Source organism: Triturus cristatus, chromosome 1_1, assembly GCF_964204655.1.
Source record: "Triturus cristatus chromosome 1_1, aTriCri1.1, whole genome shotgun sequence".
NCBI classification, from domain to species: Eukaryota; Metazoa; Chordata; class Amphibia; order Caudata; family Salamandridae; genus Triturus; species Triturus cristatus.
The window spans coordinates 48,579,401-48,651,489 of record NC_140579.1 but is presented as its reverse complement, the minus strand read 5'-3'; positions in this window follow the sequence as shown (position 1 = coordinate 48,651,489).

Here is a 72,089-nt window from a genome sequence, read left to right as displayed (position 1 = left end):
GACATGTGATGATATACCTAACATCTCTGCATGAGTCCTGTACTCCACTTCTGACCATAGAGAACTCTCTAGGTCATTGCCCAACAAACATTCTACTGGGAGGTCTGCACTAACCACAACCCTTTTGAGGCCAGTTACCCCTCCCCATGAGAAGTTAACAACTGCCACACTATGTGAAATAGTGGCATTGCTGGCATTGGTCACCAGGTAATTCTCACCTGGTATGTACTGTCCAGGATCCACAAAGCCTGGTGTCACCATAGTGACACTGGCACATGTGTCCCTGTAGGCTTGAGCCACTTTGTCATTAATTAAAGGAGTCTGTCTGTACTTGCCCAGGTTACTGGGGCTCACAGTCAGGGACAAATCAATGTTCCCATCACAGATCAGGACTGCCTGTGTCAGGGTTCTGTCTAAGTCAGAATCTCCTTCAGTTCCCATAGTGATTCCCACTACACCCTTTGTCTGGGGACCAACACTGCTAACAGTAGTACTGGGAGCAGGTGCCTTAGGGGCAACAGTGTTGGGGGCTCCACCCTTTTTGCAATCACTAGTCCAGTGAGTTGTATTCTTGCAATGATTGCACCAGGGTTTCTTTTGACCTTCTTTCTTCTTTTTGGACTGTTGGGACCCACCCTCCTTAGCAGTAGTTTGGGGCCCTGTTGAAGACTTCTGGTCTTTAGGTTTCTGATCTCCACCCTTCTGGTCTGTTTTCTTCTGATCACCCCCTTGGCCCTGGTTCTGGTTCTTTTGCTTAACCCTGGTTCTGACACATTTGTCTGCCTTCTTTCCCAATTCTTGGGGAGAGGTCAGATCAGAGTCAACCAAGTGTTGATGCCTATTTATCGGAAATCGCTCTTGTGTTCCTGGATAGGGGCATGCAGGAGTTCATGGCGGAACCTATAACGGTGGCGGAGGTGCGGGGGGCGATCAAAGTGCTCCGGGGCTCTTCTGCCCCGGGCCTTGATGGCTTCTCCGCTGACTTCTACAAGGCCTTTTCGGATCTGCTGGCGCCCAAGCTAATAGAGGTGTATGCGGAGGCCTTGGAGCGTGGCTCCCTCCCGTCAACTCTTAGTGAGGCGGTCATTGTGCTGCTCCCGAAGCCGAATAAGGACCCGACATTGTGTGGGTCGTACAGGCCCATCTCCCTTTTAAACACTGACTATAAGATCTTGGCCAAAATAGTGGCCAACAGGCTTTCCCAGCTGATGGAATTCATTATATCGCCCGCACAGTCCGGCTTTGTCCCCCGCCGCTCGACGTCGCTGAATTTGCGTACGCTCTTCACGGTTCTGCACAGAATTAACCCGACCACTCCGGCTGCAGCGATCCTCCTAGACACCGAAAAAGCGTTCAATTCTTTGGAATGGCCTTTCTTTCTTTCCGTCATGGAGCGCATGGGCATGCCCACGAACTTCCTGGCGACCGTCAGACTCCTTTATAGTCGCCCTACGGCCCGTTTGCGTCTCAACGGCACGCTATCTCGCCCATTCTCGCTCATGCGCGGTACGCGGCAGGGTTGCCCGCTTTCACCGCTCTTGTTCATTTTGGCTATGGACCCCCTGATTCGACATTTCCAAGAGCGGCACCTCCACAGGGGTCTCCAGTTTCGGACGGGCCCATTGCTGGCCTCTCTCTATGCCGATGACACAATCCTGTATGTCAGGGAGCCGCAGGCCAACCTGGCCCCCTTGATACATGAGATCCTTCGTTTCGGTAGCCATTCGGGCCTGGGCATAAACTGGCATAAGTCCATCATCTTCCCACTGACTATCGGCACCTCCCCATGGCAATGTGAGTTCCCTCTTGAGTGGTGCTCAGACTCGGTGCGGTACTTGGGCATACAAATACATTTGAACACGGACGAAATCATCCGCCTCAACTATGGCCGCGCGATTGCGCGGCTGGAGACTCAGGTGGATGGGTGGCTGCGGCTCCCGCTCTCTATGTCCGCCAGGATAGCTATTCTTAAAATGATAGTGCTCCCCAAATTCTTGTATCTTTTCAATAACATCCCTATCCCTCTGACCCGGGCCTTCTTCTCCACACTGCGGTCCCTCATGATTAGACTGGTCTGGGGCGGGAAACACCCCCGGATCCGCTGGGCGACCCTCATACTCCCACAGGATCGTGGCGGCCTTGGAGTGCCGGATTTATATTTATACTATCTAGTCGCTCAGTGTGCACATGCCTATGCCTGGTATCACCCTGATGCTCGGATCCCATTCCTTCGCCCAGAGGCGGACTTTGTCCTCCCGGGTCGCCTGTCGACGGTGTTGCCCAGAGGTGTCCCCAGGGACCCAAAGGACATTCAAACTGTATCTACCACCAGCTGGGCATGGAGCAGGCTCTTGCGCTATCTGGCTCAGCCTCTGCTGTATTCGTCTTCCCTCCCGATACCCAACCCTGGGCTGTTACCGGGCACGGATGAAGCACTAGTGCGACGAACGTTGACGAAATTTGACCTCACCAGGATCGGGGACTTGTACCCGGGTGGGCACATTTTCTCAGCGTCAGAGGACGCGCGATTAAGTGACGCTACATTCATGGACCGGTTCGTTCTTCGCCGGCTCTATTGCGCTGCCCGGGCGGAGATTCAGGGATTCCCCCTCGAGCCGGCCTCCCTTGAACCTCTCACCATCCTGATTGACGCCGATACGGGGGCACATATTGTTTCCAAGCTGTACAAGGCGTGCGCGGCGCGGGTCCCCTGTGCGGATGATCGTGCGCGGGAGGAATGGGGGACAGACCTGGGTAGGCCGATCACGGACGAACAATGGACGGCATGTTGCAAGGTCACCGACACAGTGTCACTGAATGGCCGTCACAAACTCCTACATTATAAATTCCTACGCCGTTGGTATATGACCCCGGTTAGACTCCACGCCATTGATCCCGCGCGGCCGCACGCCTGCTGGAAATGCGCTGCACCACATGCCGATTTTGCACACATAGCCTGGACGTGTCCGAGACTGCAGACATTCTGGGCTCAGGTTCACAAGATCCTAGAAGAGATGCTAGGGCTTACACTCATTCCCACTCCTGAGGTCGCACTGTTGGGTTATACGGTCAATTTCCCAAAGAATGTCCGTAAACTGGCCTCTCTAGGGCTTCTTCTGGCCAAGCGGGAGATAGCAAAGCACTGGGGGAGGAAGACAGCTCCCACGTCCAAGACATGGCTTACAGCCATGGCTTTCTGCAGCACGAATAGCGAGATCTACTCTAGTCTCCTCCCAACGATAGCGCGTCCTAGGGACATCTGGGGCCCTTATAAAACATACATTGCAGGCTTGCCTGGCTCGACCCCGCCATCCCCGAGTCCCGGAATAGCTCCCACTGGAGTGGGGTAGGTCGTACCAACCCAATGTTACGCAGATGCAGGGGTCCTGCTGGGGTGTCGACGCAGGGATATTCAGCTCCTGGGGTCAGGTACTGTACACCGCATGGCGTTTTCCCATGTTAGAGATGAGGGCAGGGGAGGGGGACGTCTTTAGTACCCTGGAGACAGCTCACGGGTCAGGGATCCCCCTGGTTCAGGTTCGGGCAAATGTTGATGATGGATTGGTAGATGGGGTCTTGTTGTCGGTTGCATTCATGATGTGGTATTGTTTATCTAAGGACCGGAAATGTCACAATGCTGCTACTGATTTGTTATTCGTTGATCGCACAGCCGCAAACTCTGTATTATTTGATTTGTCTAATTTCAATAAAAACTTTAAAAAAAAAAAAAAAAAAAAAAAAAACAAGTGTTGATGCAGTTGCTGGTTTTGACAGTTATTTAAAATCTGTTCTCTCATCATCAAATTATACAATCCTGTAAAATCAGATACCTTACTTCCCAGCAACCAACCCTCCAAAGCCTTAGTGGCACATTCAATGTATTCAGACCAGTCCTGAGTCTGTGTCTTTTGGGTGTCTCTGAACATTAACCTGTACTGTTCAGTGGTTAAGCCTAACCCATCAACTAGGACACTCTTCAGGACTCTGTAGTTTCTGACATCCTCTTCTCTAACAGTGAGGAGTCTGTCTCTGCCTCTTCCCTCAAAGGAGAGCCAGAGGATTGCTGCCCACTGGTCTTCAGGAACCTGCTGTACTTTGCAGGCTCTCTCAAGAGCAGTTATCCACTTGTGGATGTCATCCCCACTTTTGTAGGGGGGCACAACCTTAGACAGGTTTCTATTATCGAAAACCCTATCTTTGTCCCTAGGGACAATGCTGCCACCAGTGGGTATAGACCCACTCTCTTTATGCTCTCTAGCCTTGCTCAGTTTCTCTTCCATCAGGGCTACTTCTAGCTCCTGCTTCCTGATCCTCAGCTGGGCTTCTTGCATCTTGGCCTCATGTTCCCTCCTCTGAGGGGTGGTCATCCTTCTCCTGGAGTGACCTTGAGAGCCTCTAGAGCCATGGGAAGCATTGGATTCACCTGAGTGATTCCTTCGCCTCCCAAGCCCTGGGTTAAGTCCACTGGGGAGATCCAATGGGGTGAACCCACTGTCAGTCCCCAATAGCCTTGGTTTAGCTGAGCCAAGTATAACACTTGGCACTGGGCTAGTTCTCCCTTCCTCCTCACTCACATCTGTATCCCCCTCACTTTCCTCCTCTGTAGTATGGTGTTCATCTAAGGGATGGCTATTGGAAAGGGGTACCTCAGTGGCATCTTCAGAAGGGGGGCCTCCTGTTCCTGTCCCTAAGGGGGCTAACTGGGAAGCTTTCTTGAGCTCTCTTTGATTTTCATCATTCTGTAAGAGTTCTCTGAGCTCAGCAGAGGTAGGGTTCTTGGGCTGTTTAAGGCCTCTAAGAGTTGCCAAATGCCTGAGCTCATTCTGATTAAGGGTAGCAAAGATGGATGGTGCCCTCTGGGGTTCACTCTCAACAGAGATGGGTACAGTGGACCCCTCTGCCCCAGCCATTGCTCTTAAGTGTGGGTGGATGTGTTGCAATCTACCTACACTTGGGTTTACCTACTAAACCTATCTAGTAGTTGTAGTCAGGGTGTGCTACTCCCTTTGCTCTACAACAACTAAGTTCAGTAGAACTTAAGTATATCTAATCTTGTTTTATATGTACCTACAGGTACCTATGTGATCTTTCAATTGGTAACCAAGAGATTACAATGGTAAAACACAGCAAGCTCAAATCCAACCGCTGCTCACCAATGTGAGAAGTTGGCCTGGTATATGATGTTCACTAGTTAAAGTGACCACCTTGTACCATGCCAAGCAACCCTTATGGTGTGGTTGTAAGTCAACCTTTTCGGACTAGCTGCCCTAGTGGTAGCGTAGGCTAAGCAGTCTTTGAGGCTAAACTCGTGATGCGTGTTAAGCCAGCTGTTTTACCAAATGCAACCCCCTTTTATACCAATGAAAGGACACCACACAGATATATATTCAAAATATATATGTATTTATTTCTCAAAGTAACCCCTAGTCTCTTTATGAGCACAGGAGCACAAATCGTCAAACAAGATTATCACAGAATACACAGAAGTTGCACTTTATATGGATAGGCCCTGGTGGCCACTCGAACCATATACTAAAATAGTGGTATAAGTACCACGAACAGAAAAGGGAAAAGGCCTAGGGCCTCTAGAATCGCTGGGCCTACAAGGAGCTAACTTCAGTTAGTGACCAGGAGGTCCACGGGTTGCGTGTGCAGAGCAAATAGTCACACGCGTGCTCCCATAGGTTTCAATGGGTGCGTAAAAAGTACAAAGTTACTGCAAAGAGGATCTTCCGGATGGGCTAGGAACTCAAGATTTGGAACGCAGGCACTAGAGATGTAATACTACACTTGGGCACAGGAGTGCCAGCTTTACCTCACCCACAGGAAGCGGGTGCATAACTGCATAGGCCTCGAAGTGCGTCGGGTTTCTTCTATCTGTTCCGTGGAGCCTGAAAACAAAGATGCTGCAGGCGACCGGCCCGGAGGAGATGCAGTGGATCCAAGGGTGGATCGGAGATGATGAAGACCTGTAAGCAGAGGGGACAGTGTTCACAGTCACTAGCCAGTGACCAGCGTGGCACCAGGTGGGTACCAGGCGATGTCGGGTGCAAACAGGAAGAAAGGTGTAGCTTGTCTCTGCAGCCACGTGGTCCCTGAAGGTCGACGACGTCCAGGAGTCGAGTCACAAGCTGTCCCACGCAGGCTCTCGCTGTCGGCGGTATCGGCGACTTGATCGAAGCAAACAAGCCTTGGCAAAAGCAATTGTTGTAGGAGATGAAATAAGCTGTTGGTTCTGACCAGCAAGGTCAGAGGAACTGCTCCTTTGGAGGGGAGCAAGGGCCAGTCTGGAGCAACCAGACCAGCGGTGTATTTTGTAAAGTTCGTCGCCAAGATGGCTACTAGCCAGCGGGCCAGCAACCGGTTAGGCGCGTCGAGTGGCAAAATGCAGAAGGGCCCCACGCAGATCGTGGAGATGCTGGAGGGCTCACCTTTGGTGCAGATGCTGCTCGAGGGTTGGGCTTCTCAGATCCCAAAGCACAACTTGGAGGGAGCCTTGGTTGTTGCACTTGTCAGCTTGTCGTGGTCGTTTCAAGATGGCTGGCTCCACGTGTCTCGGTGCCTCCACGGGTCTCCTCTTTTCAGGGACTGTGGATCGGGCGGTGAGAGGTCTGGAGGTCCAGGTCTTGTCAGTCTCTGGGCTCGGGCTCCGGCGGGAGGCGGCGGCAAAGCAGACGTTGATTCGCTGGATGGTGCTTGCGTTAGCAAGGTGGTCACTCCCTGACCACAGGGGAGATTGGCTTCAGTCCTCTGTGCGGCAGAGCGTCGAAGTTCCCGTCTTCTTCTTAGTTTCAAGTTGATTCCAGGATGTCTGAAGTCCTAGGACACAGCTCCTACCTTTAAGCGGATTCTAGGGGCCGGACTACCTGCTAGGTCCCTCCCTAAGGGTGGGACCAGGAAGGGGGGTGGTTACACCCCCAATCCTTTGTCCAGCTCGCTCCAGGCCCGGGACTGGTGTGCCCCAGGACCGGTTTGAACTGGCATATGCCCCGAGGCTCCTTGTGAGCCACAGGCATGTCTGGTTTCTTTCAAGCCCTACCTGACCAATACACAAAATCCTGTCTGGGGTGGTGCACGCACCTCCCCTGGCAGGAAACCCTTTGTCCACACCTCCCAAGCTGGAAGGACTCCCAGCAGCAGGAGGGCAGACTTGTGTCTGTGGTGGCAGCATCCATTTTGTGGAGCTGAGGCTATGTCTGATTTTACCCGGGTTTCAGGTACTGTACATGTCGTGTCCCTCTAGAAGGGTGGAATGCTAACCCCGTCGCCAGAATTGGCGAGGGGTTAGTATTCCAATTCGTATGACACCTTACTCGACATGTTTTGATAAAGCCAAACCAAAGTTAGCATTTAACCGCGAGGTTCATAATGCACTTAAGAGTATATGGTATGACGATATCTGGAAACAGTAGAAGGAAGTTGTTCCGACCACTGCAGACAGGCTCAGCTCATGCCAGAGCACCATCTCACATGGAACCAAGCACTCTGCCTTCAGGATTGTTAAGGCCTGCCATAGGAGTGACTTATAGGTTACCAGGTGTCCCATTTAAGGTTAGGTATAGGTATACTACACCTAAGTAAGAGGTGGTTACACCAACTTACCCCAGCTGAGTGATCAGCCAGTTGTGTCAGATTTGTTAGGCCAAGCCTGGGGTGGCATAATACATGCTTCAGCCCCGGGCAGGCCTTGGGTACACCAATGCCCTGGGTACCTAGTGTACACTGGTACAGGGGCTGACAGGGTGATCCACTTCCAATTGGTTATGCACCTAGGGTGCATAGTTTTAATTTAGTAGAGAGAACAGCAGGCTGGGGGTCTGATTGGCAGGCCCACTGCCTCAATATGTCAAAAACCAGTGAAGCAAAAAAGCAAAAATTTGGGGTGACCATAGGATAGCAGACCCTACTCTCCTACAGACGCCTTGACCAACCACCAGTGGAGACGATAGACTGTTCGCAATCTTAATCATTTGAGATCTGTCCAAGAGGAATGAGGCAAACCATTTAAGCACTGTGCCTTCCACGCCCATTCTCTGTTGAAGAGTGTTAAGGAGGCTGTTGTGATTAACAGTGTCAAAGGCTGCAGAGAGGTCAAGAAGAATCAGAAGGCACGATTCCCCCGAATCAAGTATATGCAGCGCATCATCGATCACTTGCAGCAGGGCTGTTTCAGTGCTGCAATTTTGAATAAAGCCAGACTGGAACACGTCAAGGAGATTATTGTCCATAATGTGTTGGGAAAGTTGTTTTGCAACACATTTTTCTGTGATTTTTGAAAGAAAAGGGAGATTGGTGATGGGGCGGAAGTTGTTGAGGTCGTTCGCAACTGCTGAGGTTTTTTTTTAGAAGAGGGGTAACCTGTCCTGTTTTGAGGACAACTGGGAGGGAGAATTGGCTGAGGAAGAGGTTAACTAGCATGGTCCAATAAGAGAGGGTTTTGGTATAGAAATCGATGGCGATGACACTAGGTATGGGGTCAGAAGAATGGTTGGAGGCTTTGGTTTCAAGGATGCATTTGAGGAGGTCATCTTCCGAGATGGCGGCAAGTGACTAAGGATTTTCGCTCCTCAATGGGGGTGGGGTTGGTGACCTGATCCACCAGTGATTTGACCTTTTCATCAAAGAATATAGCTAATTCAGTTGCTTTCTTTGAAGCATCCTCAGGTTTGATGGTTTGGGGAGAGCAGTTTTGGTTTTTGATGAGGTCGAAAAGTTTTTTGGGTCTGTTTTTAGCAGTGTCGAGGAGGGATCTGAAATGTGATGCTTTTTCATGGAAGATGTGCTTGTGGTATTTGGATCTTGCCAAACCTAAAAGAGAGAGATTGGAGGTGGATGGAGATTGTCTCCAATGTTTCTCCAAGATTCTAAGGTTTTTCCTTTCGTCATAGAGAGCTTTATTGAACCAAGGTGCTGAGGGGGTGGGTCTTTTCCTTTTGCTTTGGAGTGGAGCGACATTGTCGATTTCGACTGCTAGGATTGAGAGGCAATGGGGGGTGAGATCGTTGACATCCGTGTTAGGGTCTAGAATAGGGAGTGAACCCATAGCAGAATCACACAGAGTCTCAAAATCAATGTTTTTAGTGTTGCGGAACCAGGTAGAAGCCCTTTTAGGTTGGCCGAGAGTTATAACGTACGAAAGGTGAAAACGGAAGGGAATGAGGAAATGGTCTGATCAGTCTACAAGGATAGGGGGAGCAATGGTAAGCCGGTCTGATTTAGAAATAACAAGGTCCAGAATTGAGCCCTTGGCGTGTGTAGTTTCCGAGCAGTGTTGGACAAGATCGTTAGCTGAGAGAAAGGTGGCAAGCTTGTTGGCAGCTGAGTCTTCCACGAAGCCCCAGTGGAGATTGAAGTTACCTGGGAAGATCTGGCTGTTGCTTTGAGAAAATTGGTCACTAATGAAGTCGGTGAGTTGTTCCATGAAGGAAGAGCAGTTACCGGGCGGGTGGTAGATGGCATGGAACCTGAAGGGTGAGCTGTGATGAACTTGAAGTTCTAGGGATAGGCATTCAAATGTGCGGAAGAAGATGGTAGGAAAGGCTTTAATTTGAAGGGAGTTTCTGAAGATAATAGCAACACCTCCCCCAATCTTGTCTGTTCTGTCGTTTCTGAGGATAGAGTAGTCGGTAGGTATCAGAAGATCAAACAAAGTGTGAGAGGAGTCATTAAACCAGGTCTTAGTGAGGAAGAGCATGTCAAGATTGTGGTGGGTGATAGTGTCCGAGATTTCCAGTTTGTGTTTGGTTGCAGATCTGCAGTTGTGGAGCATACAATGTAGCTCTGATGCAACTGTTTTGGTGATGGGAGTGTTTGGGCTGTTAAGGGAGATAGGGATTAGTTTCTTGAATGAGGGTGCCCCTTGAGAGGGAGGCTGGTAAGTTCTGACAGAAGAGATGGTCTGAATGGTAAATTGAGTAGAATTGTTAGGAGAGGAGAGTGGAGGGGAATTGATGATGGTAGTCTTATAGCTAGCCAGTAAGTTGGCGATGTCTGTGGAGGACAGACTATGGTTGGCTTTATTGGGGCGCGGGAGCAAGGAACTCCTCGGGAGGTCATTAGGGAAGGGGGAAATCTTAGCACTTAAAAGTGAAATGGACGCTTCAAGCTGGGAAATGGAAGAGATGAGAGAATCAAGTTTATTTTCCAGGGAGAGGTGGGCTGAGCACGGAGTGTTGGGTAGCTCAATGGTTAAGGGAGGGAGTGAAGTAGGCGAAGGAGGACAGGGGGAGGAGGGGGACCTGGGAGAGTGTTGAGGTGCAAGGGTCGAAGGTGGGGAAAGTTGGTGGTAGAAAGGAGTGAATAGAGTTACAGTGATATTTTTTACTGGTGTTGAGCAGAGGTGAAGAATAGAAATCGTAAGTAGGAGGAGAAAACTGAGAAGTAGAGAGGGAGGGGGAGAGGTGGAGTGGGGAGGAGGGGGGTCAAGGGAAGGCCAGGGATATGGTAAGATGAGAGGAGAAGGGGCTGTACAGGGAGGGGAAAGAGGAGGGTCAGTGGATGGCCAGAGGTATAGGGAGATCAGAGGAGAAGGGGCTGTACAGGGAGAGGAGGGAGGGGGGTCAATGGAAGACCAGAGGAATGGGGAGAAGAGAGAAGGTGCAGGCCAGATACCGTAGGCTATGAAAGGTGAATGTAGGGGGAGAGGCACCAGGCAGAGTGGCGGGAATTGGGCTAAATGGTGGTTGTGGGAGGAGTGAGGGACTGTAAGGTCAAAGGGAGGGTAGAGGACGAAATTACCAAGAGGGGAGACAGGGTTGTGAAGCATAAGAGGAGGAAGGACTGTAAGGTCAAAGGGAGGGAAGAGGATGGAATTACAAAGAGGGGAGGCAGGGATGTGAGGCATAGGAGGGTGGAGGGGAGGTTATAGAGAGATGGGAGGTGTAAGAACAGAATTGAAGGTACGAGGGAAGGGGAAGAGCGGGAAAAGATGAGGAGAAGGGGGAGGAAAGGGGGAGGGTAAGGCGAATTGATCGGTAGATCAGGTTGTAAGAAAGGTAGATTAAGTAGGGGGGAGATGGGTAGAAATAGGGGGGTTAGGGGCGGGAGATGGCATTGGAATATTGGGGAGATGCAGGGTGGGGAGGGGAAGCGGGAGGTAAAGCAGACGAGGTAAGGGGGAGATCAAATTGGGAAGGGTGAAGAATGGGAGGGGAGGGAGCAAGAGAAGGGGGGGATAAAGGATAGACTGTGACTCCCGGGAGAGCAGTCTGATGGAATATAGGGGTGTCATGGGGGAGAAAGGGAGAAAGTAGACAAGCTAGAAGAAGAAGAATCAAGAGAGATCATAAACGCTGGGGTGGGACGAAGGGAGTGTAAGAGGTGGGCAAAGAGAGAGAGACAGGAGTCTGTAGCTTGGATCATGACAGAGCCATTGTTATAAAGTGTAATGGTGAGAGAGCCATTAAAGCAAGCGGAGGGAGACATTTTTAACCGCTTCCCATGCGGGAAAGAAGAGGAGGAGGCGACGTTGAAGGAATTGAAGAAGCTGGTGGACCAGGAAGGGATGTCGTGAGTGAAGAAAATGAAGTCATTTTTAGGTCTCGCCTAGCTATTGCATTTACGCAATCGCTATGCGAGACTCCACTAAAGGGGCATTTCAAAGTGCTCCCAAAAGTGGATTGCATGGCGAGCACGCGCACAATCACATGCATCGTGCCGCCATTGTCTACAATGGAACTCCCAACATTCTAATGTTCTAATAATAATGACAAGTCACAGGGCTGCCTGTTTATAGAGAGACACCATCTCTGTCACCATGTGAACAATCCTGATGGGGGCGCTGTTCAGACTGCAGGAGCAGAGGAGCCCTTTAAAGCTGAATTAAATGTCCTAATAAATGCCCCCTCCCAAGAGACCTATCCCCAGAGAGTTTTAATATTAAAAAGCGTCTCTGCTTTTGCTCCTGGTCACATTGTTATAATTGCAGAATGGGGTGAGAGGAAGAGATGAGGGGCTGACGCTCCCAGCAGCTCTCACATCAGCCTCAGCTCCGCTCCTCCACAGAGCCAGAAGTAGGGGAAGAGCCTCTGTGTGAAGGGGGCCTGTGGGAATGAGTAGAGAAGCTCCATGGAGTCAGCATTGTACAGAGAGATCCGCCCCCCCTCGAAGTCGAGATACACCCCCAGCTTCAGGGGCTTCTCACGAGGGGACAGAGGGGTTAGAGGGGAAGTGAGAGCAGAGTACTGACCATTAAACACCTGCACAGCCCAGACTCCCTCCTCAGGTGACCATGTGAAGTATTTCTTCCTGTTCACAGACTCCGCTGCTACCCCCACATGCCACCCTCTCCCCTCCTGCACAAGCTGCACCTCCCAGTAATGTCTGCCGGAGGTGAACCCCTTGCTCCCAATCACAAAGGGATAGTAGGTGAATCTCTTGGGTGTGTCCGGCAGGGGCTGTGCTGTGCCTGTCTCTCTCACAAGTCTCCTCCCTTCAGACACGAGGAGCTGTGGATAAGCTGTGTCAGGATCCAGAGTCACCATCACTGCAGAGAAGAGATTCAGAATTAGAGATTTAATGGCACAAATAAAGGCTGTAATTACTGCTTCTGTTTTACATATGATTAATTTACATCTGATCTGGAAGGAGCACGCTGTGCTACAGAGCGCGCGGCACTAGACTGCTCACAACACTAAAGCATGCATTTATGTAGAGCACACACTAAACCAAATAGACAGGACCTTCTATTATACTCTACACTGCACTATACAGCATACTACACTACAACACACATGAACCAAACTATGCTACACCACACTTGACGCATACTACACTACCACAAAAGACCAATACTCCATTACACCACACTACCATACATGAAGCATACTACACTACATCACACTACCACACATGAAACATACTACACTACATCACCTTACTGCACATAAAGTATACTACACTACATCACACTACAACATGTGAAGTATGTACACTACACCACACTACCAAACATGAGGCATACTACACTACACCACACATGACCCAAACTACACCACAATACCACACATGGCTCATGCTACACTACACAACACATGATGCATACTACTCTACAACACACTATCGCACATGAAGCATACAACACTACACCACACTGCCACATGAGGCATACTACACTACACAACATGAAACATACCATACTACACTAAACTACAAGACATGAAGCATACTACACTGTACAATGCATGAACCAAACTACACTAAACCACACTACCACACATGAACCATACTATGTCACATGACACACTGCATTATACAACACCCTCTACTAGAAAGTGCACTATAATTTCTAGAACACGGCACTAAATAGTACATACTAGTAGACAATACACTACCCAGGTGAGTGCACTCCATTAAACACTTTACTGTCCTAGAATGTAAACTGTACTAGAAATAATACTCCACTAATCCGCACAGCCCACTAGACAGCACACTGCACTACAGTGCACACAACTGCAGGTAGCACACTGCTTTAACAGTACTGTACACTGCAGAGGATACTAAACTATGAAACACACTGCACTAAAGAGTACACTGTACTGCAACACACTAAACTGGACAGCATATTACTTCAGACACAACACAGTTACAGACTACACACTGTATTATGTGGTACACTGCACAACAGACACTGTATGTATTAGCCAAACACAGAGCTAGATGAATTGGATAGAAAGAACACTGTACTAAATACCACGCAGTGTTAGATAGCACACTATCACACTATACTAGTGGCACACCACTAGACACACACACTGCATTCAAGTTAAGCAGAGCTTTAAATATGCTGCTACTGTCATGCACAGAGTACCTGTACGTCTCTAATGTGAAAGGAACAGCACCAGCACTTCTTTAATGTGAAGAGTGATATAGTGTAGTTTGGTCCATGTATATGTACCATCATACTATTCCATAACATCCCAACCACACCATACCATTGTCATGAACAGTAACATATAGAGCTAATCGTCACAATGACCTTTACCTTTATAATTCTTCACCACCACCTCTGGGCCCGAAATCTTCACATTATTACACCTGTAATAACACACACATCATCTTTGATTAAAGAGCAATGACAGCTACAGGAACAAAGGATGAACATCACATAAGAGCTGTATTTGAAATAAGATTCAGTACTAAGAGTAGCGATTGCAGACTAGAGCTCAGTGTGAGTTACTGTTCATACACAACAGTCAAAGCTCTAACGAAATCCAAAAGTACCTTTAATATCTTATGCCAGGATGCGGGTGTTTTAAGGCAGATAGCTCAGTGAGACCAGCGTGCTTCATGTTATGCTATGGAGTGCCACACTTCGGTCTTCTAGGAGCGGCGGTTAGCTCAGGGAGAGCAAGGCCGACTTACAGATTACATCTGCTACTGGTGAAGTCTCGAGTAAATACTAAATAAATTCTTAACAGGGGTCCACATATATTCCTGCCAGCACCCACAATACAACACTGCCACACCCAACCCCTGCCAGTGTAAACCATGTCACCATTCCTCTATGACCTTGGAAGGATTAGCACACAACCTCTGTTACTGCAAACTCCATCATCACTGCTCTACAACTTTAGAGCACAAACACCTCTAAAAATACATCCTCAAGTTTACAAGAGGGCTCAGTGAGGCAAGTGCTCACTGCTGGAATCTGTCTGACCTGTATGACACAACTGTGAATTCCAGCAAGGCAAACTCACCCTTTCATCCTTCTGAGGTTGTTACACGGCACACAATCGAAATGGTTAATGTCAATTTTATTTACAGAAATGATGAATGCTCAAAAGCTGCACTACTTTGAGAGATCTCTGCCCATATGCTCTCACTACAGCAGCAGACAGGCACACAAGCCTTGCCACTGTAATTACAGGCATCACTGCTCTAGAACCTTGGTGGGATTCGCACACAGCCGCTAACACTGTAATCACAGTCGTCACTGCTCTAGAACCTTGGTGGGATTAGCACACAATACCTACAACTTTAAACCCCTTCATTGTTGCTCTAGAACCTTGGACCAATAAACACACAATCTCTGCTATTGTAAACCCTGTCTTCCCTGTTCCAGAACTTTTTTTTTTTTTTTATAAACATATTTTATTTTGTCAATTTGACTATCACCACGCAGGGCTCTGTAGTCCAGAGACGTCTGCCATATCTCTTATACATTTACATGCAGGCAAATGACAATTGTATATGCAAGAACACTTAATTTCCCCTCCCTAAACTCCCCCCTCCCACCCCCAACTCCCTGTGATCGCACTGCCTCCGCCTAATCTTGCTCTCCCACTTCCACCAATCAGTTTCCCCACTCGCATTACGCGCACCCCCGCATACCCCCCCCCCATCCAGAACTTTTAATAGGATTAGCGCACCATACTACCTCTGTAGAGAGAAGAAGTCATGTCACTACACAATGTAACCTCTAGGCATGTTACTCCTTAGGACTCTTCCTTTCATCGTTGGCTGAACCCGGTCTGTGGAATCTATAGGATCTATATTTTCATTTCTCCTGATGGAGCAAGGTTTCGTATAAGAGAAACTTGCTCGAAAGCAATTCTCTCGAATAACTATTAAAAGTCTAACCAACATGTTTGCAAGTATTAATATTGCATTACATTACATCTTAGAGATGCTTGCCTATGTAGTTCACTAACAAGTAACCTAAATGTCATTAAAATGGCCGCCGAAAACACGGGAAAGTCTCTGTGCATGCATCTACTGCATCTACGTAGTATGACGTATCTTTGCTTTGGTGTGAAACTTTGCAGCTGCTTTTCTGAATCACTTAGCCAAAGGTGGACATAAAGTGTCCCCAGATAAATTGCAGTTTTGTCAAAAATCAGTCAAGTACCAAGGACATCAGATAGAAAGAGGGGTTAGAAAGGTGACCTCTGAAAGAATAAAAATAATAAGACAAATGCAGTTGCCTCAGACTCAAAGAGAAATAAGGATGTTTCTGGGAGTCGAAGGGTATTGTAGGCAGTGGATTGTAGGGTTTTCAGCATTAGCTAAACCCCTGATACAAATGACAAAATAAAGAGCAAAAGACCCAGTTGAATGGGAGGATGAAGCAGTAACCGCTTTTGTGAAATTACGAAGCTCTCTTTGTGAAGCTCCTGCCTTGGGAATGCCGGATTACTCGAAGGAATTCGCATTATTCTGCTACGAGAGAGATAATTGTGCACTGTCAGTCTTAACACAAAGACATGGTCTTATGCGACGACCTGTGGCTTATTTTTTAGCGACTTTGGACCCCGTGGCAAGTGCGTTACCAGGTTGTCTAAAATCTGTGGCTGCAACTTGTATGAGCATAGAACAAAGCAAATCAATTGTGGTGGGACACCCTGTAAAGGTGTATGTCCCTCATGCAGTCGTCATTCTATTAACAAAGACTCGTACTCATTATTTAACCCCTAGTCGATTGACAAAGTATGAGAGAATTATCCTGGGGGCTGAAATTGTGTCAATAGCAAGATGTACTGGTCTTAACCCAGCCACTCTGTTGCCAGTCCCATATCATGAAGAAGTAAGAGATGAAGTCGAACATGAGTGTCTCGAATTCACAGAATACAGCACAAAGCCCCGATCTGACATAAAGGAAGAACCATTAAAAGACGCAGATCATTAATTTTTTGTAGAGGAGGGAGGATTTAGTGCTGCATATGCTGTGTGTACATTGGCTGGAATAGTCGAAACATCCTATTTACCAGAAGTCAGGTCTGCACAAGTAGCCGAATTGATTGTTTTAATTAAAGCCTGCAAAATTGGGAAAAACTGGAAAGTGACCATTTTTACTTATAGTCAGTATGGTTACGGGGTTGTGCATGACTGGCCAACTTTGGATGCAAAAGGATTTCTTGACTTCTTCAGGAACCCCTTTTAAAAATGGAAAATTTGTAAAAGATTTGCTTCAAGCAGTACAATTGCCAAAAGCAGTGGCAGTGGTCAAGTGTGCTGCTAACCAATCAGGAGATGACTATGTGACAGCAGGTAACCGATATGCTGACCAAGTTGCCCAACACTGTGCAAGATATAAAATTGCACTGAATCAGAAAGTTGAAACATGTGGAATCAGCTGCCAACTTATGCTACTCGCAGGAGTGGGAACATGGGAGGAAATAAGAGGTTTGCAAAATGAAGCAGAACCAAAAGAGAAAGAAGAATGGGTGAAAATAGGATGTCAGCAAAGAGCTGAAGATGGTGTGTGGGTTTGTTATGATAGTAGACCAGTGATACCAGATTGTATGCTTGCACCTATGGCTAGGATTTATCATGGAGACACACATGTAGGCAGAGATGCCATGATCAGACTTTTCAGACAGGATTGGTTTAATGCAAAGTTTAGGAAAGTCACTGAAAGCCTTTGCCAAAGATGTTTAACATGTCAACAAATGAATCCAGGCAGAAAAACAATGGTCAGTATGGGCAAGATTGGAAAGGCAGAAGGTCCATTTATAAGACTCCAAATAGATTTCATTCAATTATGTGCTTGTCGAGGACTGAAATATGTACTTGTCATACTTTGTTTATTTTCCAAGTGGATGGAGGCATACCCGACCCGAAGAAATGACAGCTGGACAGTGGCCAAACTCTTACTAAGGGAGCTAATCCCTAGATTTGGTTTTCCAGCAACGATTGAATCAGACAGAGGATCTCATTTTAATAATGAGATAATCAGATTAATTTGTGAAGCATTCAAAGTCGAACATAAATTGCACTGTGCATACCACCCAGAGGCTTCTGGAGTGGTAGAACAATTGAATGGAACAATCAAGTCAAGACTGGGGAAAGTGTGTGCATTCACCCCACTGGAGTGGCCTGATGCTTTACCTCTTGTTCTGATGGGACTCAGAAGCATCCCAGACAGAAATACGGGATTGAGTCCCCATGAAATACTCATGGGAAGAGCAATGAGGCAAGCATGTATACCAGGACACAAGCTGTTGAATATAACTGATGATTTGGTACTGAAGTATTGCAAACAGTTAGCTGACTGAGTGCGTTCTATATCTCACCAGGTTGGAGAAGATGCAGTCAACAGGAAGCTGAGCCAAGCGCATGATCTGAATCCTGGTGATTGGGTGGTAGTGAAGAATCACACCCGAGAATCTTGCCTGACACCAAGGTGGAGTACACCACATCAGATTATATTAATTACTTCAACAGCTGTAAAACGTGCAGGCTTGCCTAATTGGATTCATGCAAGCCATACAAAAAGAGTGCCAGATCCTGATGAGGAAGACCTACAACAGACCCAAGAAGTTGAGGTCGCTGAAGGTTACGCAGCTGAAGGGTCTCCTTTAGTAGATCCTGAAGTAGTTGACGAAGAACAACCAAGCACCTATCAGGACGACTGCATCCCAATAGTAGACATACCTTAAATAATTGTGAGAACTAGAAGTCAAACAAGTCTAGACAGACAGGAAGAAAGTGAGGATCAGTAAGGTATAGAAGAACATGCTCAGGAGAGTAGGGAAACTGTTATTAGGGAACCTGAGCAAGCCCAGATATGGAGAGAGCAATATACTGAGACGGAAGAAATTGAAGGCCCCATTCATGAGACTGAGGAGGGACAGATAGGCCTTAGAGGACACGTTCAGGCAGAAGAAATAAATGAAGCAGAAAGACCTGAACAGGACCAGATAGGCGAAGCAAACCAAGTTCAGGAAGAAGAAAATAAAATCGAAGCAAATCTTGAACAGGGCCAGGTTGATGAACGCATCCAGGCAGAACAATCCAATCCGATAAGCCCTGGACAAGGTCAGATAGAGAGGCATACTGAAAACGGAGAAGAACAAACTGTGCCACAACTACATGAAAATAAAATAACTTTTGAAGAAACCGACAGTGCAGTACGGGCTAAGAAAGTCAGAAAAGGCGATAATTGGCCGGGTATTATTAAAAGATTGAAATACCGCCTTAAAACAATAAGTGAAGAACCTGACCAGGTGAACGAAATATCCAGTCAGTCTGGACCGTCAAGACGAAGAAGTCCACAGCTGAAAGCACTGAATAATAAATTTAAGGGTCCTGAGTGGACAGAGGTCATTCTCGAGGATTTCGAGAATCTTGACAGAAATGAAGAAAGTGATGACGAATTGAATGCACTGCAAATTGATGAGGAAGTGAGACCAACTTGAATACCAGAGAACACTTTAGGTGTTATCCCAAACTGAGTTTCTGAATTTAAAAGAAGAGAAATCTTCTTGTCCCAAAAATGTCTGACAAAAAAGCTGTTGGAAAACCAAAACAAAGCTGTATAAAGAAATGTTGTAGGATGTGTATTTGTAGCATATTTTTAGTACTTATAATGTGGCTAGTATTAACAGTAGCCATACCGTATATGATGGTTTCAAACAAACAGAATAGTACTAATACACATGAGAAGGTGGCTAACATTAAAAGAGATAGAGTAGAAATAGCAACACCAGATGAGTCAGATTTACACAACACTGTGATTAAAAATAACACCGATTTAAATGTTTTTGTACATTTATTAGTAGACTATGTAGAAACCATGGAAGTTGGTGATTGTTATGTTTGCATGAAGTTGCCCACATCAGTGGCAGAAGGGGTGACTTATCACTTACCCCTGACATATGGTATATCATGTAGTGTGTCAGCTAGTCTATTTTATAGAACTGTAAAACTGCAATATTATTATTCTAATGTTGATGTAATCTTTTCCGAGGTTCCCATGCGAAGAAGCATGAACCCTGACTTAATACTTTAAACTCACAAGTTATTGGTGAATATTTTCTACCGATGAAAACAATAGATATAGCTGACGCACATGAACGCAATTTAACATGTAAATTACATGAAGAAGAAAAGGTATTTTTGAATTTAGTTGAACAAAGGAGACAGGATTTCCAGAGAAGGGCCTCTGAACCGAAACCTCAGATACCTAAATGGGTTGAGAAGGAAGAACTTTTGGCCACTGGCAAGAGTCCTTAGACTTTGAAAAGAAAGGGAAAATCTGTCTCCATAGATTAAAAACAGAGTATAACAATGCATTCATTGGTTCCAGTGAGAGTGAGCATAATATTTTAATAATTGGGGGATAGGAATTAAAAGGAGGAACAGATTCAGTATTTCCTAGAGTCTATCATATCTGTTGAAACATAGCCTACTTTAGGTTACCAGATCACTGCTATGGGAGTTGCTATTTCGGAATAGTATTCCCTAAAGTTTATCATGTTAAAAGAATCACTGGAAGCAATGAAGACAACAAAGGACTAAAACGTAACAAAAGGGCTAGTTTTACTGAAATAGTAGGTGATATCTTCGGTGCAATAATACCTTCAGTGGGAGTTTTCCTAAATTCTCGGAAAATCTGTAAAATGTCTATAGTAGTTGATCGGTTATCAACTGACACTGCTGGTGGATTCCTATTGATCAATACAGAACTAGTTGCTGTTCGATCTATGGTTTTGCAAAATCGACCTGCCCTTGATATCTTATTTGCAAAAGAGGGTGGAGTCGGTAAAATGTTGAAAGTGCAACATTGTTGTACATACATACCTGACAAAAGTGTTGAAATTGGAGGATATATTAAGAATATTACACATTTGGAAGAAGAATTGAAACCACTGGAGGTTGACAGTGTATGGAAGAAAATAGCTAATGGTTTTGTTGCTATAGGTAGTTGGTTTTCTCACATAGGTAACAGTATTTTAGGTCAAATATTAATGCCAATAGTGTGTATAACTTTATTAATTTTGACCATAATGTGTTGGTGCAAATGTTGCCAGAAAAGATAAAGGTATGAAGTGAATGGAAAAGGGAAAAAGAGAAAATTTGATGAAATACAACTTGAAGAAATGAAGGGAGACATTTATAAAAGAATGAGGGGTATGAAAAACAAAAAGGACAAAAATGAAAGGGTTGAAGAAATTGAAATGGTGGAGTGCTAAAGTTGGCATCTGATTAAATAATAGAATTTAGTGATGGCATAAAATGCCAACAGAGAGGGGATTGATGGAGCAAGATTTCGCATAATAGAAACTTGCTCGGAAGCAATTCTCTCGAATAAGTATTAAAAGTCTAATCAACATGTTTGTACGTATTAATATTGCACTACACTATATATTAGAAGAAGCTTGCTGATGTGTTGTGCTAACAACTAACATAAATCTAATTAAAATGGCCTCCGAAAACGCGGGAAAGTCTCTGCGCATGTGTCTACTGCACCTACGTAGTATGACGTGTCTCTTTGCTTGCTGGGAAACTTTGCAGCTGCGCACTAACTTATAAAATGGCCGCTTAGAAACTAGCATAATAACGAGCGTGCTATGCTGCAACTAAACCTCGCAAGTTCTAATAAACTGCTAATGCTAAAGATTTTATTGGTAAATGGGATTAGAGTAGGGAAAAGTGGTATATAGTGAGTTCATTTATTTTCGTATTCTAACATGTTTTTCTTTGACTTTATTATTAGTTCTTATTTGGGCCTTGGAGGGTGACTTAATCCCTATCCCGCCTGGTTGATGCACCTGCGCAATAAAGCTTCGTACTGAACAATGATGACACCATTGGACAAAGGCCAAGGTCGTCTGAACTATCAGCGCCTGGGAACTTAAACTCTCGACCCTACAAGAAGAAGCAAATGTATCAATTTTAACTTAAATGTAATAATTCTCAATATGAAATACGGGTGGGAAAATAAAGCTTGTGGAAGTGACATAAGGGGCGGGATATTAGACAATGGGACTAAAGAAATTAAGTACATTACGAATGGTGTGATGATCTCTCCCCACTGCCTGGACCAATCATAGAGAGGGGAACACATAGAATTGCAGCTTTTAGGGGTGGATCATACATCGGGCTCCCGGTGTTCCGTTTTTATGGATTTTTACATATAAATACAGACGGAAAACTATATTTCCTTTCTCTGTATTTATATTTAGAAACAGCAAAATACTAGCAAATTTTGCCACGCTGTCGTGCACCAGTACACAAGACCGTGTACATCCCGCATGACGCCATGCACAGAATGCGAGCAATGCTGCGATGCTGGTCTTTCACAGAATCCTCCCGGAGCGTGCTGTGGCCAAGGGGCTGAGCTGTCTATCCTGCTCGGCGCGCCGCTAGTGCCCAGCCCAGCAGCGCACCAGATCTGCTACAGGCTCTGAGGACTTAGTGACGCCACGGCTAAGTGCTCGACGCTGAAAGTATTCATAAAAGTAGATGTTGGACCGGCACCACAGCTGCTCACCCGACTGGACCCAAATTGGGTTAATGCTGCAGACGAATGCGCTTGTCACTGAAAACTCCAGTGGGGTCAGCACAGACTGACTCTGACTGCAATGTGAGACTGCAGAATTCAGCTGTTAAACAGGGCACGCATAGGCTGCTGAAGATGAATGATCATCATGACCGCAGGGCACTAAAAAAGCGATATTTTTTTTAGAAGCAAAGAATATCTCACTTCACCAGGCACTTAAACTCTTTGCGAGGCGAGTGGCAATTCGGTGCAGGCTGCCTCGTGGCCTCAATGACTGTGAATCTCCTGCGGCAACGCCTGGAGTTGCAGAGTGGACCATGGTGTGTTCTGGGCTGCTGAGTGAGGAACCACTTCGTCGGTCCGTGCACTCAGCTGCTGGCCCACAGTGGAGTGATGGGTCGGGTCCGGTCACAGAATCATTTAAAATGATTACCAACCCACGGTGCGAGCAGGGCCGAGCTGCGCTGCCACTGCCAGCAGGCCAAACTAACTTTAATGAACTGCCGCCCGCTCGGCTAGTGCCGTGGGCGGCAGGATGTCCCACCAATTAAAGTGTGTATCACAAAAGTTTATCATGTTAAAAGAATCACTGGAAGCAATGAAGACAACAAAGGACTAAAACATAACAAAAGGGCTAGTTTTACTGAAATAGTAGGTGATACCTTCGGTGCAATAATACCTTCAGTGGGAGTTTTACTTAATTCTCGAAAAATCTTTCAATTGTCTACAGTAGTTGATCGGTTATCAACTGACACTGCTGGTGGATTCTTATTGATCAATATAGAATTAGTTGCTGTTAGATCTATGGTTTTGCAAAATCGACTTGCCCCTGATATCTAATTGGCAAAAGAGGGTAGAGTCTGTAAAATGTTGAAAGCGCAACACTGTTGCACGTACATACCTGACAAAAGTGTTGAAATTGGAGGATATATTAAAAATATCACACATTTGGAAGAGGAATTGGTTGACAGTGTATGGAAGAAAATAACAAATGGATTTGTTGCTCTAGGTAGTTGGTTTTCTCACATAGGCAAAAGTATTTTAGGTCAAATATTAATGCCAATAGTGTGTATAACTTTGCAAGTTTTGACGATAATGTGTTGGTGTAAATGTTGCATGAAAAGAAAAAGGTATGAAGTAAATGGAAAAGGGAAAGAGAGAAAATTTGATGAAATACAACTTGAAGAAATGAAGGGAGACATTTATAAAAGAATGAGGGGTATGAAAAACAAAAAGGACAAAAATGAAAGGGTTGAAGAAATCGAAATGGTGGAGTGTAAAGTTTGCATTTGATTTAGTCATAGAAATTAGTGATGGCATAAAATGCCATCAGAGAGGAGATTGATGGAGCAAGGTTTCGTATAAAAGAAACTTGCTCGAAAGCAATTCTCTTGAATAACTATTAAAAGTCTAACCAACATGTTTGTAAGTATTAATATTGCATTACATTACATCTTAGAGATGCTTGCCTATGTGGTTCACTAATAAGTAATCTAAATGTCATTAAAATGGCTGCCGAAAACGCGGGAAAGTCTGCGCATGCGTCTACTGCATCTACGTAGTATGACGTATGTTTGCTTTGGTGGGAAACTTTGCAGCTGCGTACTAGCTTACAAAATGGCCGCTTGAAACTAGCACAATAATGCGCGTGCTATGCCGCAACTAAACCTTGCAAGTTCTACTACATTGCTAATGCTAAAGATTTTATTGGTAAATGGGATTAGAATAGGGAAAAGTGGTATATAGTGAGTTCATTTATTTTCGTATTCTAACATGTTTTTCTTTGACTTTATTAATAGTTCTTATTTGGGCCTTGGAGGGTGACTTAATCCCTATCCCGCCTGGTTGATGCACCTGCGCAATAAAGCTTCGTACTGAACAATGATGACACCATTGGACAAAGGCCAAGGTCGTCTGAACTGTCAGCGCCTGGGAACTTAAACTCTCGACCCTACAAGAAGAAGCAAATGTATCAATTTTAACTTAAATGTAATAATTCTCAATATGAAATACGGGTGGGAAAATAAAGCTTGTGGAAGTGACATAAGGGGCAGGATATTAGACAAAGGGACTAAAGAAATTAAATACATTACGAATGGTGTGATGATCTCTCCACACTGCCTGGTCCAATCATAGAGAGGGGAATACATAACTTTGCAACATTTGGGGGTGGATCATACATAAGATTTAGTATAACTAGATGAAGGTAAATTAGTTAGACACAGATGCCAAGCCGAGATGCTGTCAGATGCTATGCTGACATACTGCCCGTGAGCTGAATGAAGACTCAGACACTAGGGAAACTTCACGGAACATCCGAGGAGGCACAACTAGGAAGGGGTCCGGACGAGCCAAAGAGAGTAGTATCAGAGAGGGGTGCGACACTGGCGTTGCATTAGAAGAGGGTACATGTCCTGATCTGATGCTGTCCCGAAATCTTTGACTTACTGTCCTGGTCCTCGCACCATTAGGTAAATATAATTCTGTGTAGTATGTCCCTGTGCTGCTTTCCATTTCTCCCCCTCCAGGTGCTTTCATCACAAAAATCTTAACTGTGAAATTAATTTGTATTAACTGAAAACTTTCCTTCCTTATGAGAAATGGTGTTCATTTCGATGTATTGTATTGACTCACAAAATAATTGACTAGATAAACTTTTAAAATTTATTTCGAGTCTGTGGTTATTAAAGTAAAGGTCTTAATGCTATGTCTTAATTCCCCTATTCTAACTACTTACAGGTCTATTGAGCAGAGGAAATTACACTATATGAGACTGGGTTGGCAAGAACTCGTGAATCTATTTCACAGGGCGATGTATATAATCAATTTGATTGCAGCGGGGATTTACTAGCTCAATCGTATGAATGTGTATGGGCCCAAGTGTGTGTTGTAGTTGATTGTGAAACCCGAGCTGGTAACCTCCGCTCCATCACTCCTATGGGCATTAATTTGATTAATGATATATAATATTACCGTCTGGACTCCTTCTCTGTGGAACGAGATGTGTTAAATAAGACCCCCACTGTTCACTGGGAGTCCCCAGGTGCACGAGGATGTACATCCAAAACCATGTATTCAATCCCTGGCTGAGGTTATGTTACAGTGATCTGTTAGCTACATAGCGTGCCTGACAGACACAACACTACAATCCAGATGCTGTTTTTCTCATAGCACCTCTAAATCATATACACGGGAGTTGCTCTTAAGGAGTCAGGGGAGGATTTCTCGCTGATCTGAAGGTTGTACAACGTGAGCCTCTAACTTGCGCAGTCTGAGATGCAGAACACCTAACCATTACAAGGTACGGGGCCCAGCTGTAATTCCAGAGATCTTTTAATTAATTACTGAGCTCACGTATTATTTACGAGTAGGAAGATTAGAGTAGCAAAATATATCTTTCATCATGGTAGGGTTTTTCATTCTGTACGGCCGGTTGGCTCTGTTCAGTAATATGTTGATTTATATATGTCTAATAACTGCAGCACATCAGCTTCATAGCAGAGAACGACAGAGTTAATAAATACTATCAACTTTCCTTGTGACTCTCTTTGTTTTATTGTGGATGCTGCATGAGTGAAAAACGCGAAAGGGACTGATCTGTTTTTCTACGGTCCCTCGAGGACTGGAGTTGTGTTCTGGGAAACCAATTCACTTATCTCTCTGGAAAGGTTAGGAGAATAAGTGAGGTATCATGAGCCAGTCTGGATTTGGGCTCACAGATGCTAATGTGGTGTGTTGACATAGTCCTCCCATTCTGAAGTCCTGGCATAATTCTGTTTCAAAGCAGAATCCCTGCAACAAAGGCTTATATAGTGCACAGCTACTTAGAGAGTGTCCGGGGCTGATCCAACAAGTAACCCCAGGAGGAGAGAAAGCATTATGTCCTAAACAGATGCGTTTTAAGCCTTTTCCGAAAGCCTTTTTCATACTGCAGGGCCCTAAATTGAAATGGTAACCCATTCCAAACGTCTATAGCTCAATTTACCTCCTATCCTGACTCGCTTAAAGTGAGATACCACCATCAACCGAGCCTCACTTGAGTGAAGCATCCTAGTTGGGCGGTTCTGCTGCAGTCTGGCAGACAAATACTTTGGCCCTGTTCTGTAGTAAGCCCAATGGGCTAAGACCAACATCTTGTCCAAAATTCTCTTTTTTACTCATAATCAGTACAACTCCAGTAAGTACGAGTAAATGGCCAAGTGACGGGAAAGCTTAAATAATAGGTGACCCACTGCATCCTGCACCAGTTCCAAATGTTGAAATAGATAGCCTGGCAGGCCCAAATGAAGAACATTGGCATAATCAAGGCGTGAGATGACCAATGCCTGTACTGCTCTCTGAACTTTTCCTGGGAGTATAGTAAGGAACTTCTTTATCGTTTTCATAATCCAAAAACATTATACCATCAAACCTACCTCGTACTTAAAAGACAGCTGATGATCAAATTAAATGCCCAGATTTCTAGCAACTGCAGCTGGAGACGGAGGGGCAGGGATTTATCTCTTGGCCAGCAACTGGTCCAACCAGGGAACGGGTCAGCACCAAATAACACCTCAGTTTTGTCAGGATTATACTGAATGTCAGTGATTCTCATCCAATCACTCACAGCACCCATGTAGGCAGCAAAAGCCTGCTTTACTGTGTTAGCACCACCCTCATAAGATAGTAAGAGCTGTGTATCATCAGCATATAATATGATTAGGCTTTCCTGTTTTCAGTTTCTATTTTTGGTAAATTCTGGTGTTTTTTGTTCAGTGTTTTCAATACCTTAAAAAAACCCAGTGGTTATCAATGGTTACACATTTTCGCGCCATTAACAACAACAGAAACAGTGTTTTTCCGGTGTTTATGGAATGTTTTGCTTTCTTACTTTCTGCACTGATAGAGCATGTGTATAGACAGTGTGCGTACTGGGTATATGAGGTTCAAATAAAGTTTTACAAATCAAACTTATTGTAGTACACCATACAATACTTTTTAGTGAGTCTTTGGTCATGCGCGCTCGCTCTTTCCTTCCCATGTAAACGTTTATCTGTGAAAAGGCCCTCTCAACATTGGCACTTGAGACAGGCAACGCGAAAACAACCAGTGCACAGTTTGCTAATTCTTGCCACTGACAAAGCATGGCCATGCCAATACTGGTGCACCTGAAGACAGCAATTCTCTGGGACAGGCTCTGCAACACATGCGTTGAACCGGGCGCATTAGCCCTCAGTTATTGAAGCAGTCAAAAATTCAGTTGCACTTTTCAAAGTCCAGAGAAAATTCCCCTTTACAGAAGGGATCCAGGAACTTGTGCGGAGTACCTCAGTGAGGCTTCATTGACTTCAAATGCCTTGGTTGGTGAAGGGACATTTCTATGCATCACTTCAAGCCATTTCTCATGCACTGTAAAATAAAATTTCCTGACTGGCTCACTATTTTATTTGCTTATCAAGTAGCAAGAATTCTAACATGGAACATGTTACAGTGCCAAAGTAAAAAAAAATGTTTCCCAGCCTACTATCAAGGAGATGTTTCACATCTACACCAATTACCCTGAACACTTGGTAGGCAACAGTGTTTTCAGACTCTAGTTCTTGGATTATGTCCACTACAGCAGACACGTTTTCCTGTAAAAATGTAAGAATGCAGTAGAGTGTACTTTTTTCACATCACTATCAATATACGACCAAAGATCCTCACATTTATTACCTTTGGCATCATCGCTAAGCAAAAATTCTGCAAACGGTCACCACGTGAATAATATAGCATTTGCAGCCTCTAGGACAGAGAACCACTGGCTAAAAGACACAGTAAGGATGACTCTTTCTTTGATGCCACAAAAAGCACACAATTAGAAATATTTGTGTTTTAGTTCCTGCACATAACAAAACAGTGCACCAGAATGGACTCCAAAGTCAATGGCATTCTTCATTAACTCTGAAAATTGTAAAGTTGCTTTCAGTATACCATCTAGCAAGTGGCAAGGATCTCTTGCAGGGAAGCACTTCAGCTCAGGAATCAATTTTGACAGGTCATCAAACAACCTTTTCATATATGTAGCTGGATTAATGAAAATGCAAACAATATCACTCCAATCTTTGTTGAACTTGGTAAGAATATTTTTGCAGCAGCATTCCAAGTGGCACTATTCCATGTTTTCCAAACATCTGGTGTCATGTTTTCACCACTATCTCAGATGCTTGGTGACAGCACTCTTCACATATACCAGTCACTACACCTTGCATTGAATGTTTAAAGCCAAGGGGGTATGGCAATTCACCTATCAAAACTGACTCACTAGAAAAGGGGACTGATGTATCGAAGGGTTTCACCCGTTCTCTGTCTGTGGGTAAATGTGATGGTACATATTGGGAAAGGTTCTTATAAAAAAACAGCCATTTTACCCATCAGTGAAAGAATCAAACGTAGCCAAAATATCAAATATGATATTGATGTTTCCCGATTCTCTAGTTTATAAAATAATTAAATAGGACCTAAAACATACTTCTAAACCCTGCATCTTTAGACCAAAGAACACAAAACTGAAAATAGCAAAAGGAAGAAGAAACAATATTTTAGTGACATTCCTAAACAACAAAACTCAAGCAGAATACTGTTAGCCCAGTCTTTCTTACTGCTGTCTTGTATAACTAAGTTACATCGTGAAGGTGTTTTTTCAGTGTTTATAGGTTTACACTGGTGAGGGCTATTTTCCTCTCGGTGGGGTTTTATCAGTTAATATAGGTTTAAAACTAAAACAGGATAGCCTAGATATGATTTTGATACTAAAAGCTTCCACCAGCTCAGCCAGTAGAGACATATAAATATTAAACATATTAGGGCTTAATGGTGATCCTTGGGGAATACCCAATTTAAATGTTTTAACATATAAGGAAAAAGTATTCATCCAAACTGCCTGCTCTCTATGGTCCCAAAAAATCCTGAACCAATTCAAGCCCCCTCATCCCCAGATTAGTAAGACGGTTCAACAGAATCTCCTGAGAGACCGTATCAAAAGCCGCAGAGAGGTCTAAGAGGATCAAGGCAGCACTGTGGGTTTGTTTAATCATCAGCATAATCACTTCCACCATTTCCAATAATGCTGTGTCCATACTGTGTCATGGGAGGAAGCCAGACTATGAGGTGTGTAATGATTTATTCGACTCCAAATAATCCAAGAGTTGAACACTAGCAATTTTTTCAATACTTTTTGGAGCTGCATGTAACAATGAAATAGGTCTGTAGTCAAATAACACTGACCTATCTGCTGATGGCTTTTTTTTTAGCTGGGTAACAACTTTCGCCTGTTTCCAGAGAGTGGGAACTTCACCTGTGCACTAAGAGATATTGAACAAGTTGACGTGTATTGGATTTATGATATTCGCAACCTGCTTCATAATGGGAGGTAGACAAGGATCTGCAGGAGAGCCACATCTACAATTCATGAAACCAGTCCTTAGTTCCTGCTCAGTTGTCCTACATTGGATCAAAGCACATTCCCAGACAGGAGTTGAGTTAAAAAAACAAGGTCTCACATCAGAAGACTACCCTTGAGGTAGGAGATTTAACAGAATTTTATCGATTTTTTCTTCAAAGAAATCTCCATCCTTTGTACCTAAGTGCTCACTGGCAGTAAGAGGAAGGTCCGCCGATGAGGGATGCACAAAATTAAGACAATCTTAAAAATCTCTTGAGGTTTATTATTGGCCTTATTCAGTCTCATCGTGTAGTAATCTGTCTGCGCATGTTTTAAATTCATATGCTATTTATTAAGAGCTTCCATGTACCTCAGTTTATCTGCCATGGGGTACTATCTGCTCCAGATCCTCTCCAGGCTCTTGCAGCATTTTCTTTCCTCTGCGAGGCTGGCAGAAAACCAGGGGGGCAGAAGGTGCTTGTCTTGACTTGGTGCACGTTTTTTTCAGGGGCAACCTTATTAGCTGCCCCCAAGAGCCAACCATTTGCTGTTACTGCATCCCAGTTCACCAGACAACATAATAGCCGTACGGGTTAAAATGTCCCTCAGCTTTGGGATCTTATATTCCCCACTCTGAACAAATGCCGCATCCCCTGGTGCTCATAGTCCTCCTTAAACTTTAAGGTCCCCGAAAACAGAACCATAAAGAGGTCTGACCATATCATCTCTACGGGACCATCCACTAAAAGGGAGGTGTTGCTATATTCAGAACTGGTACTAAAGAGGTGCAGCTAATGCCCAGACAGTGTTAACAAGCATTTGCAATGCAATAGGTCTCGCGGTTTTTTTTGGGCCTTGCAATGGAAATGTTTTTTACTTGTGTGTTTTGGAGTGGAGTGGAGGTATGCAATGGCAATTGTATGTTTTGCATTGAATATAAAAGGAAGTGTGTTGATGTTTGGATGTGGTGTATGGGGCATGTCATCCGATATGTGGGCCAGTGCCGCCATTAGATGTTCAAAACTGAGGTTGATAAATAAATTATATTATTGCGCGATAATACTGCAATGTATTAATCAGAAAGAGGCAAATAAAACGTGTCAATAATGAACAGAACTGTAATCTATACAAATGGGATAATGTCGAAAAACATGAGCAGAAGAATGGAGCCTGAAAAGACCGTGGGTTTAAAAGGGTCCCTGCAGAGGAGGAAGCAAATGGTAATTGGCGAAGGTAAACAGAGAAGATGCAATGTGAATTCCAGCACTGACTGGGCGCATACAGGAGGGTTATGTATTATGCGCGAAGTTTAGTGGATGCAACAAATCTGTGGAGTAAAGGATAGGGAGTGAGACAGAAAGAGATGTAGTTGCACCTACTTGCCATCTTCTGTGCGGTCGGGGATGAGGCAACCCAGTGTTTTAGTACACGGCTGGTTGACTGAGAGTCCTAATGTTGGCTGAACACATACATGTTTTACTATTTATTCAGCTAAGATCACTGGAACATAGCAAAACACATCACATCAGAAGATGAGGCACAAAACTGTGCTGTACTTACAATTTACAGAATCATTATTCCAGCCGCAGACTTGACAAACCTAATATTGAGTGAGATGAATTTCCAGGAGAGGGCTGTAGAGCTGGACCCACCCGGTGTGGTGGTTTTTGAGGGGAACTCTGCCCTGATTTAAGGACTGCTATATTTTGGAGTTTCAAATAAGGCTGAGCACCAAAGTGACCACAATGCGTGAAGCAACGCACCCTGTTTGTTTCCCAATTTTCCCACTGATGTCACACTGTTGAACTTTGCACCATGACACTCTGGTGTGCTGTGCGCTTTCCGTGCTGCCTTCAAGGAAGCTGGCAATGGGCATCCTAGCAGTCTCTTTTAAGCAGCACATCTGATAAGAACACTACTCTGAAGATACGACTGCAGGGGTATAAAGGGATTAAGGGGTGATGAGCTGGGCTCGGCACTGCTCAAGTGAAGGGGGTATGGCCGACCCAGGTCTCTCATTAATTTAGAAGCCCAAATAGAAACAGCCCTGATGTCAACGATGCGGAGGAGAAGAGGGAAAGCATTGCACTGGTCAAATTATTTTTATGGACAGTATACATGTAACAGAGATGCTGACTTTGGAACACGGGAACCGGGTTTGAGTCTTGGCTTGTCTTTCCCTTGTGTACTAAAAATATTGATCGTAACAAATACAATCAAATTAACAATAGTGTGATTTACATAAACAATGCGTGCAGATATGAATGAATGAAATACATAAAAAATGCCAATTGTAATGAAATTAAAAAGGAGGATGATTATGAAGAAACAACCAACAGAAAATAAAGGAAGTAGTCCCACAGTGTAATGAAACGGCAATTGGCTGGTGCTTCTGAAGGAAAAACAGAAGTGAGGTGTGAGGAGCACCAACCAATAAGGAGCCACCAAAGAAGACCGATGAAGGAAAGAACCAATGGTAAGCCGCAGGCGGAATTTCCATCCGTAGAGTAATTACACCAGGTCTTGCAAACAGCGCATGCGCGCTGATGCTCGGCCTAAAAATGACTAAATAATGAAGTAATATTTCCACAAAATGTGCCACTAATTTGCCTTTTCTTGCAACATAATTTACTCAACACAACCACACAATTCCATTGGCCCTGTGAATAAGGCATTATAATGATGCATATCTAATATGTTTTGAATGTACAAACATATGTTTTGAAGGGAGTGAATGTTCAATAAGACCGCCTTAAAAAGTACCTCCTTTCGTAAAAATGTCAAGGACTTCATCAGTCTTCTTGCTTTTCTCCAGCGTACTTATTTAATAAGTGATAACTTCAGTTTGTGAACACATAGAGAAATAGGGGTTACACTCAAAAGAATTATAATTTGAAAACCTCTTTAATGGCAAAGTTTAATTTAAAGTTACAATTCTAAAAATTTCACTTTTAGAATGTTGGGATTTTTCTACCCAAACCTTTTGTGCCTTTCTGCCATTGTCCTGAGTCGCATGGCTGTGATTGGCGGAGAGAGAAGGAGGTAAGGGGAAAGGGCCTTCCTGATAGAATGCCTAAGCAGCAGCTGGACCCTACACTAAATTACATTTCTAAAGACCCTGCCTGCAGTACATACAAAGGAATTTGACAGCAGGCCTAACCGTGCCTTTGTCACCCTGGACAGTTTGGAGACAAGACCAGGGGATGGGGAAGAAGTGACCAGAAACAGTTTTGGCAGTCTGTCAGGGAATTTCTTCACACAAAGCTGACACCAGTATGAAAATGGGACCTTAAGAACACACCATCAGAACACTCTTGGATGTGTGCAGGATTCAGAAGGACTGCATTGCTGTCTGAAGGTGGACTGGACCAGCTTGCCTGGATCACAGGCTACCCAGAGTGACTCCAACGTTTAGTCGGCTGACCTCCTGTGTGAGCTACAGTGACACAACAAGCTTCTAGTGCCCTTCCTGCAACCGCTTTGTTACCCAGTATCAACTTAACCTTCCTGAGCCTGTGTTGGCCTCTATCTGAAGCGAGTCCTGATCCACAGCAGGTGACCACAGGTCCTGGACCGTTGGCTGGCATCAGTGGAAGCTCCTCCAGGAAAAACGTTAAAGAAACAAATGTTTTGGGCTTTTCGTGCCCATGATGTGATCTCTTTGTGCCGAGAATCGACTGCCAACATAAAGCTGCAGCGGAACCTGATCTTTACTATCTTTGCTACAACAACAACCGCTCACAACGACTGCTAATGCGAGGCCCCTGCCAACACGAACGGCACTGTGCGAGGATTAGAGAAGGTAAGATCCTAGAGAGACCGCCTTGGTCCCTTTGGCCAACCCTCGCTCCATTGTGTTCAGCCTGAACTTGTTACTTTACCCAATTCCTTTGTGACCAGATGACCGCAGTAAGTGCTTTGTATTTCTTGGCACTATTTCTGCTAAAACTCATAGCTTTGGTTCTATTTATTGCATGTAGGTCGGTTTGGTGTCATTTTATTTATAAAAATGTACTTTGTTTTTGTAAATTGATTTGGGATTTTATTGGTATTGTGTTCTCACTTTATTACTGTTTGTGTGTTGCATAAATACTTTACATATTGCCTCTGAGTTAAGCCTGACTGCTTTTGTGTCAAACTACCAGAGGATTAATTCACTGACTTCTGTGGTTCACCCCGACAAGGATTGTGGTTGTTGCTTGAGTGGGTACCCCCCTCAATAAATAACCTAATTTTGCCAGGTACAATAGAATAAGAACTAGTGAGACCGCAGCAGAAGGTACAATAGGACAAGTGCTAGTGAAACTACAAGAGGTGTTATAACAGCGTGACACCTAGTGAGGCCACAGCTGACGGTACAACAGTGGAAGACCTAGTGAGACCACAGGAAAAGGTATAACAGCACAAGTCCCAGTAGGACCAAAGAAGGAGGTATAACGGCTCAAGAGCTAGTGAGACCATAGCACAATGTACAGCGGAGAGAGACCTAGTGAGACCACAGGGTACGTATAACGGAGTGAGAACTAGTGGGACCACTGGAGGAGGTATAACAGAACCAGGCCTTGTGCAGCCACAGGAGGGGATCTGCAGAAGCAGGCCTGATGAGAGCACAGGAGGGTACAACTAAGTCAAAGCTCAAAAGAGGTTTAGGAGGCGAACAACAGAGGCAGGTCTTCTCGGAGGATATGAGAAGGAAATAGAGCTAGGCCTCGTAAGGCTGTAGGAAGGTACAACAGACCAGGTCTCAAGGGACCATAGAAGTTTACCACCGAGCCTGGTCACATGTGTACATAGGAGGGTACAACCGAGCAAGCCCTAGTGAGACCACTGGAGGCGGTACAACAGAGCCAGCTCTAGTGAGACTATAGAAGGGGTAAAACAGGGCCATGCCTAATGAGACTAGAGAAGGGTGCACCTGAGACAAGCCTGGTCAGACTACAGGCGAGTATAACCAAGACAGGACTTGTGATCACAGGAAAGGACAGCAGAGCCAGGTCTCAAGAGACAACAGGAGGAATACGATGGAACGAGACCAGTGAGACCACAGCCAGGTCTCAAGACGAGAGGAGGGAACAACAGAGACAGGCCTTGTGAGAGAACATGAGAGGACAACAGAACCATGCCTCAAAAGACCATAGAAGGGTGCCACCGAGTCAGGCCACATGTGAACATAGGAGGGTACACCGAGCAAGGCCTCGTGAGACCACAGGAGGTTAAAACAAGACCAGGTCTGGTGAGACCACCGGAGGGTACAACAGACAGGTTTCATGAGTCCAAAGGAAAGGTAAAACAGGGCCCTGACTTGTGAGGCCAGAGAAAGGTACACCTGAGACAAGTCTGGTCAGACAACAAGAGAGTATACCCAAGACAGACCTTGTGAGTTCACTGCAAAATGAAACATTTGAAACACATTTATAGAGCGCACGGCTGCTCAGCAAGAGTGTACCGGCACAAAAGACAGCAGTGCCAACCAAGTATCAGTGCCTCTCTACCAATACATTATTTTCTTACAATATTGCACAATTTCCTCTTAATTTTCCCCTTGAGCATCCACGTTCTCATTATCATCATCAGTCAATGGAGGAGGAAGTTGTTTGTGAACATCTCTACCTTTTGCCCTAAGCAATGTTTTCAGAATGGGCAGTTCTCTTCTTTGTGTTTTGGAGGAGAGGAAGAGAGAACTCCAAATTCTCAAACACCCTTGTCAGGCCTGGTGTGCCTCACATTCACGCGATCATGGTGAATGATTTGAATATTTTGCACCCCTGGTAAACCCTAAATATGAGCATTTTATACTCTTGCAAACAAGACGAACCTTGATGGATCAGTGGATGGGTTTTGAGCTTGGTTAAAAGAACTGGCCAGTGGATGAATGATAACTGATGAAGCCGGGGACATCAGAGCTCAATTCATACAGGGTAGTGCATCTACGAAACTAAGGTGCAGTGACACTCGGGTGCTCCCTCAAACTTTCTAGCTCTAGGGCCTCCCATATGGAGGTAGCCCTCATCAAACTTTTAAATTGGAGCCTGTGAACATGATCAGATACAACCCCAGCTCAACCCAAACAGGTTTGCAAACTAATCCAGAGCCGCTCATCTGGGCATTGCTGAGGAGGTTTTCCCCAGTCAGGTGCTTCTCCGGCCCTCGGCAAATAATGCAAAGCCTGCAGCAAATCAAGTCAAATAGCGAAAGTGTGTTGATGAACTCACACATACAAACCATCCAGAAGATCAAGTGTCAAGGCACCAACATCAGCAGACATCCCACCAAATGATGAAGGACAGAGAATGATCCATTGGGTATACGTCATCGACCACAAATAACACCAGAAGTGTGCACATCCTCGCTGCAATATTCTGGGATGGAATCACTTATCAACACAGGTATGTTGATCAACGTTATATCAAAACAATCACTCAGCTGAAACTAAAACCAATGAAGATAAAAATGTATGCCTACAGACTTCCAAATTTAAGCAAATATCAAGCAGGCTTCCAGTGGCAGAGGGAAGAAGGAAGGTGGAAAACGCCGGACAAATTATTTTCCACTCGTATTTAAGGTACGAAGGGGCTAGAGGTAAGGGTTGGGGTATAGAGGCGAGGGAGTCGGGGGTGGCCGCAGAATCCCAGCAAGGTCAGGTATGGCCTGCGGCACTCCAGAGTGCTCACTCCCAGCTTTGCTCTTGCCCTGGGTTTTTACAACTTTATGACTCTGCCCAAAACCAGAAGATAAAAGAGGAACCTAGCAAGAAGGAAAGAATATAGAAAGCTATAAACTAAGCTTTTTACTATTTGCGCAAGTGACCATACTCATGAACAATTTTCATGAAAAAATTGGGAACGGAACAAGGAATACCAAGAAGTGCTGGAAACACAGCCCGACTAGGAAACTCTGTAGTGAATCCTGGAATAACTATATATTTCACAAAACAAAGTACAAAGGAACGAGGGAAAATACAAAGCGAACAACAAAAATTGTTGACAGAAGACGAAGAAAAGAAAGTAGTGGTCACTAAGAACTTTACTCAAAGTCAAAAAGGATATGAGGAAGATTTAAACAGTATCTCCAGAATCATGGAAGAATTAATCAATAACTCCATAAACTTAGAACTAGCAAACTCAGAAGTACAACATGGCGGCTCCAACACCGGTTTAGCTTTAGGTGACCGGAAGCTACAGCAAACTTTAGAATTCTATATCACCTGCCGAGATATAAACATTAAGGATTTGTTTTTCTGCCAGGTCTTAAAGGCACCAAAGGAGCCACCGATAATTCAGAATAGTACACCACAAAATACATTTGACCCAGAAGGGACCCTTTCTCAGTCACCAGATTTTTCACTTTTAAAGACAATGGAATCCTCTAACGGATATACTCTGGTGTCTAAAGCCCTATTTTGACTTCAAAGAATTTTGGAATCAGTTCTTTCCCATCTCGGGAACATTTTGGAAAACTCAGATCCGATGCTAGTTACTCAATTAGGAATGTTAAAATATCTAGAGAAAAAAAGAGGAAACAACAATTAAAAACACAACCACCTGTAGTAAAAGGAGAAAAACCAACTGCGGAAAACTTCCCTAAACCAAAAGCCTTTCTATCAACAGGTGAACTTTCTCCGCTGAAGAAAGAAATTGAGACTCAAACGGGCCGGAGTACACAAAAAGGAAATAAGGGAAAACATGAGTTCAATCAAATTTATTCCCTTAGAAAACTTTTAAAGGAACCTAACAAGGTCAATAATCATCAGTCGGTTACTGCATATTATCCAATTTTCACACAACAAAAAACAACAGCCCTATAAAACCTGAATACTACTCCGGTGTCCAAACAAAAAGTAATAGAAACCTCTGCAACTCCGTCCTTAGTCTCCCTCAGTCCTGCAATATCGAAAAATGAGAGGAGAATAAATAAGACCAGTCGAAAAAGGGCAAAAAAAAGGGCAACAAGAAGGTTTGTAAAGCAGAAGGTCCGGAAGACAAGGTTCTCGAATACCTTACCTTCTGCACTCATGCCCTCAGAAAAAGAGAAAAGACAAGAAAAAGTACAAAATCTGACAGAAAAGGGGCAGAATTACTCGATTAAAAACCAAAGGGTAAATTCCAATCAACTGAATACTACGGCCCCAAGTTGTTTAGCTACAGCGACAGGAAAAGAGTCGCCGGCGCAAAAGGACGTTCAACCAAGGGACCTCGCTATAGGGAAGATGACTATTCAGTCGCAGAAGACTCCACCATGCCGCCTGGAAATCACAGATCTATTCTCCAGGGGCGATGTCCCGCTTAACCGAGAGAGAATATCAAATCTACTTCAAATGATACAGCCGCTTCAGTCTCTTTCAAGAAATGAAATAAAATTAGTAGTCTTCCCGGAAAGATCTAAAACCACGACGGCCGTTGTAGAATTTTGGTCTCCAGTGATACCAGGAATAATATTAAAAGAAAGCGAGACTCTACATAAATACGGATTTCACTTGGCACTTGTAACAAATAATGAAACCCAAAGATACGATAAACCTGAGGAAATTAATAAAATTGAAAATCAGCATTTGTTTCAAATGCAAAGTGGCACAAGAAAATATATCCATCTCAATTATGAATGGAGAAAAGGGAAGCTGGAACCAAAATATACAAAAGAAGGAAATTACAACCAACGAAAATACATGAGCATGGATTGCGGCGAATCTAAACAGTAACAAACAGGGTCAGGTAAACAAACGCCCTTTTTAACAAAGGGTTGACTATTTCTTCCTGGAATATAGCTGGAAAAACCCAGGAGAAATTAGCACTAATTACGGAAGACCGGCCAGGGATTGTGGCCTTACAAGAAACCTGGTCAAGAACAACCTTTGACCACCTTGATTATTTTGTGTATGACATTCCAGCAGAACTGGTCGATCGGGGGCATGCGAAAGGAGGGATAGCAATTCTCCTTAACGAAGAATTTAATTGGGATCAAGAAATCATCCGAATGTGTTCAAAGAACATTCAATGTATCAAAGGCAAATTCGGGATCGACCCTTTGGAAACCTTGAATGTCCTCCTCCTTTTTAACGTTTATATTCCCCCAGGTTCTGAAATGGATGTACTAGCAATAGAAATATTTGAGGGAATAGAAAAGACTGTAGAAGGACAAGGTTTTCCGTATGTTTTTTTAACAGGAGATTTTAATGGGAAAATATCTAACGACTTATTAGAAAAATCGGTTAATGGTGAATAAGAAGCACTCTTGGCAATCCCAATTCCACAATTTCCCACAGGAAGTAAAGCAGATAAAAGATGAAAAATTTTATTATCCTCACTTCCAGTGTTAAATGGAGTAATATTAAATGGTAATATAGAAGATGATATTCCGGCATCCTGCACAAGAAAAGGCAATTTTAATGGATGTATGACGTTACAACGCACACTTTTACAACGCATGCACTTACAACGCATTTTTTACAACGCATAATCCATTACAACGCATGACATTACAACGCAGGACACTACAACGCATTTTTAAAAAATACCTTTACAACGCATTACCATTACAACGCATACTACCTTTACAACGCATACCATTACAACGCATAATATTAAATTACATTTAAGGTAAGTATTAGATAGTATAGGGGTAAAAATTACTATTCTAACTCCAGGGGGTGCAACAGTAGGGTAAGTGTTGGATAGTGTAGGGGTAAAAATTACTATTCTAACTCCAGGGGGTGCAACAGTAGGGTAAGTGTTGGATAGTGTAGGGGTACAAATTACTATTCTAACTCCAGGGGGTGCAACAGTAGGGTAAGTGTTGGATAGTGTAGGGGTAAAAATTACTATTCTAACTCCAGGGGGTGCATCAGTAGGGTAAGTGTTGGATAGTATAGGGGTAAAAATTACTATTCTAACTCCAGGGGGTGCATCAGTAGGGTAAGTGTTGGATAGTATAGGGGTAAAAATTACTATTCTAACTCCAGGGGGTGCATCAGTAGGGTAAGTGTTGGATAGTATAGGGGTAAAAATTACTATTCTAACTCCAGGGGGTGCATCAGTAGGGTAAGTGTTGGATAGTATAGGGGTACAAATTACTATTCTAACTCCAGGGGGTGCATCAGTAGGGTAAGTGTTGGATAGTATAGGGGTAAAAATTACTATTCTAACTCCAGGGGGTGCATCAGTAGGGTAAGTGTTGGATAGTATAGGGGTAAAAATTACTATTCTAACTCCAGGGGGTGCAACAGTAGGGTAAGTGTTGGATAGTGTAGGGGTAAAAATTACTATTCTAACTCCAGGGGGTGCAACAGTAGGGTAAGTGTTGGATAGTGTAGGGGTAAAAATTACTATTCTAACTCCAGGGGGTGCAACAGTAGGGTAAGTGTTGGATAGTGTAGGGGTAAAAATTACTATTCTAACTCCAGGGGGTGCAACAGTAGGGTAAGTGTTGGATAGTGTAGGGGTAAAAATTACTATTCTAACTCCAGGGGGTGCATCAGTAGGGTAAGTGTTGGATAGTATAGTGTAATATTATGCGTTGTAATGGTATGCGTTGTAATGGTAGTATGCGTTGTAATGGAATGCGTTGTAAAGGTAGTTTTTAAAAATGCGTTGTAGTGTCATGCGTTGTAATGTCATGCGTTGTAATGGATTATGCGTTGTAAAAAATGCGTTGTAATGGTAGTGCGTTGTAAAAGTTGCGTTGTAAAGGTTGTTCCCCAATTTTAATACTTCAATTCTCGATTATATGATTTGTAGCCTAGATTTGTTCGGATCAGCCTTACACTTAAATATTAATTTTGTGTTAGGAAGCGATCACGCAATATTACACTTAACAACAGAGTTAAGACTGAAACCTACATCTTCAGGGAACATCACTTATTTACAAAGTACAGTACTGGTGAACCAGGTCCAAGGGCGGCGGTCATGGAATTCAAGAACACTTAACAAAATTATTTCTGTAATTGAGATGGCACAACCATTACAGATCATTCATTCAACAAACCCGATAACTAATTTTGAAGCAGTCACCAAAAAATTGGTACAATCCATGCAGGATAATCTAAAACAACAAATTCCAATATCAGCAAAAAACAAAAGACGGAACCCAAACATAAGTGCAATTGAATTAAATAAACTAATAAGGGCACAATTCCTTCAATTCTCTGAAATAAGACAATGCAAAATTAATAATTTAAAAAACCGTCGCAGGAGGGATAGGAAAAAAAATCGTAAAAAAATACAGGATAAACAAGCATTGACATAGCCACTAGGTCTCGCCTTTGGGACCTTATAAGTGTTTTGCCAGAGCTATTAGCTTTGCCAATGGGTTTCAGCTATGTTGTAGAGCAGTGCGGCTGCTGTACAGCATGTTGAAAAGTTATAAAGTGTTATAAGCATTTTTGTTACCTTATATAATACCAAGTAAACATTATGTACAAATGAACAACCCTATTAAAAAAAGAATTAACATATACAATGTCTTCTAGTTTATCTGTCCTGGTGCTGAGGTGATGCTGTGCTGATGCTGAGTTATACTGACATGGTGCTGGGGTGGTGGTGTGCTTGTGCAGAGGGGGTGCTCAGTGATGCGGAGGTGGTGCTGAGTTGGTGCTGTGCTGGTGCTGCACTAATGCTCAAGTGGTGCTGCACTGGTGCTGAGGTGGTGTTGCGCCGATGCTGTGATAGTGCTGAGTTGGTGCTTTGCTGGTGGTGCACTGATGCGGAGGTGGTGCTGTGCTGATACGGAGGTGGTGCTGTGGTGGTGTTGAGTGATGCTGAGGAGATTCTGCGCTGGTGCAAAGGTGGTGCTGAGTGATGCTGTGATGGTGCTATGCTGAGGTGGTGGTGCACTGGTAGTGATATGGTGCTGCACAGGTGCTGTTCTGAGGTGGTGCTGTGCTGAGGTGGTGTTGCGCTGGTGCTCAGGTAATGCTGAGTTAAACTGACGTAGTGCTAAGGTGGTGGTGTGCTTGTGCAGAGGTGGTGCTGCGCTGGTGCTGAGGTGGTATTGCTGTGGTGCTGAGGTGGTATTGCGCTGGTGCTCAGGTCATGCTGAGTTAAACTGACGTTGTGCTAAGGTGGTGGTGTGCATGCACGGAGGTGTTGCTCCGGTGGTGCTGAGTGATACTGAGGTGTTGTTCAGTGATGCTGAGGTAGTGCTGAGTGATGCTTGGTGGTGCTTCAGGAATGCTGTGATGGTTTTCAGGTGGTGCCGACTGATGTTGTGGTGGTGTTGAGTGATGCTGAAGAGATGCTGGTGCTTAGTGCTGAGTGATGCACAGGAGTGGTCTAGCAGTAATCCCCAAAGGACGAGACAAAAGGTAGCAAATGGGCACAATGCATAGAGACAGGATTCCAAACAACCACACACTGCAAGGGTGCAGATGGCTCCAAGTCACACAGCACAGAAGGAAACTGGCAAGCACCTGGCACAGAAGTAACGAGTGGCATACAAGCAGAAAGACCACACATGAAATTGGTGGAATGGGGGAGGATATATCCAGAACAGGCAGGATGGCGGAGGGATATACCTAAAACAGACAGTGGGATGGAGGGTTTTAGGCACAGCAGTGGGTGGGATGGAGGGTTTTAGCCACAGCAGGGGGTGGGATGGGGGCTGAAGCCATAGCAGATGATATAGCACAACTTGTTTGGGGGGGATGGGGATGGCGACACAGAAAAGTTCGTGATCAGCATCACTGGACACATTAACCTGCTAAACACACAAGAATTCAACTGCTGGACAAAGGCAAACAATGAATAACAGATTAATGAAAAGTTAAAATAAAAGTGGTGGCAAGATTCCGAACCAAAAAACAAATCACAATTAATGAAGCAACAAGGTTTCACTAGAAGGGGAGAAAAAACACAACTTTTAGGTATGCGGGCGGAAGGTTAGAGACTTTTGCAGGCCCCTACTCCCACCAAAACACAATGGCATCTACTAAAACTGAAACAATGAACATTCTGGGAGGTGTAATAAAGTGTACATTTATGCCCCGCTTGGCGTCGAGAAGCCCCTGAGCTGGAATGCAGGGAGTTAAGCATCCCCCTCCCCCCGCCCATATTTCCAATTGAAGCCAGATGGCCTCACGGGAGCCGGGGCCTGCTGTGCGGATTAATGCAAAAACACAGGGCAGCTACAATAAATGCAGGAGAGGGGGAGCATCTGCAGTAGATCACACACTGATAAATGGGGAGATATAAAATGACAAGCTGCCTGCAACAAGTGAGGGAGAGCCGGCATCTCATGATCCCGCATCTAACCTCACAGCCCCTTCACCTGCACGGTTGACCGATAAGAGAAAGGCGGGGCCGGTATCGGCCCTGCCGCAAGTATGGCGGGGCGACGACAGCCCCCCCCCCTCGCCTGCTCTCCCGGGCCCGGCACGCTTCACCGCGTCACTATGACGCGGTGGACGCGCCAAGGCGGGGATTGGCTGGCGGGGGCTACCCCTTGACCCGGAAGTGATTAAGGCGCTTCCGGGTCAAGGGGGGACAGGGGGCAGGCCGGTTAGAACCGGCTTGCCCCAGTAATAGTGATAAAAGGCCGGGGAGCGCGGGAGTCGGACTCTTTTGTCCCGCGCTCTCAGACCTGTTCCACTCAGCCTCCAGGAGGCTGACAACCTTTGTCTGCCCACCCACCATCCCCTGTAGCAATATGGTCATTGTCATGACTGGTGAGCAGTAAATTTAAGGTCCTTAGGGGGCGGCGTCATTCTCGGATGGGGTCGCCCAGGGGGAGGGACAAGGCATCTCTCCTATAACTCCAGGGGCGGTAAATCCGGTTGGCTGGATGGGTGCGGGGAAAGGGGGGAGTCACGCTTTCTTTAGCCTGGTTGGCCACCCCGCACTGGCATTGACGTCACTAAATGGCGCAGAGTGCAAGAGCCCCCATTTTTAAAGGAGTTCAGGGAATGTATGGGGGTAACCGGGGGGGGGGGGAAAGGAAGTACCCTCTCGGTAAACGGGCCCTCTGCGTATGCGCGCTCCCACGGGAGGGCGTGGCTAATTGATAGCGACCTTGTCGTAGGCCCAAATAGGATACGCAGAAAGTAATTAATGTATGATTATGATCCAGATGTGAGATTCAGATAGGAAAAACTATGTATTAGAAATATGTTAAGGTTAGCCATCTGATATCTGTGCATATGAATTGTAATCAAATGTCATGTTATGTTTCTGCGTAAATTGTGTAAATATTGTTTAATTCAATTTTAATTTGTTTTCATATTTTAATAAATACGGCCGGGGGTTGTACGACCCCCGCCTCCAAAGAAACTCCCCTCTCATGTCCATCATTAGTAAATGTGGTTTATGCACAGGGCGGGGGAGGGGGAAGTTCGGTAGTCCCAGGCCATACTGAAGCCGGTAAGCAAGCAGGCAGCACGACCTGCCTTGCCCACATCGGACTTAAAGAAGGGTTCAAAGTCTCTCACTATCTGGGTGTGCAGGGTAGTGTTTACTTAATCACTGCACATGTGTGGTGTGGTGCATCACTCCACACGTCCACCACGAAGCAAGCACAACCCATGATTACAGACTCTCTTATAATTCTGTGCAGCATTGTCATTTGGAAACTTTAGTCTTTAGAGATTTATGCAGATGGTCAATTAACTTCACGGCCAGTCTTACATGCAGAGCACCAGATATGAGGCAGTCAGCGGCTTCAAAAGTCCACGAGTCTTACATGTAGCCGGGTGAGAGCTTCTGCCTGTACGTATTTCAAGTACAATGCAGATCTTGACTTGAAAGCGCTTCTTTCTCATGCACTTGGTTTCACATAGCGCTGTGAACACAACTTTGATGCGCAGAAGCTATCAACTAAAGTTTACAATTTGAAGCGATCCGTCCGGAGCGCACTCTTGAAACTACCTCGAGCTCCTTGGAGAGGGGGAGAGTGGGGGACAGCGGGCTGTCTTCGCCGCTGAAATTTGAGACACAGGAACACAAAGAGGAGTGGTGAGGGCGGGCACACAGAGACAACCCAAATCAAACCAGCACCACTCGCTGCACCAGATGCTTAACACTGCCCTTCCGCTTTGCAAACACCGGGGGAGAGACGCTCCGCCACCAAAGAGATCCCCGATGAGCGCTGTGAAGTCTCTACACGCCCGCCTGGGAGCCGCCATCTTGTGCGTTTGTTACGGCAAACTCCACCCACCCTTGAAACAAGCCCGCAAGAGAGGAGCAGGGGCGAGCACGGTAGGGAAGCGAACGTGCTAATTATAAACAAATGGTAATGGTAATGAGAAACAGATGCTGCTGCTGCGCGTAACCGCAAGCAATAGGCCATGGGTGGTTACATTTGTTGGGAAAGGCAGGACATGCGCCTGCCTTTCCCCAATTGCGTGCTGTCTTTCTTAGAAAGACGCAAGCAAAGGCCAATAGGCTGTCAGCCAAAAAAAACACATGCATGTGAAAAGTTGTGGAGAGCTCCAAGAGGTCGTTTTCCTATTGCAGCGCATGCACGTTGCAATAGGCTCGACCTAAAAATGAGTGGACATACAGATTGCAGCAAAACAAAATAACAAACGTTCCTACTGGAATATAATTGCCAAAGAAACAGGCGCAAAAAAATCACTACAAGCTATTCCAGTCCTCCCATCAGAAAGGGAAATATACCTAACCAACCTATATAAACTAAACGAGAGGACAGAAAGTTAGACTCTAGTGTCAAGTAAGATAGGAAAGACATCTCAGATAACGGAGCTCCATCTCCTCTCCAAATTGAATACTATATAAAAAAGGCAAGAACGTCGGCAGCAATGGGTCCGGAACAAATTATAATTAAGGTCCTCCAAAGCAACCCCAAAGAATGGAGCAACTTTTTAGCTCCCCTTTTTTCCCATAGCTTTGAAACTGGGGAGATACCAAAATCTTAGAAGGGGAGCATTGTAATCCCAATCTATAAGAAGGGCTCCAGGCTGCTCCCCTGCAACTACCGGCAGATGACTCTCCTGGATGCAACTGGGAAAATCTTTGCGGCAAGTGTTTTAGAACATCTCAAAGAGTGGGCATTTTTAACAGGTTCAATTCCTTTAAATCAAGCAGGGTTTAGACCAAAACACTGACAACATTGCAGCGCTGCAAACAATACTTGATAAATATGTCACCTTAAAGTCTCAGGTTGTGTACGCAGCCTTCGTCGACTTTACGACTGCATTTGACAGGGTGGAGAGAGCAATGCTCTGGAGAAAACTTAGAAAAATGGGAATTCTGGAAAACCTCCTTCATTTAATAACATCATTGTATTCAGAGACATGGTGTCAAGTTCAAATGAGGAGGTGGAAGGGTCTTACTAGCCCAATAGCTATACCTAACGGCCTTCGGCAAGGGTGCCTCCTAGCTCCAATACTATTCTCTCGATATCTTAGTGACCTGCCGGAAAGCTTCAAACAGGTTAGCAATTTTCCACCTAAACTCGCATCTTACAAAATACACACTATGATATATGTACAAGATGTAGTCATCTTAGATCTTCTTCCATTTGGTCTTCAACGGAATTTGCAAGCACTTACTAAATATACTGACGAAAATTATTTAATACCAAATATCACAAACAACAATTGTTCCGTTTACAGGAAGGAAACAATATGTTAAATACAACTGGACTTTAGGGGGGAAAACCGCTGGAAGTTGTAAGGGAATACAATTAATCAATCATGGCATTTGTAAAGCGCACTACATACCCGCGAGTGTCTCAAGGTGCTAGGAGGGGGCAAGCTGCTTCTGTTCGAAGAGCCAGGTCTTGAGAAGTCTTCTGAAGGTCAGAAAGTCCTCGGTCTGCCACAGGCGGATGGGGAGGGTGTTCCATGTCTTGGAGGCGATCTGGATGCGTTGAAGCCGTTTCAGGAGTTTGGCCGGGGCTCCTGCGTAGAGTGCGTTTCCGTAGTCCAGTCTACTGCTGATGAGAGCCTGGGTGACCGTCCTTCTTGTTTTGGTGGGGAGCCACTTGAAGATCCTGCGAAGCATGCGGAGGGTGTTGAAGGAGGAGAAGACGTTGACCTGCTTTGTCATGGAGAGGGGAGAGTCGAGGATGACCCCTAGGTTGCGTGTGTGGTCGGTGGGTGTTGGGGGTGTTCCTAGTGCAGTCGGCCACCAGGAGTCGTCCCAAGCCGAGGGGGTGGATCCAAGGATGAGGATCTCCGTCTTTTCCGAGTTCAGCTTCAGTCGGCTGTTCCTCATCCAGTCAGCGGCGGCCTTCATTCCTTCGCGGAGGTTGGTTTTGGTGGTGTGGGGGTCCTTGGTGAGGGAGAGGATCAGCTGGGTGTCGTCGGCGTAGGAGATGATGTTGAGGTCGTGCCGTTGTGCGATGTGGGCGAGTGGTGCCATGTAGACGTTGAACAACGTTGGGCTGAGGGATGAGCCTTGGGGTACGCCGCAGATGATCTCAGTGGCTTCGGAGCGCAAGGGGGGGAGGCGGGCGCTCTGTGTTCTGCCGGAGAGGAAGGAGGAGGTCCAGTCCAGGGCTTTCTCTTGGATTCCGGCGTCGTAGATGCGTGTTCGTAGTGTGTGGTGGCAGACTGTGTCGAAGGCAGCTGACAGGTCCAGGAGGATGAGAGCCGCAGTTTCTCCGTTGTCTAGCAGGGACCTGATGTCATCGGTGACGGCGATGAGGGCAGTTTCGGTGCTGTGGTTGCTGCGTAACCTGGACTGGGACGGGGCCAGGATGTTGTTCTCCTTGAGGAAGCTGGTCAGTTGTTTGTTGACGGCCTTTTCGATGATCTTCGCCGGGAACGGGAGCAGGGAGATGGGTCGGAAGTTCTTGAGGTCCTTGGGGTCTGCCTTGGGTTTCTTGAGTAAGGCGTTGATCTCTGCGTGTTTCCATCTCTCCGGGAAGGTCACTGTCTCAAAGGAGATGTTGATAGTTTTCCGGAGATGGGGTGCGATGGTGCTGCTGGCTTTGTTGAAGATGTGGTGTGGGCAGGGGTCTTCCGGGGATCCGGAGTGGATGGTGTTCATGATCTTGATGGTGTCGTCATCGTTGATGTTGGTCCAGGCGAGCAGGTGGTTGGTGCGGGTGGTGGTCGTGGGAGCGGGGGTCTCAGTGGTTGCCGGGGTGGTGATGGTGTTGAAGCTGTCATGGATGTCTGCGATCTTGCGATGGAAGAAGGTGGCCAGCGAGTCGCACAGGTCATGTGAAGGTGGGTTGTCGTTGGTGTTGGAGCTGGGGTTGGAGAGTTCCTTCACGATGTTGAAGACCTCTTTGCTGTTGTGTGCGTTGTTGTCTAGGCGGTCTTTGAAGGAGGTCCTTTTGGCGAATCTGATGAGGTGGCGGTGTCTGCGAGTGGCGTTCTTGTGGGCGGTGTAGCTTTCCGGTGTTCGTTCACGGATCCAGGATTTTTTGAGTTTTCGGCAGGTTTGCTTGGAAGCCTGGAGGTCTTCGGTGAACCAGCTGGCTTTCTTGCTAGTGTGGGTGTTGGAGGGCTTCTTGAGGGGGGCAAGGGTGTTGGCGCAGTCGTTTGCTTGCGGAGAAGATGGGGTCAAGCGTGTGGCCGGCGGAGTGGGTGGGTGTAGTGACGAGTTGTCTGAGTCCGAGGTTGGCAAGGTTGTCGATCAGGGTGGAGGAGTTGGTGTCGTTGCTGTTCTAGAGGTGGAAGTTCAGGTTCCCGAGGAGGATGTAGTCCGTGGAGGCGAGGGCATGTGTGCTGACGAGGTCGGTGATGGAGTCGCTGAACTGTGCTCGTGGTCCGGGGGACTGTAGATGAGGGTTCCTCTGAGGGTGGTGTTGGGATCGGTGTGGATCTGGAAGTGCAGGTGTTCGGCGGTGCTGAGGGTGTCGTCGATGTTGGTTGAGACTTTGAGAGAGTTCCAGTGGACGATGGCGATTCCTCCTCCTACTCCATTGGTGTGGTCCCTGCGGGTGATTTTATAGCCTTCCGGGATGGCTATGGCGATGTTGGGTGCCGAAGAGGGGTTCATCCAGGTCTAGGGAGAATTTTTTCACAATCTTTGCAAAATTTGCCTCACATGCAGAAATTGGGCAATAAAGTTGACGTCCATGTGGGGGCACTCCAACGATTATACTCCTCCACTGGCCAAAGGCACTTGTCTTCTCTTCTTCAAGTATATAGCTCTAAGATCCCACCAGTTTTATCATATGCACTTGAATATATCTCAACAAATCAATGGAAACAACTGGAACAGAAAGAAGGGAAAGTCCTCCGGAAACTGACTAAGATGTCACAAGCCGTGCCAGTACAAGTTCTTCGTCTTGAACTTTCATTAGTCAGTTTTCTACGCCAGAGGCATCACTAATATCTTAAGATGGGCATATAACCTTATCCATGCGGACCAAGGAACTCTACGATCCCTACTAAAAATAGAGATATTCGAACAAGGACAGCCGAATTATGTATTCAGCAGAAATGTATCTATCGCCTTTAAAATATCAAACGTTACTATTGACCTGTTGCAATCTTAGACTCCCGCTCACTTGAAGCTTTTTTATAAACATTTAACATCAAGGTTAAGCTTCGATCTTGATATCCAACACTACTCCAAATTGCTATTGTATAAACAATAAGCTGACACAATTGTATATAAGAAAGAACAGCAGTATATTAGTTTTAAGTTAAAGTAAGGAGTCAGGCGAAACATTATATTACTCCGTCTCGGGATACTTCCTCTAAAATCATTCACCTTTAAGTGGGTTTCAAAGGAAAACGCTATTAGTTCCTGTGTAATGGTGGGCTGCAAGATTTGGAACATGTGTTATTTGTTTGTCCAAATCTGACTGTTGTAGAAGCCAATTCGAACAAAATGTCAAATTAATTCAGTTCAGAACCTGATTTCTCTTTGTAAGGCACTGCCTAATGAATTTGTGTGTTACAATATGTTTACATTTTTTAAATCTATTTTAATTTTGTACTAGAATGACAGTTAACTATTTTAAATATAATTGTATTCCTTAAATATTTGTTGTTCTCAGTCGAGAACTAAATCAAATAAACTTAAACTTGATACTTGACTTCCAAATCCACTACATTTAACAGGAGTCTTCAACGTAAAACTCACTCATGAGAAACTAGCAGTCAGCGTAAAGGTGCTCATTACCGAAGAGTGCAGGAATGCCCCTATAGAGCTGCCAGGTAGCCAAAAGTCTTCCGCTGATTCAGTTTGCCTAACTGCTGAGCTGGACAATCTTCTCCAGGAATACAACAGTCTGCTTCATGTCCTTGGCTTTTTGAAGGGAAAGACTGTGCATCTGAATATCGATCAATCTATTGACATCACCGAGTGGCGATTTATCTTCAGGCATAAGTGGAAAAAGAGCTATGAAGGCTGGAAGACGCTGACATCATCAAGCAAGATTACGATCCTGCTCCCTGGGTTTCCACAAACTGTTGTCACCAGCAAGCCCAAACAGCCAGGAGAGGAGTGCCTGTGTGTGGGCATGCACCTCCTAAATCAGACCATTGAGAGAGAACAGGATGTCACACCTACAGTAAGTGAAATTTTCTCCAAAATGGATCTTAAGTCAGGGTATCACCTGTTGATGCTCATGATATATCACAGCCTTCACACATCTTGGCCCGAGACCATGCAAAATACTACACTTTGCACCCTCCAGTGTAGAGGAGGTTTTTCAGACCACCCTCCAAGCAGTTCTATTTGGATTGACCACAAACATTAATGTCAGACATTTTGGTCTTGCATTAACAGTAATGAGGTCCCTCAGAAGCTAGGTATTAATTAGGCCTGGGCGAAGCACTACGCTACGCTCGCGTAGTTTGCGAAGTTCGCGCTACTTCGCGCTACGCGAACTGCACGTAGCACAGTGCGAACACGCGTAGCGTAGTGTTGCGTAGTGCTGCGGTCATTTTTTGCTTGCTCGCGGTCCTCAACGTCAAGTTGGCGACCGCGAGCAAGCAAAATGACATCCTGGCGAGACTTTTTCCTTGTTCGTGATCGCGAGCATGGAAAATAAACCTCCCGGCGAGATTCCCAACGCGAGAAGGTCAGGTTTCTCATTGCGAGGGGTCGCGTATGCTCGCGACCGCTCGCGATGAGAAACTACCAGTTCGCGTTGAGAAAGCTGCAGCTCGAGTAAAAATCTACTCGAGCAGCAGAAAACTACAGCTCGCACTGTGCAAGATGCCATTTTCAATGATTGCACAGTGCCGGTTGCTTGTCCGCACTGTGCAATCATTGAAAACAACATCTTGCACAGTGCGAACATGTTACTTCGCAGTTCGCGAAGTGCTACGCGTAGCTCGCGTAGTGCGAACTTCACTTTGCGTAGCTTCGCGAAGTGCTACTTCGCGAACTACGCCCACCCTTAGTATTAATACTAAAATTTACTGATGATTGTTTCGGATAAATTAATTGCTTAGCATCCCATAATTAATATATAGTAAGAAACACACCAAGGACAATATTCCGTGGTTCAGATGTAATGTAATGATCTTTTTCATATAAGGCTGTCACGTGAGAATTTTTTATCAACACATAAACAAACAAGCGACTTTCGGGAGTACATGAAAAAGAGTGACCGTAGGACGCGTCCTACGGTTGCATTGATTGCCAGACGCCGAAGGGGATACCAACCCTTGGGTGGATCAAAGTAATACAAATTTTAGGTTATTTGACTCGACAAACCTGAAGTGCAGATTCCAGCCGAAGGGTGGAACTTACTCAAGATTGAGCACTCATCTCCCATTCAAAGAATCTAACTGGATGGTGGATTATCTACAGGTATTACTGCGAAATTGCTGCAGTGTGCCATCTCCTTACCAGAATGACTGTGGGGATAACAAAACGATATCCACTTTTGGGTGTCCACCTCCATTTGATTGTCCTGAAAAAGACCCGCCATGACCCTGGTTCAAATAGCACACACCTTGGGTCGAAACGTCGATGCTTTGTATCTAGTTCATGTTCTACAGCTTCCTCACACCAAAAGCCAGGAATAGGAACAGCACTAGGCCACTTGGGAAAGCTTGAGAAAGAAATTGTAAAAGGACAGACGCTTTTTGATTGATACAATACATGTTTGTAGTTCATCCCTGTTGTATATATTGCACTCATGACATCACCTTGTCACTCTTTTTCACTTACTCAAGAAAGTCACTTGTTATCCTACAGAACCATCTGTAGATTTTAGTAGTGACTTTTTGTTCTTGGCACACACCTTGACAATCATTATTGCCTCTGAAAAGTCCCACAGTGCCTTCAAGACAGCGGCCGTGGGCTAAACCCTGCCAAGTGTGACTTCCTAAAGCAAGTCATCAGTTTCTTTGAACAGAGATTTTCAGTGGAATGGGAAGCTCAGAACCCAGTCAAGGTCAAAGACATCAAATTTGCACCCCCACCAACTTTCATGACCGGAGTAAGAAGTTTCCTAGGTGTGGGCACATACTGTAGTCAGTTCATAAACGAACCGGACAGGCTTTACCAGTCTCCTACAGGTGCTTACAAAGACTGATGTCAAGCAATGGTCACAGAGAGCAGATAGTGTTTTGACAAGCCAAATATCACCTGTTGGCTGAAACGATGTAGTCCTATTTCAACCCTGCCTAAGACTCAGAGCTGCCACCGATGCTCGGTCCACCAGCCTAAGCGCTCTACTTTCACAAAAACAAGAGTATGGAGTGTCGACTATGGTGGCCTGTGCCAGCAGAGCTTTGACAGACATGAAACAACGCTATTCTCAGATGGAACGGGAGGCCATCACCATCCATTGGGGATGCACACATTCTCCATCTGCACGGACTATAAGCCTCTAGCTCCATTGTTTCAGGGGTCGGCATCCAAGCCTCCCCCAAGGATTAGAAAAGTGTATCCATCATCTACAGCAGGATGCTTTCTCTGTATTCTATCCACCAGAATCCAACAACCCTGAAGAAAATCAGTTGGGACACCCAGGCGGCAACCAGCGAAGAAGAGTTATGTTCTTTGGACATGGAGGAGTAGGTCTTGATGGTGATGGAATGATCATGTCTCCTCCCAATGTCCCTGGAAGACATGAACACCAAAAATTGCCTCCAGCTAACCATCCAAGCCGTCCAGACAGGCAAATTAAATAAACTGACTGATAACCTCAAGATTACACGTCATCTATTAACATTATTATATAATGTCAAGAATGACAGAACCCCAAAACAGTTGCCACTTTGTCAACTGAACTTGCCCCGGCGGTTCAGCCTTTATTGAACCTGTCCCTTGATTCTGATAAAGTACTACTGAATTTAAAAACAGCTCTGGCCATCCCTCTACAGAAAAAACCTAATATCGATCCCACTAAGGAAAGATTCTTGAGTGCCATGGGAACAAACAGCTCCTGACGTTTTTGGATGATCACTCGATCTTGGATTCCTCCCAGTCGGGATTCCGAGCAGCACATAGCACCGAAACCACTCTAGTAGCAGTGACCGATCCTTTCCGTCTTTCTTTGGATGGTGGTGTTCCTGCCATGCTGGCACTATTGGACCTTTCAGCGCCTTCCAACACCGTTTCTCAGCCAGTTCCGATTAGCAGACTGCATGAGATCGTTTTGCAGTGGTTAGCTGACTTTCCAAAAGATCGGACCCAAATAACTACACTGGGTTCCTTTAAATCTCAGCAGGTTCCCCTCACCAAGGGTGTGCCTCAAGGCTCATCACTGATCCCAATGTTATTTAATATTACCTTGCTCCCCTGGCACAGCTGGTGAGACACCCATGGCTTTGAAGTAATCTTGTCTGCCGATGATACTCGGCATCATCACTATAGGACAGGACATTGAGGACTCACGACATCGCTTCCAAAACTGTATAAAAGATATAATATAGCTGCCTGGATGGCTGCCAACTGTCTTCAGCTCAATAGTGAGAAGACAAAGATCTTGCTATTCGGCAAGGCACATCAGCTTTGGTCACTGGACTTGTGGACGTCGGAGCTGGGCATGCCCTGAAGCCCAGCCACTCAGTGAGAAGTTTAGGGATTAAAATCGATCAGGAACTGACAATAAAAAACCACGTTGCAGCAGTAAGAAGGACTTGTTTTGCCACCATGCGTACCCTGGAGAACGTTTTCTCCTGGCTCCCTACTTCGGCCAGGAAACCACTGATCCAAGCACTGGTTACCAGTCACCTCGAATACAGTAATGCCTTGCTGATGTCAGCCAATTACACTCTTTTTACAAAACTTCACGTCGTACAAAATACAGCTTCCCGACTGATCTGTAACCTCATGGCGGGTTCCCCTTCGGCCCCTATTGTAAGGTCCTTGCACTAGTGGCCAGTTACGAAACGCATCATTTAAGACTTGCTGTCTTGCCCACAAAGCCCTTCTAGCAAAACCCCCTTCAAACTTGAAAAATAAACTATGCCATTACTGCCCGACACGCACACTGAGATCCAGTGACAAAGCGTTCCCCTCTATCCCTCTGAATCCGCATTCCAGATTTGAGGTAGATCCTTCTCTTACACTGCTCCAAGGGCGTGAAACCAACTTTGTCCATCTGTACGGCTGCAGGTTTTGGTCAATTTAAGAAGCTGTTGAAAACCAGGCTATTTTAGATCTATGAAGAGTTTAGCGCAGAAAAACACCTTTGAGTGTGATTCGCTGTGCTTTACAAATGGCTATCATATCATAATGACCTGATTTCATCATCAGAAGGCTGCCTCCTCCAAAACAATAAAATTGTGATCCGTTAAGCTTCGGTGATGCAAAAGTACAACTGGCCCATGTGGACCATCAAGGGATTGTGAAAACAAAAATATACTGCATAGAAGTATGGTTCCTGCACTTGGATGACCTTGTGTATAACAGTGAAAAAAAGACTTACTTTGCCAAGCATCAAGGAGGCGTGAGTCCTCACTACCAATTATCACTGAATGCTCCTTGAGTCTGAGTGAGGGATGATTTGGGGATTTTCCCTGACAGGTGGCACGCACTGATGATCCGGAATGATTATTTAAAATATCCAGGCCTCCAAGAGAGGGGTCCGCGTCAATGGAGAAATGGGATACCAAAGCAGCCCTCAGCATCTCAAATTAAGAACAGACAATGGGCCACCATTTCAGGGACAAGAAATGGCTGATTACCCGAACCAGTTTCACATGAAAAACATAAATGTGACACCTCGATGCCCAGACAAATATAGATGCAAAACCTCGTGAAAGTAAAACAAATTGCACTCATAGAATATCAGAACATTGATCAAGGTATTTACTCATTCTTGCGGGATGCCTCACACCATGACGGAACAAGCTCCAAGCCAACTGCACATGGAGAGAATGGTGGGGGACATCATTCCCCACCATCCAAGGTGGACATCAGCCCCAGCAGAGGATGATGTCATCATGGCTAGGAGAATCAAGGGCAAAAATTAAGCCTGATGAAGACATAGGGTCAGACACTCTGATCGGTGTGTGAATGACGTGATGCTATTCAAGGACTGTCATCCTAAGATCAAGTTCTGACTTCTCGATGAACTGACTCTGTGGATCTATGGTGACGGTGAAATGAGGACTGGAGGAGGTGACTAGAAAGGTGCTTTCTCTTGCAGATTTCAAAGCTCTTTTACCTCCCCAAAAAGTCTGAGCTCCTGGAAGGAGACGAGGATCTCTATGTTGGCAACCGGTTTGAGAGGTCTCCACGATGCAGTGATCACCTGAATGCTGTGTCACAGCCAGGAATTCCCCTGACCAACAGTGTTCAGGTACCAGAGGCAGCTGAGGACAGAGGAGAAGTGAGTGAAGTGGACCTGAACAATAAAATGGGTGTCTCCAGAATGCGATCTGACCATCATTGAAACCATTTCTGGGTGAATCCCGCTCCTCTCCACGCTACACAGACCAAGAGCCACAGACTGTTTGAAACTATAGCCGGCCTACCCTGGACTGGTGTTGCTTTTTTATGACATTTTGGAGGAATGTAATATTGATGGTACTGTAGTAAACAACTCGGGGTGAGTAGAGTTGAAATTATGTTTAATCGTTAAAGCTGCACAGCAGACGACAGCAATGGTCAACAGCCTCCCACGCCAACCGCTCTCCTCCTTGTCTCAATGCCACCGTTCTACTCCTGGTAGCTAGGCAACATAACATTCCACAGCAAGCAATGGTAAACAGCTGTGAACAGGTCATATATATAAGTGCGGAGTATAACATAGCCTCCTTTCTCAATAATTACAAAATATAACCTTACACTTTAAAACAAACATTCAAAATCACAAAAATAATGTAAATAAAAGGAAAGAAAAACAGATAAAAAACATACAAATAAAAACACTTAGCATTATTCCTCCTTCCTTATTAACATTGAAAATGTAAACTTAACCATTGAAAGAAGGACAGATAAATTCCAATCCATCACACATAAAAACAATTGAGTGAACTTCCTAAGAAAGTGATCAAAAGTGAAACATTACACATCAACACGGTATCTCATGGGAATAACTTTAGACCTTGAACTTTTCCTGGGAACCAATGCAGAAGAAACAGCACTCCCACCATTACCCAAGGCAGTAGGAACAAGGCTCCCACCACTACTGTATGAATGTGCACCAGAAGCGGAACCATCATTAGCATTCCTAACCTTTACAATTTTGCTGACATTCCACCATTTACCTCCCTCAACTTGGACAGAATTCCTACCCAACCTAGTGACAGAAATGGGAGAACCAAACTTGCTTTCACCCTTTCTTACGTGCACTGGCGACCTAACTCAAACCAGATCTCCTACCTTTAAAGGTACCAACTTCACACCTCTTTTATTATCAAACCAAGATTTTTGCTTTGACTGAGAATTGGAAACATTCTCTTTAACTAACAGCATAAGGCTGTCAATATCCGGTACCGATTTAATCCACTTGTTCATCCAAGCCGGCTTAAAACTTGTATTGGGATTCCTTCCTCTTAGAAGGTCGAAAGGAGACACTTTAGTTGTGGAATGTGGAGTGGTCCTGTAGAACCACAACATACTATTAAGGGAGTTGATGATATCACAGTTACATGACTTAGCCTACTTGATGCAATCACCCACCACCCTGTTCATTCTCTCAACCAGACCATTTGACTGGGGATGATAAAGCGAGCTTCTGGCATGTTGAATATTACATGAACTAAGAAAAGAATTAAATTCCACGCTAGTAAACTGTGAACCATTATCAGTCATCATAGTCCCAGGAAAACCCTCCCTCAAAAACAGATCTTTCAGAAACACAATAATGTTATTGGTAGAGGCTTCTTTGACAAGTTTTAATTCAGGCCATTTTGATGCATAATCAACAAGAACCAGAATAAAACGACATCCACCAGGCAAAAACTCTATAGGACCCATGACATCTAAGCCAACTTTGGACCACGGCTCTGATGGACATTCAATAGGCAGAAGAGGAGGAGTGAAAGTTTTTAAACCCTTGTCAGCAGACTTACAAACGTGATAATGGCCAACGACATTGTCAATATCGCTATCCATAGCGGGCCACCAAAAGAATTCACGAACACGTCTTTTTGTGAGTGTGGAACCCAAATGCCCCTCATGAGCCTTGAGAATGATGTCATTTCTAAGACTTTGGGGAGTGATAAGCTTTTCTCCCCTTAACAAAACACCATCTTCTAGAGAGATTTCTGTCTCAATTTTCCAAAAAGGTTGCAGTGAATAGGGAAGAGCACGTTCCCTTGGCCAACCTGACCTAACAAAACCACACACACGTTGAAGAATATCATCATCAGAAAGAGCTTTAATCCACCCTTCAGCAGACTGAATCCCATGTTCAACTAAATCAAGTGAAGCTACTAAACAATCATCGGAATCTTCTTCACCAACTTCATTCAATGACTTCTCATATTTGCCATCCTTTACAGGAAAACGAGAAAGAAAATCTGCTCTGAGATTTCTTCCTCCAGCTATATGTACCACATCAAAATGGTACTGCATAAGACGCGAAACCATACGAAGAATCCTAGGGGAACAACATTTATTACTTCCACCCCCAAGAATAGAAATAAGAGGTTTGCGGTCAGTTTTCAATAAAAACCGCCTTCCCCAAATGTATGGTCGAAACTTTTCGATTGCCCACAGACAAGCCAGAAGTTCCTTCTCTATGACTGAATACTGGAGCTCACCACCTCTCAACACCCTTGATGCAAACGCAATCGTGTTTTCCCCTTTTGAACTGTCTTGAGTGAGAACAGCTCCTAATCCTACCTGACTGGCGTCAACCGTGATACAAGAGGATAAAACAGGATCAAAAGGCTTTAAAGCGTTGCTCTTAACAAGAGAATCCTTTACAAACTGCAAAGCCGTTTCACATTGAGACGACCACTCGAAAGACGATACTTTGCAAAGTAGGGAACTGATGGGCCTAACAATGGTCGCATACTTTGGTATAAACTCGGAATAAAATTCCAATAAACCCAGAAGCGACTTTAGACCACTTTTATCACACGGCGTGGGAGCATTACTGATCGCCTCAAGTAAACCTTGTCTTGGTTTGATCCCATCGCCTGAAATAAGATGACCTAAATACTCAATTTCCTCAGTAAGAAACATGCATTTTTCCGGTTTAACAACAACACCATGATCTTGGAAAGTCAAGAGTACCTTTTCCAGAATAGAAATGTGAGTTGCACTGTCTTTAGAATGTATCAGAACATCGTCTTGAAAAACGAGTACACCTGAAATCCCTCCCAACGTATTCTGCCTGACCCGCTGAAAGACTGAAGCCGCAGAGGCGAGACCAAAGGGCATGCGTTTGTACTGAAAAGTACCTAGAGGAGAAACAAACGCAGTGAGAGGACGAGACTCAGGTTCCAATTCGATTTGGTGGTAAGCACTTGCTAGATCCAGTTTTGAGAAAATTCTAGACCCTCTAACACTTGCAAACAGATCAGAAATCTTAGGTAAAGGGTGGGAATCGACCCAGATTTCTTTGTTAAGAGATCTTAAGTCAATGCAAACGCGCAATTTACCACATCTCTTACGTGCGACAACCAATGGTGAAAGCCAGAGAGAGGATTCAGTGGGCTCAATGATTCCTAGATCGCACAATGACTTAAGTTCCTTTTCTAGGTCTTCACGCACACTGAAAGGTACCCCTCTCAATTTATGCTTGACAGGGAGTGGGCCATCTTTCACTATAATCTTATGTCTGAACCCTTTAATAGTACCTAAACCCTCACTAAAAACCGAAGGAAAACGTTCGCTCCATTGACACAATTGTGGATCGTCAGACACAAGGAGTACCTGTTCGGCAGTGCCGGGTCTAAGCATCATCTTAAAAAGACCTTGGTGGTACCACCCCAAAATATTGAGCCCTTTTACTGCCACATACACCTTCCCCGTAATCATCCTGTCTTTGAATACCAGATCATCCTCAAAAAACCCCAGGAGGTCTATTTTCCATCCCTCATAAGAAACTGGTGAACGATCTGGAGGTTGAAGGGGTCTTTCTCCCCAAGTTTCAGAAAACAGATCTTGAGTAATCATGGTAATTTTTGAACCTGAATCGACTAAAAGATTAAGTGGTTTTCCCCCCACAATAATCTCGGCAATGGGATTAACACATTCACAAGATTCATCAATAGTGCCCACAAATTCATTCGTAACAGATACCACAGATACCACTTCAGGATCAGAGTCTTGATCTGACTCCATAACACAAGCAACAGACCTTCTGTTAAATTTGCGCTTCATGCAAACTTTTGCAAAGTGTCCAATCTTCTTGCAATAATTGCAAGTTACATTAGCTCCAGGACACTTAGCACCCTTAATGTGGGGTGGATTCCCACAACGATAGCACATTTGCCTTGAGTTTTGACAATCCATAGTACTTTTACCAGGGTTTGAATATTTCTGTGTACTGCCCTTGGGCAGAGATAACTTGTTATCAGTAGCTTTGACTTTAGTATTAGCGGAGACCACATTTACAGAATCTGAAGGTTTATCCTCTAGCTCCTTTAAGGACACTTGTGACGTTTCAATGCTCTTAGCGATTTTCACAGTCTCATCCAGAGAAGGATTGGCTAATGAAAGGAGTTTCTGACGGATTTGCTTGTCTCTACAATGGCAGACAAATTGATCACGGATCAGTTGGTCAGTGAATGCTTCAAATTGGCAAAACAAAGCAAGTCTGCGTAATGCAGAAATGTACGAGTCAACATCTTCGTTTTCAGATTGGTACCTTTTGAGAAATTTATGACGTAATACCATTAAACTGGGCTGTTTGTCAAACCTGGTCTTCAGCTTTATTATAGCATCCTGATAAACATCCACTACATCATCAGGCAAATGAACAATTTCTGGCAAGTGTTTGAAAATGGAACGCCCCTCAAAACCAAGTGAATGTAGCAGTGGCCATTTTTTCCTAACAGGTGGTTCTCCTGGAGATTCAAGGAAAGAGGGTGGAGGAGCAACAGATTTCATATTGAAAACTATATGAAGTTAGATATTGCGTCAACCCTCAGAAACAAGAAAAAAAAAGGAACTTTTGAACAGATAAAAAAAACTATGAGAATAGATATTCCAAAATGGCCTTGCCACTACTAGAGCAAAAGAATTTTTAAAAAAATAAGAGAATGGAGCCAAATTGTAAATGCTCACTTCGAACAGCACTTGGTATATACTTGGTATATCGTGGTAATACAAAGGCTTGCTGACAATTGAAGAAAAATAGAATCAGAGCATAATGGTGTGTGAATCACCGTGAATGGAATCCCACTTGAAGAACAAAAAACATGAATCCCCTTTGTTCTGAAAGTACTTGAACTAATCCGGGTTTACAAGGAAGGTGTGTGAATCACCGTAGCATAAATCACACAACGAAGGGCAGCTAACAACCTTTTAACAGCAAAAACTGAAACGCACTCGTAACTGAGCGGTACCGTGTTGCCAGGTTGCTAGGATACAGAGCCCTGACGGAGGAGGTCTTTCCTTTCCTTTTACGTGCGTAGAGATTGTTGCCAAGCAACAAACAAGAGGTTAGCTGCACATGCGCGTGTTGAAGAAACGCTTGAATTTCCTCAAAAACACACAAAAAACAGGAACAGGAGAAGCCTTGAAGTTACACCGATGGGACTTTGGAGGATTCCGTAAAGCGAAGTGGATTATTCAATATATCTTTGTAACGCCTTTCCGTTGGTTTGTGAAACGCCCCTTTTCGCCCCCTCGGTGCCGTCTTCACGAGTGCACAACGCGTAGATCTGCCGATTTGCGACGTTAATCTCGCAAATCACTAAACTGTGACAGTCTTACCGCATGGCAGGGAAAAGACGAGAGTCCATGGCCATCAAAGCTTGAAAGTGGTAGCACGCAGGGTAGAGCGTGTTGCTGTGCAGCTGCAGAAGATCGTCGCCAAGAATTGTAGTAAACAACTCGGGTGAGTAGAGTTGAAATTATGTTTAATCGTTAAAGCTGCACAGCAGATGACAGCAATGGTCAACAGCCTCCCACACCAACCGCTCTCCTCCTTGTCTCAATGCCACCGTTCTACTCCTGGTAGCTAGGCAACATAACATTCCACAGCAAGCAATGGTAAACAGCTGTGAACAGGTCATATATATAACTGTGGAGTATAACAGGTACTAATGTGCATGCGTAGTACCATGGGTCAGGCCATTTCAGATGCCTGTGGTCACCCTTAGATCTGAGCCCATTTGTTCAGTCTGGGGTGGCAGCTTAAAGCCTGCAGAATTTGTTCTTAGAGTTAGAGCCACACAGTGAGTGTGTGCCATTCAGCAACATGATGCCACACAAAAACAACATCCAGTGGACTTCTCTTCAGAGCCCAGCGCAAGCCACGCGCCGCTCAGAAGAGTTGTGCCAAGCCAGCTGCGCACCAAATCCACTTCCTGGTTGCAAGTAATACAGGGGCACTGCAGCATCCCAAAGCGGATGTGTTCCACAAGAGAATAGTGGCGATGTGGCCATGCAGTTAAATTTCCACTCGGGAATCTCTCTTCACTCTTCAAATCTCTAGGAGTCACACACATACCATATTTTAAATCTCGTTCAATCTTGTTCAATATCCTCTGCGCATTCAGCCTTGGCCCTCCACATTTCCCTTGTGAAAATGACTAGAATCTTAAGGGAGAGACGGGGGGAGGAGGGGAGGGGTTGGGGGGAGGGAAGATGCATATCTGTACTCAATTATATTCTCCAATCAGGTGCAGCTCATTAAGGTAAAGGTTCGTCTTAGGGGGACACCACAGCCAGTTCCACCTGGTGTGTTTCGTTAGGACTCTCATCTGCAGTCCCCTCATTTCTACTTTCCCAGGCGCTCATTACCTCCGCCCACAATCCTGCCAGCGGGCGACAACATACCCCTCAGGCGTCCTTCCTCATCAATGCCCGCTCTGCTCTGGCCCACACATCAACATCTTTTTCCCAAGCCGCCACTGAAGGACCCATCTCTGCCACCCACTTCAGCATTATCTGTTGCTGCGCCAGCACCAAAGCAAGATCTAAGAATTTGGAGCCTACTTTCTTAGCCTCGAGACTAGGAAATAGACCGAATAGGCAGACCTCTGCTGTGCAGGGCAGTGAGCGAGGCAGCACTGTTAATTGTGTCTATTATCGTAGCCCAAAGGCCCTAAAACCTTGAGCATCCCCACGTCATATGTGCAAATCCTGCATCCAGCTCGCCACATTTAGGACAACCTTTGTCATCTCCCCCATACATTACCTGTAGTCTGTGTGGGGTCAGGTAGGTCATGTGCAGTTAATTAAATTAGATGAGCTTGTGTTTAGTGTTTCTAGACACACGCTTTGAGCTCCCCAGAACTCTGGTCCATTCCTTATCCAATAATTCCCTATTTAAGCGCTCCCCATCGTCCTCGGGTCCGATCTCAGGGCTTCATAATCATGTGCACTATAGAGCCCCTTCACCAGATGGTGAGCGGTCCCAGATTCACCAGCGCCCATAGAGCACTGCAAATGGGTTTTGTCATCCTCGTGACCATAACTCCCCAAATGTTCTCGCGAGGGCATGATAATTCAGAAACTGACTGAGGTGACGGTCATATTGGGACAGAAGATCATCAAGTGGGATGAGCTCTCCCTGTTGAAAACAGTCGCTCACTGTGATGATGCTGGTTCATGGCCACTCACACAATAGACCTCTCATAAATGGAGAAATGGAGAGAGGGTGTCACCATGTGGGAGCCCTACCAAAGGTAGGTCCGGTGCATAGAGGGGGGTTCTGGATGTGCGCCTAAGGAACCTCTGCCAACATTTCAGTGCCACCTGCAGCAATACTCCTGGCTTGGTGATACTACTTTTGGATGTAGGGGGTTTGCCAACAGTATCTGGGCATACCCTTCCCACATAGGGCGAACAGCAAAACACACAAGATTAAACCCAGATCTGTGACTGGGGGTGAATGTTTTGCCAATGTGCAACATTCCGTCCATCAGTTTGTGTGTTTTGCTGTTCACCCTATGTGGGAAGGGTATGCCCAGACGTGGGTCCAGTGCTCACTACGCCACTGGAGTCAAGCTATCCTGGCTGAAGAGGGGTGAAACCCTGAAACCGGTCCTAGGATACTTGATTCCGGTCCAGGGAAGACATGGCTTGGTAGTTCGGGCTGGACTGTTCCCATGAGGCACAGGGTCAAGACTGATTTGGATATGGCCATGTCTGAACTGGGGTGGCGTGGTGAGCAAAATAACGATGGATTAAACACAGATCTGTGACTGGGGGTGAATGTTTTGCCAAAGTGCAACATTCCGTCCATCGTTTTGTGTGTTTTGCATGTGTACAACAGACAAACCCATCGGAGCTATCCCTCACCTAAGCCCATTCTCTCCATGACTGTGTGTAGAAAGTCCCACCTCACTGAGTCAAATGCTTTTTCTAGACCAACTGACATTATTAAAGCTTCAGGGTAAAGGCCAATGTCTTGGTGGTGCAGAATATGGAACAGTCTACGAAGATTACCAGAGGTGGACCCAATAGGTATGAATCCATTTTGATCTTCATGAACGAGACTCTGCATAAATGGTAGTACTCTCATGGCCAATATTTTACTATGGATTTTAAAATCCATGTTCAACATGGAGAGGGGGCTGAACTCGGATGTGCGTGCTGCTGAAGATTTCGACTTCGGGAGTGGGATTACTAATGTGTTTTTAGTCTAATCTGGAGATCCTAACACCTCCAACTTAGGGGCTAGAGTCCATGCAAAAGAAGAGTAAAGCTCTGCCGGTAGACCATCCGGCCCTGGAGTCTTTCCAGTTACTATCTCCTTGATGGCCCCTCTGATTTCCTGTACTGTCACCGGCCCACCCAATCCTTCCCGCATGGCCGGGTCCAGTGTCTTCAGTGGCAGAGGCGCCAGGAACTCCGTTAGGTAGTTGCGCCTTTGGGACCTCGTAAAGAGTCTCGTAATATGTACAGAAGGTCGTGTTTATGGCCTTAGGTGAGAGTAAAATTGTCCTGTCATCTATTCGGATCTGAATGATGGGCGTGGCTGTAGACTCTGGGCGCACCAACCATGTGAGGAGTCTATCTGATCTGCCTACCTCCTCATGTACCCTCGCCTGATATTCTTGTAGGTCCATACATCTTAGGTGTTCCAGGACAGCATTGTATTTACCTCTTGTGTCCTTGAACTGTGACTGAGTGGGAGTCGCAGAACTCAGTCTGTTACTCTGATCGTGTAGGTTGTTCTCCAGCATGGAGAGCTCCTTGTGTAGCTCCCTTCTCACCCTAACAGTCTGCCCCATACAATGGGCCCTCACCACTGCTTTAAAGGCGACCCACTCTATTAGTGGGATGCCAGTTGTGCCCTGATTGAATCAGAAATAGTCCGAGATGGCAGACTGAAGTGAATCTCTAAAGTACGAACAGTTTAGGAAGGCAGGGTTAGGGCTCCAAGTAGTGACCACTGTGGGTTCGGCGATGGGACGGCACACCAGAAGTGGGCTATGGTCCGATAACGTGCGCCCCATATATTTAGTGAGAGTCACAGATGGACAGAGGCGGTCCGATCATGCAAACATGTCTAATCTTGTGTGCAGGCTATAGCGATGGGAGGAAGAGGAATAGCCTCTTGTGTGCTTGTATTACACTCTCCAGATATCAGTGAGGTCCCATTGTTCCATCCAATCTCGAAACCCTTGTGAGGTCTTAGATACCAATGTCCCATGTAGTGGGGGTGTGAACCTATCTAAGCCCACATCTGCCACACAGTTAAAATCACCCCCCAGAAGGAGGTCCCTTGTTAACATAGTGGAAAGGGGTGTGGACAGTGTCCAGAGAAATGAGGCTTGGTCTTGGTTTGGGGCGTAGATGCTTACCAGTGTGACCTCCCTACTCATCAATCTACCCTCTACCAAAGATAACAGCCCTCAGGGTCAATGATGGAAAGGGCAGCCACAAAGGCTAATTCATCCTAATCCACAATAATGTTCCCCTAGAAAAGGCAGAGTAGGAGGTAGCATATAGTTGGCCATGCCATCTACGCAGCAAACAGTTACTCTCTTTGCAGAAAAACGTGTCCCCTTGTTGCAGGGATTCTGCTCATGTACAGAACTATGCGCAGGAAACCAGGACCTCGGTGTATTGATGTGTACCAAAAAAGCCACCTCAGTGCCCAGAACACCAATCCGACAAGTAATAGTGTCTCATTTGTTCTCCGTACTACAGCAAAACTACCAATGATTAGACAAACTAGAACATGCGACTTAGTAAACTCTCAGGAATAGTGGGTACCAAGAACACTCTTTCGTTCACACTCCTACTTGTCCACAACGTGAGTAATCAGAGACCCTTTATAGTTTAAAATGTTTATTTTTAACTAACAGTGCTCTAAGGTGCAGTACTCTTGCCAATATGAGCAGCAGAATGCATAAGAACAATCTGATAAGCATTGTTACAATTCCATAAAGCACAAAAGGGGAAATCATATTCTAATGACAGTGGGGAACAGGACTATAACGTCTTTTACCACCCTCCCGTGCTCATAAGATAGTTTAGAATAATTATAGAAGACCTCTGGGTGTTGTCAGCGAGACCCCATACCTATGAGATCAGATGCAGTGAATCACATCCCAGGATCAGCACAGCTCTTCTATGTTGGAAAGGTTTTCTCCAAGTGCCTTTTCATGCACGTAATGCCATATTTAAAGCACCCGAGTTTCCGTTGGATCGCTCTGCCTTATTTTATGTCTAGGTGCGTGGGACTGACCAAAGTGAATCAACAGCATTCGACCTTGAACGCACTGTGCATACAGAGAACACGGTGTACTGCTGAATATGTGAAAGATAGATGGTTCTTGTGTGAAGCAGCGCCAGCAAAGTATTTACGAGAACAGGGCCATGTAGTGTTGTGTGCAAAAGCGGCAGTATGGCAGCTAAGCATCCATTACTTATACTAACTTAGCAATGTGTGCAGTTAACCCCATTTCTTCACTACACCCTCCCCTTGGCCAGGCCAACGGATAATGGACCCAATAGAACACAGCGTTCAAGTCGGAGTGAGCAAGAATCTAGAGCAAAAGTCAATTTTGGGCAAATAGTCAAATGTCGCATAAATGCGTATGTAAAAAAACGATTTAGGAAGAAAAAACAGGGCAAAAAGAAAATAATATCCGGCAGGTGATGGAAGTGAGCCAGGTTAATCCATCAAAGTACAGGAGCAGTAAGTTGCAACAGCCTCCAAGAGGAAGTCATTGTTCTCGTCAGAAAAGAGAGTAGCCATCCATTCCAGAAAAGAGAATGAACATACATGTTCTTCAACAATGGGGGCTTCTAGCACCATCAGTGGACAACTTGCGTGTTCCTCGAGAAAACTTTGTTGTAGGAAATCCTGTGCAGCTGCACAGACATCTCATTCCACTAACACTACCGCGCAGCCCATAATCCCAACACCTGAACATTCCAGCTCATGCGCCACTAGAGGACTCATTAGCAGGTTGTAATCCGGGGCAGGAGACACTGTATTGGAGAGACAAAGATCCAATGCCCATTCAAATGAACATTCCAGGCAGTGGAAGACTGGTTGCACGCAAGTGAAATAACCAAAACGGAAGGATAATCCATAAGCCACGCTCAGAGTGGCCAGTGGCAAAGTACCGTAGCATTCAAGCATACGACTATGAAGATGCTGCAGCCGGTGCCGGCTGTTTGAGGCCACAGAGGGAGCCATTCTGGAGCAGGCAAATCAACAGCAGAACCCCAGCAGCTAATGTAAGTATTAGAGGCAAGACGCTGGACGAGATAGAATGAAAAAATGCCGGTATGACACTTAATATAGTTTGGAAAGAACTCTCAAGGCCAGAGCCCACAATTTAAAAGAAATGTGCCAAGCCTTCAGTAGTAGAGGCATTGAAAATGGTATGAATCAAACCACCGAAATGGAGTGGGAGGTCGGTGTTAGGAAGCGCCTGTACCTCTGTGCGGGTGTTTGCCACGTGAAGGACGAATGTCTCACGGGCAGATGTGAGCGCAACTTCTTTTGGGGACAATAATGCTCTTATTCTGCTCAATTTATTGAACTCTGCCTTCAAGGTCGGAATGGAAGGCCAAATCGAGATGTCGAGCGTTCCGTGTGGGGGTGGGAAAAGCACATTTTTACAGCAAACCACACGTTGTGAGACAGTTACAATGTAATGGATGCCAGCAAGCATCCTGCAGCAATTCTCATTATTTAAAAGCAAATAGCTACCGTTTGCAAGCAGGGTAAATGTAGGTGTGATAGCCGGTACCGGATGATCTTTTAAAACACAAGCTAAATTTGGTGCCTTTAAGTTACATGCGCCATGCAATTTTATATTCTTACATACAAGAGAATGGTCAGGCGAGGAGTCACATGATTCACCAGTGAGGTACACCTCTTTCCCATCCCGCAAGCATCTATATGTGAATGGCAAAGACCACACCTCGTGATGAAATTAACTACCTAAGGGCTCATAGCGGCCCAGGGGATAATGTTTCATACATGAACTAAGTTTAAAGGAAAATGGCAGAGTTATCACTCCATGGATGAGCCATACTGCTGAATCAGTTTCAGCCACAGAAAATGGCAAAGGTTATAATTTTTCAATATGTAGCATAGTGTATGTGGAATCCTTTATGGATATAAACTGTTGTTTATCTATCAAGTTAAATGGCGCAAATAAAGAAGAAATGTTCATGTAATCCCATGGAACTTTACCCAACTTTAATGTTTGCAATGTCCATGCAAACTGCATAATTGAACGCAATTGATTTTGACCATGATACAAAACAGACACTTCATCATGAACAATATCTACAACAGATGAAACAATATTGCCTAAAGTGTAAATGCGGGAAGAAAGAGTGTTAATATTAAGTTAAAGCCATTTTCTTTGCTAATGGTATTATATAGCAAAGCAAATGGCTTTAACTTAATAAAAGGCGAGGCCTATTGCATTTTCAATGCTTGTTCTGTTTGTTAGAAATAGTCTTTAAGGGACGGCTGCTGCAAGTTCAACATTCTCTAAGATGGAATGACCCTTCGTGAGGGGTTTACGGAAGGCGGGCGGCAAGTCTGGCTCAAGACTGCACGATGCGCTTACCTTAGGCGGGTTCATGGTGTCAAATCGTGCCCGCTGGAGCAAGGCTCTGGTAAGGAGCACTCTTGGTGTGCAAAAGAAATACTGCGTTTTTATCTGGTTGCCATATGGGTATATAGCGAAGACTACAAAATACAGACAGAGATACAAAATGTAGGCAATGTGGATTGAAGATTTACGTAAGCATTTGGCGCAATCAGGTCCTGTTGAGGCGGTGCGACTTTTATAGCCCTGCGGGTGTCCACGAGTTCCAGCACTTCATGGTGGAGTGGGGACTGGGAGACCCCTGGGAGCGGAGGGCTTAGGTCGGGCATACCAGCAAATGCTGCGAAGGAGGATTAAGGATTGAAGAGGTTGCCTTTGTGCCAAATGCAGGAGGGCTCAATGGGAAGCGGGAGGGGCAAAAAGAGCTTCAAGGAGCACGTCGCAGCGTGCAAAACAAAGGAAAGGTGGAACCTGCTTCATGCTCCGGTGATATTGCCCCCCATAATGCACACCCATGCCATCTCTCACTCACAGGCTCCGTTCCCATACGGAGAGGGGCACCGGAGGAAGGGAAAATTAAGTTGTACGAGCCGCCCTAAAAGAAAAACAAGTAGTCCCTAAACATGACATACGTAGTTGCAGCGCAATAAAACTGTAGTTGGTCGGTGCTGCTTCCTGCAAAACGGAAGTAACGTATCGGAACAAAAGTCAACCTTAAGCCAGATAAGAAGAGCAATGCCAGAATCAACCAGTAGCAAGCGACAGGAGATATTACCCTCCAGATTTTTGTTTACTATAGGTCTTGCAACAGCGCATGCGCTGTCTAGGCGAGACCTAAAACGGGACTGGTTAAGGGTGATTTCTCGCAAACCAGGCAATCACTCTGTAGTGGGATACACATATTCAATTTCTACATGAAGACTGCAAGCCGGAGGGTCTAACAAAGGATTAGCAACAGTGGTCATCTCTATGCCAGTGTCAGGCCTGATGTTGGAAGTGGCCGTAACTGCATTCCTGGATATGACTGGGCAGGATGCAGCAGGTGTCATACTATGTAGAATCGGCCAGGCATTGTAATTTGACATTGTCAACTAAGATGTATCCTTCGTCTTCGTGACCAGGTAGTGGTGGTAAAATGACTGTACGAGTACCCTTCACGCCAAGCACTGGGACAGGTGCATTATAAGAGGGGCCAAACTCTTTCTTGTTCTCCACCTTCTCACGGACCAGGTCTCCAATCTTGGGTAGACAGCAGACTACCAGAATCTGCAGCTCCTCTTCAGTGGCGGAGGGCAAATGTTCCTTTGCAAGACTGTCACGAGTCTCTTGTAGTTTCTGTAATACATCAGAATGATTATCTACGTCAAAGGATGCGGCTGATGCCGCCATGTCTAGTCCGTCGAGGTCTGGAACAAACATCTTTATGCCAAAGAGCATTTTGTATGGGGTCCGCCCACCCAGAGATCATCTAGGGAGATTATTTAGTGCACGTTGTATGCTAGCTATACAAATGGGCAAACCAGTTCCTGCCAGTGCCTATAACTCTAGCTGTCAAGGATTGCTTTAAGTCACGGTTCATTCGCTGATGGACGGAGTGTTGAACATTGCAAGCACTCACCCCCAGTCAACTGATCTGGGTTTAATCCATCATCATTCTTTAGCTCACTCCGCCACCCCAGTTCAGACATGGCCATATGCAAATCAGTCTGACCCTGTGCCTCATGGGAACAGTCCAGCCCGAACTGCCAAGCCATGTCTTCCCTGGACCGGAAACAAGCATCCTGGGACCGGTTTCTGGCTAATCAGCCGTCCTCAGCCAGGCTAGCTTGAATACAGTGGCAAAGTGAGCAAGGGACCCACGTCTGGGCATACCCTGCCAACTTAGGGCGAACAAAAAAAAACCAAAGGGGATGATGGACGGAGTGTTGAACAGAATGAAAGGTGCCACATGCAAAAATTCCCACAAAGACACGCATATCCCTGATGACAGTTCGTGCGTCAGTGCTGCGTTGTGGCCAGACCCAAAGAAAACGTGTGCATGAATCAACTGCAACTAAGATAAACTTATACTCAGTATCTGAAGAAAATGGACCGCAGTGATCTAAATAAACACAACTGAAAGGCTTATTAGAAATGTACAGCTGCGTTTGGGGCGGGCTTACTACCGTAGAAGGTTTAATCTGCTGACAGATGTCACAAGAAAGCACATAATTATGGGTCTGTTTATATTACCCACGCCACCAATAACGCCGCAGCAAGATAGAGACAGTCGCCGAAACGCCTGCATGAGCAGAGGCCATGCCTTCGTGCACGGCTGTTATCAATGCCTGTCTGCGGTCCTCGTTGGGAATCAACCTGTCACCAACATCATTAATTCTCACATAGGGAACTTTATCGGGACTTAAATGATAAGAGTATTTAGAAGGGAAACCTTGTGGGTATTTACTTCCCTTCTCTGTAGCAGCTATAGCTGCCAAGATGTCATCATCAATCTTAGTCATGGATCTTGTAACTGCTGCTACTGAGTATGTGGCTACTGCTGTTTTAGCTGCTTCATCAGCCAAACTTACCGACCGCGTCTACTCCTACGCACTGGTGGCCTAGTGTATGAATTAATTGTGTGAGAGGCAGACGTTCTTTAAGCTCTGCGACTCGAACCCAAAGCATTTTGTGCTTAATTACGCTTTCTTTAGAATCACGATAGTCATTCTGAGACCAAAAAAATAATTTGTCATTAAAAGACTGAACACAGTAGTAAGAATCACTTACAATTAAGGTAGTCACATTAGGATCGGCAAACTTCAGTGCTAGCACCAGCGCACGCAGCTCCGCTAACTGGGCTGTACAGTCCCCTAGTGCCTGCGTGTGCACGACACTGGACTTGAACTCACCATTCACTATGGTACCTGCCACTATAGCGCATGCTGCCGAGTAAGAATGTTTGGATCCGGTCGCCGTTTGCGCAGAACAGTCGGTGTAAATGATACAATGGTAGTCCTTGAGCGGTCGCATTGACAGAGGAGCAGGATGAACAAATTCATACTGTAAGAACTCCTGAGTTTGCAAAGAGGAGTCAAAAATATAGGTGACATCAGGTGATGTCAACGAAGTAGCCCATTGTATCCAACGCGGATGTAAAGCTTTTAAATTTGGTACACTGGCTTTCGTCACTGCTTCAAGAGCAGGATATGGTGTTACAACCATCATGCGTTTTCCTTGTGCCAGTTTGCATTCCTTCAGGACCGCCATCTGGACAGCGGTCAATACTTTTTCCATAATTGAAAAACGCAGTTCAGCATAAGTGTACAAATGTGACTTGTAAGCAATAGGTACTGTGTCATCTTCAATAAACGTCAAATAGGTGAAACCCACTGCCCCTGGCACAATTCTTATCACCAGGTTTGTGAAGTTATCACGTGTTAACAAGTATTTAGATTCAAGAAGATCAGATTGCGAGGACTGCAGAATAACTGAATGTTCCGGAAGCCATCAGGCTTTTGTAAAGGTAGGTTGTATCAAGGCATACAGTGGCTTGATACGCTGGGCATAGTCGGGTATGTAAGTTCACCCGAAGTTTAAAAATCCCAGCAAAGATTGCAATTTTTTCAGTGTTGTAGGAGACCGCAAACGTGCGCATTTCTCCAACAAGTGAGGTGCCAGGCCTCTTCCTTCCTTATTGAGTTCATAGCCCAGAAACAACACTGTGTGCTCTGCAATGTGTAGTTTTGCAAAGTTAAATTTGTAACGTAGTCTGCAAACAAAACTATGATGCGGTCAACCGGACAAAGATGTGGCCATAATTTGTCGTCCGTGAGATAAATATCATCAACGTACGAGTACGCATCGCAGTCTATGTAGTCTAACAAAGAGACAACTCGAACGGCAAAAACACCTGGGCTGTTTTTGCAGCCCATGGCTAATCTTGTAAATTGGTTTTGTTTGCCGCCCAGGGTGAATGCTGTCCATTGACTACTTATAGAGAACAGATTGTGGCTAAAAAGGCCATTGAAATGTCTAGGGTAGTCTTATATCTTTTA